General features: G+C 36.7%; 2 protein-coding genes across 2 annotated transcripts; one reads left to right on the forward strand and one right to left on the reverse strand.

Moving 5' to 3' along the window:
* Positions 1–232: 232 nt before the first annotated feature.
* LOC131150648 (prefoldin subunit 2) lies at positions 233–10,266 on the forward strand. The gene is made up of 2 exons (XM_058101498.1): positions 233–560; positions 9,685–10,266. The coding sequence occupies exon 2, from the start codon at positions 9,689–9,691 to the stop codon at positions 10,118–10,120; it is 432 nt and encodes a 143-aa protein (XP_057957481.1). The 5' UTR covers positions 233–560; positions 9,685–9,688; the 3' UTR covers positions 10,121–10,266.
* A 195-nt stretch (positions 10,267–10,461) lies between these two features.
* On the reverse strand, positions 10,462–11,592 carry LOC131150646 (preprotein translocase subunit SECE1). The gene has a single exon (XM_058101497.1). The coding sequence runs from the start codon at positions 11,387–11,389 to the stop codon at positions 10,856–10,858; it is 534 nt and encodes a 177-aa protein (XP_057957480.1). The 5' UTR covers positions 11,390–11,592; the 3' UTR covers positions 10,462–10,855.
* Positions 11,593–72,089: the final 60,497 nt, after the last annotated feature.

Genomic DNA, 72,089 nt, shown 5'->3' on the forward strand with positions numbered 1-72,089 from the left:
CCATGGAAACTCAAATCCATAGAGTCATTTAAGATTGGTCTTTCGCATTTTTAGGGTTCGTAGTGTTTCCACTATATACTTTTTATTTGTAAATTTAAAATATAAATTCATAATTAATAAAAATTGAAATCCATGTTCTGTTCCCATGCAAATCTTGCGAGATTTTCTGCCATGTGTCACTACGAGAACGCTTGGCTATTTAAATCTCTCAGCTTCGTCCTCCGAAAGCCTTAAAATGAGAATATTTTCTCAAATAAAGTATAATTTAATATTTTATTAAATAATAAAATTAAAATGGAAAAAAACTCCTGTTTCATAACATTAATAACTTTTCCCCCAGCCTCCGTCGCCTGACATCACAGCCCAGAAGGAGAAGACGACGATTGGCGACCTACGAACCCTAGCCTCGCGAGTTTCGACCTTCCAACGTCCATCCCAGCCTCCATCGCCTGATATTGCAGCCTTCAAACACTATCCATCGCCGGACATTGCAGCGGTGCAGCCTCCATCGTCGGACATCGCTTCGTGGAAGGCTTGAAGCCTCGAATCCTCTTCAAGCCGTGAGTCCCCCTCTTTCTTTGCTCTTCTGGGTTTTGTTGCAGATTAATTTTTATTTTTTTATTTTTTTTTGGCTTTCTGGGTTAGTTGAGTTCTTTTCTACCTCTTTTTTAACGTGTTGAAATCGAATTCTTGGGGGGCTTCAAACTGATATGAACATAAGTGTCTGACTCTTCCAGTTTCAGTATTTCACTTGGTCATTTGCTTGTGTGGTATTGGTGCCCTGGTGTTTGAAATTTCAGTATTTGATGGTTGAATACTTGAATACAAAATTGATGTTAAAAAATTGGTGGTGAATGAACAAATTGGAGCATGTTAAAAAATTAGTTACGAACTCACGCAATAGTTTGTTTTCATTTATTTAATTCTTTATTTGAGTGTGATAAGAGTATCCAATTCATAGTTGAGCTTGAATGATGCTTATTACCTCAATATTTTTTATTTAAAAGGAAAATATTTTTTTATTTAAAAGGAAAAACATGCTAAATATATGTTCTTTTTATATTAATTAACTATTGTATCTTGGTCGTATCATATCTTTGTTTTTGCAATTGCCACATCACTGTATTCACATTGTTTTGTATCCGTATTCCATATTGGTATTAGTGCTTCCTAGCTAGAAAGTTATTGCCACTGAAAGGTACCTCAAGATTCCTCATAGGTCATCATCTCAAGCGAGTAGCTGAGTAGTCTTGTTAATCGAAGCCCTTTCTTCAATCTATGTATATCGATTAATATTCCTCAAAGACTACCCTAAAGAGAGTACTGCAAGGCAGGTAGATTCCATCACGTCATTTTTTCTTGTGGGTTTAGTGTTTCTCGAGCTAGTAGCTCATTTTTGCAGTGGCAACATTAAGTAGGGGAAGAAGCAAGGCCGTGAGAAGATCCTTGTTGGAGAATACATAAGAAGAATTGGGTCGATTGTTGGGTTTAGTTAATAGTTTATTTTGTGTTCACTGTTCCATATTAATTAGTATATGGTTATGTGTATTTGGGGGTTTGAATATTTGTGTAATTTAGGGGTTTGTTTGTAGTTTCATGTAATGTTATGGGTATATGTGTAATTTTGTATCTTAGAGGCTTTCTTATAAATAGTGTGTGAAAGTCATGTTGCAGACAATTTTTTTTTGAATTTGAATTTGAGAAGTGAACGTGAGTTCCCCTTGTATCTCCTCTTTCCCCCCTTCCTCTTCAATATCTTCTTATTTATCCCAAGGCTGCAGACCATTGATGCTGCTCCTGCATCACAAGATTGCCACTAGAGGTTGCATTGCTGCTTGTGGGGGACAAATCTATCTGTCATTGAGAGGTGTGCTGTACCTATACAAGACTATAAAGATAAGATTTATGTAATGTATTCCCAATGGATATGGCCTATGTCCTATTAGCATGCTCATTGTTGTAAAGACTTGATGTGACCAATCATGGTTTGGAATACACTTGCGTGCTTAGATACAAAGACAGTAAGATCATTTAGATACAAGCTTAATGGTAGGGAATACCCCTACTAAGCCACACCATCCTAAGTTTAGGGACAAGATAGCCCTACAGTCCCTGTTAACAGAAGTATCCAATTGCTAGATTATAAGGCTTTTGAATGAGATGACTTAGACAACAAGTGTTTCTTGGTGGTCGTAGCTCGGGAGGTTCCTTCTAAGGTGAGTAAGTTGCCATGCGAGTTTCCACTAGAGGTAGGGAAATGTTTATTAAGTTCTTTGATCTAGTACCGAGTGAATGCCCTAGTGAGCTACCATTCATGTGGGGAAACATGCCATGGATTTGGTCCTAGGTTCACAGTTGCCTAATTTGTCTCCTTATGATATGAGCACAAAGGAGTGTCCTAAACTGAATAGGCAAGTAGAAGAACTCCTTGAGAAGGCTTTGTGAGATATGACCTTGGTCTTTTTGTAGTGCCAATCCTTCTTACCTTGAAGAAGGACGGATCGTGGAGTATGTGTTTAGATGTTAGAGCTGCCAATAAGATAACCATCAAGTATGGGTTTCCTATACTTGGATTGGAGGATATGCTTGACATGCTAGCTGGCTTAAGTTGGTGCTCCAAGATTGGCTTGTGTAGTGGATATCACCAAATTTGTTTAAGGAAAACTGCCTCTACCAAGATGATTTATTTGATTGGTTGGTCATGCATTTTAAACTTTCTAGCATGGTTTTAAATAACGACCGCGACCGTTGCTTAACTGTAACGCTGTTATGTAATGGTTTTTTGGGTTCTCGATATTGTTACACTCTACGAAATTGGTGGGAAGAAAAATCACAGTCGTAGTTGCCATTACGAAACACGACTGTTACGTATAGGCCACTACGACATTCGCAAATCCAGATTGGCTAATTGTTCTTAGATAGCACTTGCTCCAATAGAGATTTCTCGATTTCAAAATGTATCCAAGCTTTGGGCAGTAAAACAAAGTGGGATGTTGTATTTCTAGGATTGGATTTCATATTTGAATGAACCTCGTAATCGTAAGAAAGTTGGTTTTTCGCTATAGGCCTAGCAACAGAAAAATACATAACCGCTACAAGATTGTTATGCCAAAAAAATATTTTTTATTTTTTCTTCGCACTTTTGTTTTTCCCCAATTTCATAAATCATTCTCAATATACTATGTGAAGAGAGGGGGGAAAGGATTATAATGAGGATGATAATGATACAAATATACTTACAAGAGATGCATTAATTAACACAAAATACTAATGTTGCATTTGGGAACACGGATTTTGGACCTTGGATTTGGATTTGGGTGAATTTGGAAAAATTTAAATACAATTTTGTATTACATCTTATCCAAATCCAAAGGCTATCCAAACACAGGATAACTTGTTAGGAAAATATTTTATTTTGAAAATATTAGTAATTTGAAATTTATGTTTTATATTTTTCAACTTCAACCTTCTTTTCTTTTCTAATTATTGTAAATTTGTATTATTCGTATGTCTTATGTGTCTAATAGATTAATGAAGTGTATAATTTATTTTGTTTTATTAATTAATTTATTACACATTCTTTATCACGAATAAGAACAATGAGAAAGTATACTTACGCGCACACACGTTATTTTTCTATCAATGGTGGTTTAAAACAAATGTAAATTTATTGCTCCTTACCAAACAACTTTGTTAGTTGAACTAAAGGATCCAGGATACACTAAAACTATTTCTAAGAAGGCTCAAAAACTTAAAATATGCAAATACACTAATATGCACATGGTCATGCATGCTTGAAAAAAATTCACGGTCTGTTACACCTGCTTCCCGTTATGTAACATCTGCTACTCCCACTTCCTGTTACACTCATTACCGCTATGTTATGCTACCCGCTATTGTGATTTAAAAACATGCTTTCTAATGCTCCAAGCACCTTTATGAGAGTTATTACACGTGCCTTGTAGCCTTTTGAAAAATTCATAGTGGTCTATTTCAATGATACATTGGTCTATAGCAACGCAAGGGAGGATTATTTGATACATATTTATTAGGTTTTGTCACTTTGAGGGAATCTAAGTTGTATGCTAAGCTTAAGAAGTGCAACTTTCTATTGTCCAATGTGCTCTTTCTTGGTTTTGTGGTTTTTTGCTTGGAAATAGAAACTGATCCTCATAAGGTTTAGGGTGATTAGGGACTGGAAGAAGCCTAGGACTATTTATGAGGTTCATAGCTTTCACGATCTAGTTACCCCTTTAGTTGCTAGAGCTTTGGAGAGATAAGCAAATGTGTACTTCGACATCCAAACTTTAGTAGGAGACTCTTTGAGGTTGCTTGTAATGCCTTTGGGGTATAGGAATTTTAAGTTGGGAGGATGCTTTTAGTATTTTCCTATGAAAAACTCTCAGAGGCTAAAGAGAGATCTAGCACATTACAAAAGAGCTTTATGCTGTGTTTAGATCCCTCCAACATTGGAAATATTATTTGTTACCATAGGCCAACCAGCTTGCTTTGCGATATCTGAGTTGACAAAATAAGTTGAATGCTAAGCATGCAGGTTGGGTGGAGTTCTTAATGGATATACCCTTGTTCTTAAACATCTCTCTGATGTTAAGAATAAGGTTGTTGATGGCCTCAATGGAGTAGCAGTTCTACCCTATTTCATGAATACAAAGGTCATGGATTTGGTCCTTTGAGGGATGAGTATTCTACTTCTCCTGATTCTGTTCTCATTTTTCACAAGCTGAGTGAGGGCTAGGTGGTTGGAGCGGCCTTTTGAGGAAAGTGAGGTTAAGGAGATTATGTTTAAGATGGAGAGGGGTAAGGCTTTGGGTCTTGATAGGTTGAGCATGGTTGTTTTAGTATTGTTTTGATATCTTTAGAGCGTGGGGTGAAGGGGCAGGGATAATTTGTTTAGGGGTACTAGGCTATGCATTCCCTACACTTTTTGAGATTAATTTGAGAGTTGAATATCTGTGGGTTATCTTATATTTGGGAAGGGATAAATGCATTGCCTTAGTAGAGGACAAGTTTTATTGGCCTGCCATGAAGAGGGAAGTTGCTAGCATAGCGTCTCGGTGTTGTACCTGTCAGTTAGCCAAATTTAGAAAGGATGAGTCTTTATATCCTTCTTCAATTGTCGCACATATCTTGGAGAGTCTTGAGTATTGATTTTGTTCTTGGTCTCCCTCAAATAGCTCAAGGACGTGATTCCATATTTGCAGTTGTTGATAGGTTTCTAAGAAGGCATATTTCATCTTATATAATAAGACTTCCAATGCCTCTTTATGTGACTAAATTGTTCTCCAGGGAGGTAGTCAAATTGTGTGGTTTGCCAACTATCATTGTTTTTGATTTGGATATCAAGTTTGTTAGTTACTTTCAGGAGACGATTTAGAAAATGCACAGGACTCATTTATGTTTTCCTTTGTTTGCCACTCTAAACTGATGGTCAAACTTGTGAATCTTAGTCTAGGTGATCTACTTAGATGTGTAGTGGGAGAAAAATAGGTCAATCAGGACTTGGTGCTACCCAGTAATGAGTTTTCTTATAGGATTATGTATATTTGCAGGCTTATTTGTAATATTTATGTATTTTAGGGGTATGTTTGTAATTTCATGTAGTTTTAGGGGGGTGAATGTGTAATTTCTTGTGTCAGAGGCTTTCCTATAAACAGTGTGTGAAAGCCATGTGTGAGTAGGTTTTGGTTGAATTTGAATTGAAAGTGAACATGTTTTCCTTTCTCCTCTATTTCCTTTTCCTTCTTCTTCCCTTCTCTCCTACACTCTCTCATGGCCACAGATCCTTGACGTTGCCCTGCATCATTCTCTCTTGTTCTTTCTTCTCTTCTTCACTCTCTCTCTCTCTCTCTCTCTCTCTCTCTCTCTCTCTCTCTCTTTCTTATTGCCCTACATTGTGTTCTCTCTATGAAGTGAAATGACTGCAGGAATGGTTACTAATCTTAACTGAACATGTGGTTTCTCTGGGTCTTCCAGCAAGGTTGAGAACATGGCATGTGCTTTTACCTTTAATATGTCCAAACAGCCAAACTCACCAAGTTTGCATAGTTTCCTACAATTAGAGTTATATATTAGTTGTAAATTTTTACAAGTTGTAGAATTAGCTAATTATTTTGCAATTCAATTCCTCTTAGAAAAAGAAGAACAAATTTATAGCATTTATGCATTTGGATCCTTGAAGAATGGGATGAATAATTTTCCGGCATTGATCTATCCAATGATACTGATTGGTTATTGCTGCCATTCAGGCCCTCAATCCATCCAAGTGTTGTGATCAGGTGATTTAGGTTGTGTTGGTGGAGAGAACCACTTGCTGAGAAATATAGATGCTTCCTTTCCTATCAATCCTTCTCTCTCTCTCTCTTCCCTGCTCGAGGGTTGGGGTATTTATGGTGATCCAAATTGTGAGGAAACAGTTAATGAGCAAGCAGTAGCCAACATATACAGTGGCATATGGGCTGAACTCAATTAAATTGACTCAAGCTTCTGTTCTAGGTGAGATGTGGAATAAATGTTTGGTCAGTTCTTATTGGGAGCTATTCAGCTCCTTGATTCACTCAGGATGATTGTAATTATTGTATGTGTGCTGATGAATGTTCCTGCCCAAATTGCAGCCCCATATTCCCCCCCTAGAACAACACTGAGGAAGCAGGATGTTCATTTTTTGTCATAGGCTTGTGGGGATGGATTTTATACTTCAAGCTTGGTCTGCTTACTTTGATTTGGTTTGGGAGCCTTGTCATAGGTTATTTCATTCTTGTGATAGGTCCACTATTATTAACACTAAGGGTCTGGTTGGTTAAGACAACTCTTGAATGTAGATTCTTGCCTGGATGGCTTTTGTATAAACCTGGTTTGGACTGTTGACATGTTTAGAGAGAGAGAGAGAGAGAGAGAGAGAGGTGTGGTTGTGTGTGCATGTGTTCTTTTTTTGTGTGGGGTGGTGGTGGTTTCAGCTTCTGAAGTTTCTGCTAGTTTGATCACCAAAAAGTAGAAGCTGGAAAACACTACTTTTGTAATTATTCTGAAATCTGAAATAAGCCTCATGTTACACACACTCCTTGCTCTTGAAATCATCCCCAATGTGGATGGCACGACAAATCCAAGATCACCTGATAAGAACAAAATTTATATTTATTAGCAGCTGTAATGAATAGAGATGGCGAACAGGAGCTTAGCTCTTATAGCTCCTTTTCTGGCTCCCCAAAGGGGAGATCATGGTTCAATTCCTCTTTAGGAGAGAGCGGGGAACATATTTTATATTTATTAGCCCGCTGTAATGAATAGTGAGGGTGAACCGTAGCTTAGCGCTCGTATGCTTGACTCTCCAAAGGGGAGAGCATGGTTCAATTCCTCCTATGGGAGGGTTTCCTTGATTTTCTGTGGAGGTCTTGGGAGGTTTTTTGGGGTGGGGGGTGAGGGGCGCTTGGATGGGGAGAGGTTTCTGGGAAGGTTAGTTTGGTGTGTCACTCCTATGGTAACTTTGGTATCACTACACACCTTTCAAGATAAAAAAAGGGTGGGTAATATGTAATAATTTTGTTTGCCCTAAATTGGAACTAGTTGGAACTTATTTGTCTGTTGCAGATTGACATTTTTTCTGGTTAAGAACTGATGTCAAAAGATACAATGCAGATATGTTTTTTCACATAAGGACATAGGTATCCTCCTTACAATATTATAGGGAAAAAAAATTCAAAAACTGCGCTGCCCTCCAATCATGCTGGAACTTTTAAGAAGAAGATCTTCTGAAACAACCAGCTGCAAAAGTCCAATAGGCAAAATGCTGGATTTTATCCCAAATTTTTTAGAGTAGCACAGATGAAACCATCTTTTTCCCCATTAGTATGTGAACTCCGCTCCAACCACATCCCCATAACACAGCAGAAAGAACAAACCTCCGCAAAGCTAAGCCATCTCCATTCTTCCCAAAACCTGAAAGTGAGATAGCCTATAGATCCTCCACCAGCTCCAACACATCCAATTCTCTCCAATAGTCCAAATAAATTATTCCACACCCTTGAGAAGAAACAATGAAGTATCAAATGAGAGAGGTTCTGAAAACACAAAGAACAAACATCCTGAGATAAAGCCTTAAAAGGCCACAAATTCTGCAACATATTATTAGTATTAACTCTCTTAAGAACAACTAACCATATGAAATCCTTAACCTTAGAAGGGAATCTGGCCTTCCAACTAGTACAATGAAGCGGAAAAAACATAATTTTGTGGGTCAAATACTCGAGGGGGAAAAAAAGATGTGCAAAAATATTTGGCTCAATCAAGAACCCATGAATGATAGACATCTCAGAAGGACAACTACCCTCCAACAAACATAATAAAGAGGTGTGCTCCAGCACCTTCCCATCATTCAGAGACCTACAAAAATGAGAATCCAAGATAATTCATAAGAAATTTTGGTTGACTTGACTATGTATTTTGGTTGACTTGACTATGTAACATGTCAGTCAACACAATTGTTGTTTAGTTTTTAAAATTGAATGTGCTGATATCTTCTAAGCTACTTGAGATTTATGTAAAAATGTAGGGAGTGAATCATAGATAATTCAATTTTTCTCTCTGTTTTGTTCTTTTGGTTTAGAATCATGGCGATCAAAGCTGAAGGTGGTCGAAAGGAACCCTTGAATTAGCATTTGATTTTTTTTTTCTTTTAAATATGAAGGAATTTATCTTCTCTGTCTAATTATAAAGAAAAATAAAAATATATATTAATGAAAATTTAATTCACACCTCGTTAGCATTTGATTTGATTTTTCTTATATTTTGGTCATTGGAATAAAATTTTATCTTTAATAGTATTTGTTACAAAGAGAAAATGCTATGGAAAACTAATTTTTCTTCCTCTTCTTATTATTTTTTTCTCAAACCAAATGCTTAATACAAATGAGAAGATTGGTAACTGCCAGAGAATACACTTGAGTGGTCCAGGGGAACTGAAGGTGCCAATGCTCCCCCTTTAGTAAACAGAAATACCCAGAACTCCAAAAGGTGGCTGATCTGTTGTCTTCACCTCATGGCTTTTTTGAAAAATAAAAGAACTGGCAGAATAGATGAGGATAGATTCAGGGGGTTAAATGAAAAGAATGCAGGATTGCCATCAAATTTCAAGTCAATTGGGCAAAAACACAAAGGCTGTGTGGGAGCATGGATTCAGGACGATTTATATTTGAGTGGATGTAAAAATTTTTTAATATAATTTTATTTGAAATCTTTTTTAAATTCAATACAAATTTAAATTCAAGGTCTCTCCAAATATCAGGAAAGGAAAATTCCTTGACTATAGAGCACTTTTAGCCTAGCACCAGACCAAAGGCCATCGGAAACCTAAAAAATGCATAAATCACTACTCAGGTCATCACTTGCAAAAAGGGAAAAAATGCATGAAATTAAAGATGTCAAAACTGGACCTCATGCTGTAAGTATAGTCTTTCATAATTTATTTGTAAGCCAACCATTGTATTGTGTATTATGGTTGACTTGACCGAGTAACATGTCAGCCCACACACTATTGTTGTTTAGTTTTTAAAATTGAATGTCTTTATATCCTCTAAGCTACTTGAGAAGATTTATGTAAGACTGTTGAGAGTGAATTGTAGGTAATTCATTTTCTGTTTGTCTCTCCCTCCCTTTCTCTCTTGGGTTCAGAATCATGGCCAGCAAAGCTGAAGGCGATAAGGAGCCCATGAACGAGCAAGCGGTGGCCAACTTGTATGGTGCTATGAGGGCTGAACTCAACCAAATATATTCAAAAATCACGGAGCTAGAGATGGAAGTGAGTGAGCACTCGTTGGTTATGGGAGCTATCCAGCCGCTCGATCCATCCCGGCGATGCTATCGGATGATTGGAGGTGTGCTGGTGGAGAGAAACATTAAGGAAGTCCTTCCAGCCGTCCAGCGCAATAAAGAGGGACTTGAGGAAGTGATTGCAAGGCTCAATGAGGCGTTAGAGAAGAAGAAAAAAGACATAGCCGAGTTTGAGGCTAAATACAAAATTCGGATGAGAAAAGCTGGTGATGAGGTGGAGGATAGCAGCCGGAAGGAAGGCTCTGCACAGGGAGTCCTTGTTGGCCCAGCAAGTTGAAGTCCATGTTAAATGTTTTTAGCTCCATCTCTATTTTATGGAACTTGTGAGACGGAATGTCTTTTGTGTCATTTTATTGCTGTGTTAAGTTGTTTAGAAAAGATCGTTTGGTATAATGAGGATTTCAGACTTGAAATTTTCTTGAATGCGAGGTGCTTCGTGATCTGTGATTCTGTAGCACAGTACTTTCACTTCTGTAGTTTGATCAGGTTACTGAAAAATAGAATGAAGCTAGAAACCTGTGGAGCATTTCTATTTTTATTAAATTCATCTGGGACCGTGCCTTTCACACATTTTAAGCAAGCGAAATGCCATTTGAAGTCGTCGAGTATCATCCGAAGTATAAAAATTTATCCTTTTTCCCACACTTTCTTAGATGCCAAACGAAACATTAAGTTAAAATCAAAAAACAAAACAAAACTCCAAGCGGTCGTGAGACTATGCCCTGGGAATAGCTCCATGGAAATTCAGAAACAGAAAAAGTTCTACGAAATCTAGCTCTCCTCTTGGACCGAAAAGAAAAAATCACAAAGAATGGGAATGCGTTTGGCCTGGGAATCTGTTCGTCGGCGGAGAAGAGATGGATCGATCTATAGAATGCCAAGTGCTCGGCGATCACAGTCAAGCCGTCGACGTTGCCGCCGGAGTTGGAATACGTCGAAGAATCGGAGCTTCGAAGGGGGCCGCAGAAGCGGTCGGTGAGGAGATAGGGTCGACAAGGGCTCATCAATTCCCCTACGGGCCGAAGAAGTCCTGAACACCACGGCCGGCGAAGACACGATCGGAGAGCTCGGCCAAGATGGCGTTAACGGTGAGAAGAACAACGCTGGATCCGGCGATGACGCCGATAACCAACCCTGTAGTTCCCAACACCTTCCCGAACACAGGCCACTCGATCTTCTCAATCTCTTCCGCCACCCCTCCCAACAAACCCCCATCTCTGTCCTTGCTCTCTTCTCTCTCCCTCATGGCTTTTCTGATCTGCGATCCCAGCTCCGAAGCCGATTCGGGTTCTTCTGGGGGATTTTGTTGCTGCGTGGTTGTGGTTTCGGAAGACGACTCCTCCTTTTTGTCGTCTTGGCGACCTCCTCCTTCGATGGCGTTGATGACGAACCGGTTAGCCCAGATCCTTCTGCTTCTGAGGAATGGGGAGGGGTTGAAATGGGGAGGGGGTGGAGATTGATGACTGAGATTGAGAGTGAGGGGTGTGGGTTTTTGGGTAGCTGCGGGAGATGCTATCGGGAAACGAAGGGATAGGGGAAGCGCCATGGCTGTGCACACAGATTTTTGACGCACAAAATCACATTACTGTATTTTATCATAACCACTCTCCTCCTTTACCAAAATATGGGCTTTGCTCTTATTTTTGGAAGAAATTTTATTTATTTGTTTGGTAGGTTTGGTTCCTTAGAGTTATGAAACTAAATTATCATTCAAGTTCTTTTTTTTTTTTGAAAATAAAAATTGTAATTTAATTTAATTTTTAATAATTTAAATTGTGATGCAATTTTCACGCTCAAATTTTTAGAACGGCTCAATTTGAGAAGATCATGGTGACCCGAACAACAGACTTATTAAACAAAATATGTTTGGTTCATATAAATAGAATGAAATATTAGGGATGGTGAATAGAATTGAATTTTTTAATCTAATTTTATCCTTCTTTACATTCAAATTTTCATTCCATATCTTTCTACTCCCATTACATTCGACAAATCAAACATGAAGTTAGAGGACACTGTGACGCACTGATTTTTTTGCCATTATTTTTTCAATAATAAACAATAATAATCATCACTCATATATTCATATCAAATATCAACATCTCTATCCAATATCTTTGATACCATAAATCATCAAAACTCGACCCGAAGTGAGGTATCGGGTAATCAGTCCATCATATATATATATATATAGGTATACCTAACAACAGAAGTTCATATGTATACACCATCCCAAATACAAATACCAGAGCACTATACCATCACACACACACACACACACACACACACACACATATATATATATATATATATATATATATATATATATATATATCCCCAAAATCCACCATAATACTCTAGGAGTTAACACAAAACACATCCCCAACTAACAATACTTACCCTGACTACTAGGGTACTAGCTCCCCTCTATCTGGAGTTCTTTATACTCGTCTATCCTGATTACCTGAAATGTTTAGATTCTGGGTAAGACATCTCTCAGTAAGACGAAATAAATTATTGACAGTGTATGGCGCATGAGTTTTGATATATTATACACATCCATTTTAATAAGTATACCAGCTGAGAAAAATATACAGATATGTACTCATAATCATACATGTATGCAAAACATATTTTCAAAAGCTTTCATATCACTTTCATAATCATATACATATATTTTCATTTTCACAAATCTTATTCATTTGCTTTCAAATCTCATATCATATACATACTTTTTCCTTTCTCATATCATATACGTACTCACTCATTTCTCATATCATACGCATACTTTTCTTTTCTCATATTCATAAACATACTTTCTCATTTCCCATAATCATATTCACATACTTTCATTCCTCATAATCATATTCACATTCTCTAGCCTATGGGTGTCCACCAGCATATAGCACGTCGCGTCTGTAACCCACAATTGTTCATTTCTCATATCAATTTCACATTCTTTCATTTCTCATATTCATATTCACATTTCCTAGCCTATGTGTGTCCACTAGCATATAACACGTCGCATCTGTAACCCACGACTATTCATTTTACTTTTCACTTTTCATAATATTTTCTAGCTCATGAGCATCCACCAGTATATAATACATGTCGCGTCTATAGCTCATGGCTTTTCTGAGGATATTCACATCATCATGTATTCACCCCTCATGACCGGGTTGTGCGGTCCGAAAGCTGGACCTAACCGCGGTTGGCCTTCCTGATTAGATCAAAGTAGGGAACGCATTTATAGTACGATTGGCCTGCCCAATCCTGGTCCGGACTCCAGGGGGCAACACAACCCTTCACTGGCCTAATCGATTGTCTCGCCACACTCTAAACCAGACGTGTGGTTGCACTAATACATATCTAGCAACGGTACCGTACTCTGCATATAATGGTCCATCAAGGTTCTCATTGCCACATTTCTATATTCACATTTCATCGTTTCTATAATGCTGATCATTTCTGTATCATTCTCATCATTTCCGTATAATTCTCATTTCATCATTTTTGCATAACACATATCTGTGTATATATCTAATCTCATATCTGTATATATATCAATTCAACATTTCTATATAAAATACCTCTGTGTATAACACATCATTATTTCAGAATAAAACATATCTGTATTTCACATTTCATAATTTCCCAGCAAAATATATCTGCTTTATTATCTTATATCATCATATCTATACAAAACAATATTGGGTTTCCCATATCTTCAAATCTGAATAAAACATTTCAATATGTATCATAATATCATTATTTCAGTGCAAATCACATATTTCAGTTTCAATTATATTTCCAGTATAAATATATTATTTCACATTTCTCATGCCACACAATTTTTATCTGATAATGATGATATAGTAATCACAGAGAAGATATCCATTACATAGTTTTCAAAACTATATACTACATTCACATTTCACATACTTTAATCAATCATTTAATTCCCCCAAAAACTATTGTTATAATTTATTCCCTTTACTTGACTTACTGAGAGGTCTGCTAAAATCCCTAATTTTACGCCTGTGGCGTTCATAGTTCAAAACCCTAAAATCATATTTTTCTTAGTTTAATCAGTTCAACCCCAGAATAATAATCACATTCACATTTTCCAAGGCCCATATAATCCAAATAACAAATTAAACTGTAAAACAACTGATAATTTATCTCCCTTACCTTAGCTTTGGAGTGGTGCCTATAAATCCCAAACCAACAACCTGCTCCGATGAACTTACTAAGGGTCGTTCCTAGAACCCCATAATGGTGTCTGATCGTTGAATCGAGCTGTAATTAGAGCGAAATCGAAGAGAGAAGGGAGAGGGTTTCATAGGTTTATTTTTTTTGTTTAATCAAATGTGCTGCAGGATCTCCTGTATTGAATACTGCCAAACGAAACTATCGATGGTTTTCTGGCCTCCACCAAACTGTCGACGATTTGGTTTTTAACCAAACCATTTTAACTGTTTTACCCATTTACTTGGCTGCGGTAACACATAATCGTCGACGATTTTTCTGAGCTCCATGAAACCGTCAATAGTTTAATCCTTACCAAACCAAATTTCTTTTTTTCCTTTATTTTTATTATTAATTTAATTTTTCGGGTTTCTACATTCTCCACTCCTTACAAAATTTTGTCCTCGAAATTTGCTATTTATCTTATGTATCAATCATTTGAGAAAAAACCCACTGTAATTTTATTAATTACCCTCACTTATGGCGTAGGAATACCGTGGTTACAAGGGAGGATTTTGGGAGATTACAATCATTCACATAAAAAGAAAACTCTCCCCAAACCATTCATAACCAAAACTAAAACACCAACTACGCTACTCTATACAAATAATAAACAGACATTGTCATTTACTTTTACTTTTACTAGCTCAACTTTGAGCTCCACTAAACAGGTGTGGATATTATTGGCGCATTTTATCTTCTAATTCCCATGAAACTTCTTTAATTGCGTGGTTGGGCCACAACACTTTTACCAATGAAATCCTTTTTGTGCGTAACTCTTGTTTCTTCCGATCTAGAATTTGCACTGGCACCTTTTCATGTGTCAGAGTATGCTTAAGCTCCAATGCCTCATAGCTGATTATGTGTGAGGGATTGGGGATGTACTTCCTCAACATTGATACATGGAATACATCATGGACTTTGGACATCACCAGTGGTAACGCTAACCTATAGAAAACTGGACTCACTCTTTCCAATATCTCAAATGGTCCAATAAACCTAAGGCTCAGCTTATCATTTTTCCCAAATCTCATAATTCCTTTCATCGGTGCAACTTTCAAAAATACATGATCTCTCACATTAAACTCTAACTCTCGCCGGCGAGTATTTGTATAATTTTTTTGTCGACTTTGAGGTGTTTTGATTTTGTCTCTAATGAGTTTGACTTTATCATGAGTCTGCTGTACTAGTTCTGGTCCCAAAATCCGTCTTTTCTCCAATCTCATCTCAGTATAATAGGGATAAACATCTCCTGTCATATAACGCCTCATATGATGCCATCCCAATGCTGGTTTGATAGCTGTTATTAAGCAAACTCGACTAGTGACACAAACTAAATCCAATTGTGCCCGAAGTCCAGCACATATGCTTGTAGCATATCCTCCAGAACCTGAATCGTCCTTTTCGTCTGGCCATCTGTTTGAGGATGAAATACTGTACCGAACGTCAATTGAGAACCCATAGCCCTCTGCAAACTCTTCCAAAACTGATATGTAAACCGTGAGTCTCGGTTTGAAACTATGGACACTGGTACGCCATAGTGTAACGACCTGCTATTTATTTTCCAATTCTTTTTTTTTATACTATAAAATTTATAATGTTCTGATACTTACTAGATTAAACCAAACCATCAACCTAAGCAGCGAGAAGTTGAACTTATATAATCATAATAAAAAATATACAATACCAGAGTGCTAAAAATGTTCCCAAAATATACATATACGACTGTTTCCCAAAATACCCTCAACTGAGACTAGGGTTATACAGAAATAACCTCCCTAAAATACTCACTTTACTAATAGGACTGAACTGTAACCTCGTCTATCTATGAGTTTGATCTGCTCACCTAGCTGGATTCCCTGAAAATATTAATTTAATGGGATGAGATGACGCTCAGTAAGACGAAATATGCTATTACTAGTGTGTGGCAAATGAGTTACAATATTATGAAAATCTGATTCTATATAATCATGTATAACTGAATCTGTAAATACAATACAAGTAATATAAACCACCACCTCTAACCATATTGCTTAACATATCCATATTTTAGGTTTCTATTCATAATACTTTTAATGTAGGTGGGATTTACCACTGGCTGGCCTACCAGGATAAATCATTATACTCCGTTAGTTAGATCGGCCCTCATCAACCCATATCTGATGAGGAGCCTGTCCACAACATAGGCATGATCGACTTATCTACCAGGTATTATCTAAATAGGTGGTTGCACTCTATTCTGTATATAGCTACGGTACCGTACTCTATAATTTATAATAGTTCATCAGGGTCTGATACTATATAATACATTACTATATACAATCTATCTCTTTTACCATGATTCCATAAATTTGTATTAACTATGACGTTGTAATAAACTGTATCTGTATCAACTGTAGTTCTGAAATGAACTGTAAATCTGTATGTCATGGTACTAAAAACTGTATAATCATTGTTTCTGAAAATACTATAAAATATATTCCTTGTCTGTATATTCTGTAAAACACAATCTTGAAAATACTGTAAAACATATTTGTGTACTGTATCTATATTCTCAAGCCACACAGTAATTTAAAACATATTAAACATAATTGATAATCCTTAATAAATTTATACTGTGAATAATAATCTGGGAAAAACGTATAATTTATACTGATAACATATTAGAATTGCCTAGCATAACATATTTCTCTTACCTGATTCCTGTTAGAATCCCCTACTGTGACGGGTCTTACACCCGCAGGGTTCTCCACTCAACACTCTGAAAATCATAAATCTCAAAACGAAATATTATTATTTCTACATTTACTATATTTCTTACAACTGCTGAAAAGTCAAATTTTGATAAAAAGACCTTACTCTGAATCTGGGATGAAATCCAACTTCATCCCACCAACGATCTGCTCCGGCAGACTTAGGGAGAACTTCCCCAGGAGCGTCGTGGTGGTCTCAGATCTTCGATCCGGCGGCTAACGGGGCCGAAATGTAAGAGAGAGGAGGGAGAAACCGTAGAGAGAGGAGAGAGAGAGTTTCTGTGAATTTTTCTACGTAAAAATATGAGTTTAACACTATTTATATTGCGGCCTTCGTCGACGAGCAACGTCATCTCGTCGAAGAGGCTAAAAAGCAATTCGTCGACGAAATTCAGAATTGCCCAAAACATCCTATTGGTATATTTTCGTCGACGAAACATATCCTTATCGACGAGACCCTCTTGTACCCTCGTCGAAAAATCTCTTGTGTTCGTCGACGAGGCCATGAGAAAATTTCTTGGGTTATTATATTCTTCTCTCATTATAAAATTTCGTCCTTAAAATTTACTATTCATATAACTCATCATCCCTTAAAGACAAAATGATCTACTTATTTTATTACCTGCTCTCACTTATGGCAGAGGAATACCGTGGTTACATGGTAGTTTTGGGAGATTACATATACAAAAGAAAATTTCCCCAAAACCAAAATACTATCTATCCTATATTCTACATTACAATTATACTGTACTGGAGCTTCTTCATATGATAGGGCATCATTGAGTTCCAATTCTATGTAGCTAATAATGTGGGAAAGATCTGAGACATATTTCCTTAACATAGAAACATGAAACACGTCGTGAACCCTGAATAAAGATGGTGGTAAAGTTACCCAATAGGCAACCGACCCAATCTTCTCGAGTATCTCAAATGGGCCAATGAACTTAGGGCTCAACTTACATTTCTTCCCAAATCTCATGATCCCCTTCAATGGTGCTATTTTCAGAAATACATGATCACCCACTTCAAATTCTAGATCCCAGCGGTGAGTATCCGCGTAGCTTTTCTGCCAACTCTGTGCTACACTGATTCTATCTTGAACGAGTCGAACTTTATCGTACGCCTGTTGTACTATTTCTGACCCCAAAACTCGCCTTTCACCCAGGTCATCCCAGTATAAAGGGGAACGACACCTCCTACCATAGAATGTTTCATAAGGAGCCATGCCAATGCTAGCCTGATAGTTGTTGTAGGCAAATTCCACTAATGACATATACTGAGTACAGCTACCCCCAAAATCCAATACACACGCTCGCAATATATCCTCAAGTACCTGAATCGTTCTCTTTGTCTGACCGTTTGTCTAAGGATGGAAAGCAGTGCTGAATGCTAGCTGAGTCACCAATGCCTCTTGCAAGCTCCTCCAAAATTGTGATGTAAAACATGAATCACGATCCGAGATTATGGATATCGGCACTCCATGGGGTCGAACAACCTTCTGTATGTAAATCTTTGCTAACCTGTTCATAGGGTAGCTAACCTTAATGGGCAGAAAGTGCGCTGTCTTCGTCAACCTATCAACCACCACTCAAATAACATTCTGACCATGCGGCGCTGGCGGTAACCTAGTAACAAAATCCATGGATACGTGGTCCCACTTCCACTCTAGAATGAAAAGTGGTTGCAACTGACCAACCAGTCTCTGGTGCTTAGCCTTAACCTGCTAGCATGTCAAGCACTGCTGCACAAATTCTGCTATTTCCTTTTTCATGCCACTCCACCAAAAATACTCCCGCAGATCCCTATACATTTTCGTACTGTCAGGATGAATAGTGTACAAGGATCTGTGCGCTTCTTCTAGAATCGTCCTCCTGACGCTATCATCCGCAAGCACACACAGTCTGGTGTGAAATCTCAAAGTCTCATCATCAGAAATGTTGAATTCCTCTCCCTGACCATCCTGTATTCTAGTTGTTACTTTTGCTAATTCTGGATCATTCTTCTGAGCTGCTTTAATCCTTTCATACAATGTAGGCTGTACAACCAGACTGCCAATAAGCGCTTGATGATCATCCTCCACTAATTCCACATCGAGCCTCTCTAAGTCCATCTGAATTGGGTGCTGAACTATTGCTGCTAGCTGTGCTGTATCTTCTGATTTACGGCTCAAAGCATCTACCATCACATTTGCTTTACCTGGGTGGTAACTGATGGTGCAGTCGTAATTTTTGATGAGTTCTAACCACCTCCTTTGCTGTGTATTCAATTCTTTCTGTCTCAACAAATACTTTAAGCTCTTGTGATCCGAAAATATTTCACATCTTTCACCATATAAGTAATGTCTCCAGATCTTTAGCGCGTGTACAACTGCAACCACTTCCAGATCGTGAGTAGGGTAGTTCTTTTCATATTCTTTCAACTGTCTGGAAGCATACGCCACCACTCTACCATGCTGCATTAGTACACAACCGAGCCCTCTCAAAGACGTATCACTGTAAATCACATATCCATCACCTCCTGATGGAATCGTTAGTACTGGTGCAGTGACAAGCTGCTGCTTTAATTCCTGAAAATTCTGTTCGCATGCTTCATCCTACACAAACCTGACATTTTTCCTGGTCAAACGTGTGAGAGACCCTGACAAGGCTGAAAACCCCTCAACAAATCGACGGTAATAACTTGCCAGTCCTAGGAAGCTTCTGACTTCTTGTACGTTCTTCGGCCTGACCCAATTCACCATCGCATTAATCTTACTGAGATTCACTGATATACCGTCTGTTGAGATCACATGGCCTAAAAATGCAACCTTCTCAAGTCAGAACTCACATTTGCTAAACTTGGCATAGAGTTTCTCTTCCCTGAGTGTCTACAGAACCTGTCTCAAATACACCTCATGATCCTCAAAACTCCTCGAGTACACCAGTATATCATCAATGAAAACTACTATAAACTGATCTAGATACTGGTGAAAAATTCTATTCATCAAATCCATGAACACAGTTGGGGCATTCGTCCGACTAAATGGCATAACGAGGAATTCATAGTACTCGTACCTGGTCTTGAAAGCTGTCTTCACAACGTCCTTTGCTTTTACTCTCACTTGATGATACCTTGATCTGAGGTCAATCTTGGAATATACCCGTATACCCTAGAGCTGATCAAACAGATCGTCTATACGGGGTAGAGGATACTTATTCTTAATAGTAACCTTGTTGATTTCTCTGTAATCAATACACATCCTCAAAGACCCGTCTTTCTTCTTTACAAATAACACTAGAGCTCCTCATGGCGATACACTGGGTCATATAAATCCTTTATTTAGCAAATCTTGCAACTGATTTTTCAATTCTCCTAATTCAGCTAGAGCCATACGATAAGGAACCTAAGAAATCGGTGCTGTCCCTAAAGGTAAATCTATGGGAAAATCCATCTCGTGTTTGGGAGGCAACCCAGGTAGCTCATCTAGAAATTCTTGTACGACTGGGGTACTGTCAAGCTTCGATTCATTCTCTGATGCTTCCTTTACAAAAGCCACAAACCCTGGCATGGTTGATACTAGTTGCGATGGAGCACGTACACGTGAACCAACAAACCGAAATTCTCGCTCACCAGGGGGTCTGAAAATTACTTCTTTCTGATGACAATCAATACTGGCGTGATTAATTGCCAACAAATCCATACCCAGTCAGGTCAGCTAGTAGCACTCTCCCCTGAATTTTTATAGGATAGCCTCTGAGTATCCTTTTACACCTCATCATTGATCTAGACGGTGTAGTTACTGACAGTTCTCTATTTAATAACTGAGTCTTATTTCCAGATAATTTAACATAGGATACAAAGACAAAGGAATGAGTAGCATCAGAATCAAATAAAATAATAACGAGATGTGATAAAACAATAAATGTATCTATCACCACATCCGTAGCAGCCTCAGCATCACCCGACGTCAATACGTAAACCCTCGCCGGGGGCTACATTCCTCTGTTGGCCTCCACGAGGCGCCTGATATTCTCCTCGATAGGGCTTGGGAGCTGAGACCTGATCTGGCGGTCCTGGGTATGCACGTGCCATGTGGCTGGGTCTCTCACAACGATAACAAACATCTCTCCTTACCTGGCACTCTCCCAAATGCCGTCTCCCACAAGTCTGACATACTAGAAAAGTCGGCGTACCTTGACTCTCACGAGGTCCTGTCATCTGCCTCTGATCTCCCCTATCACGACCTCCTTTCCATGGACCCCTACTAGAGCCAGCTTGAAAATCCTGAGGCGTAAGCCTCTTCCTCTGACTCTGGGCTGCTATACCCATCTGTATACCACTCTCAATAATAGCAGCTCTGTCTACAGTCTCTGCAAATGTCTGAGCCCTAAAGCCAATCACCTGTCCAAACAAGTTTTGTCGCAAATCCTCTTCAAACTCTTCATTTGTTGCTAAATGCGGGGCAAAACGTGACAACTCGATAAATCGAGCTGCGTACTGAGATATTGTCATCTGCCCCTGAACTAGATGCATAAACTCTGATGCCTTCGCGCTCCAAACGATAAAGGGGAAGTATCGCTCAAAGAATAGCTCCTTGAATCTGTCCCACGTCACTGGCACTATAATTGGCCTCTGCTTCTCAATCAGATGCGCTGATCTCCACCAGCATTTCGCCTCCCCTGTCAATTTAAATGCCGCAAATACCACATTCTGTTCATCCGTACACGGAAGCACAACCAGCGTCTCTTCAATATCCTGGACCCAATTTTCAGCTACAACCGGATCATCTCCTCCAGCAAAGGATGGGGGCTTCATTTGTGTAAACTACTCGATCGTGCAGCTACGCTCCCTAGAGCTCCTGGCCATCTTAGCCATCACCTGCTGAGTGACGCTACGCAGTACTGCGTTGGTATCACCACCCATGCTGGAAGGTCCTGACCTATCTTCCCCAGCATTTGTGCCACTGTTTTCTAGGTCCATTCTAAAAAACAAGAACACACTTAAGAACCTTATCTTTTGCTCAAACCTAATCTATTTTATTCCACTCAAATCCCATATTCATAACTAACTACCTTCCTTGATCTTAATTCAGAATCCAGTTCTGCAACCTAGACACACGACCCGACGATAGTTTACTACGATTTTCCTGAAATCGTCATCTTAGGAAAAATACAAAAATCACCATGGAAAATCTTGTACCCAGACTACAGAACAAATCTCAAATCATTTCTTATACTTTGGTATTACTTCCGCTGCGCTCTAAAGTCTACAGAATCTACCAATTTAGGCTCTGATACCAAATTGTAACGACCTGCTATTTATTTTCCATTTTTTTTATACTATGAAATTTATAATGCTCTGATACCTACTAGATTAAACTAAACCATCAACCTAAGCATCGAGAAACTAAACTTATATAATCATAATAAAAAATATACAATACTAGAGTGCTAAAATGTCCCAAAATATACAAATGCAATTGTTTCCCAAAATACTCTCAACTGAGATTAGGGCTATACATAAATAACCTCCCTAAAACACTCACTCTACTGACAGGCCTGAACTCTAACCTCCTCTATTTGCGAGCCTGATCTATTCGCCTAACTGGATCCCCTGAAAATATTAATTTAATGAGATAAGACGACGCTTAGTAAGACGAAATATGCTATTGTTAGTGTGTGGCAAATGAGTTACAATACTATGAAAATCTAATTCTATATAATCATGTATAACCGAATCTGTAAATACAATACAAGTAATATAAACCACCACCTCTAACCATATTGCTTAACATATCTATATTTTAGGTTTCTATTCATAATACTTTTGATGTACATAAGTATATTTCCTGTTTCTGTGAAACTATACATACATAGTAATAACTGAAAACTTCCCTGGATGGATAACTGTATGTCATGATTTAACCCCTCATAACAAGGTTGTGCGGCCCGTAGGCGGGATTTACCACTCGCTGGCCTACCAGCATAAACCACTATACTCCGTCAGTCATATCGGCCCTCCTCAACCCATATCAGATGGGGAGCCTGTCCACAACATAGGCACGATCGACTTATCTACCACGTATTATCTAAATAGGTGGTTGCACTTTTCTGTATATAGCTACGGTACTGTGCTCTGTAATCTATAATGGTCCATCAGGGTCTGATACTATATAATACATTACTATATACAATCTATTTGTTTTACCATGATTCTGTAATATTTGTAGTAACCATGACGTTGTAATAAACTGTATCTGTATCAACTGTATTTCTGAAATGAACTATAAATCTGTATGTCATGGTACTGAAAACTGTATAATCATGGTTTCTGAAAATACTATAAAATATATTCCCCATCTGTATATTCTGTAAAACCATCCCCCAAATAATCTCAAAACCATACATATCTAAAATTACCAAGTTAGCTGGCAACGACCTCCCCTGAATATTGATTGGACAGTTTTTGAGTATCTTTTTACACAACCCTACAACCCCAGTCGGCGTAGAAACTGACAAACTGATGTCTAGCAGCTGAGTTTCTATCCTACAAAATTTAATAAACTCCTAGGCGATAAAAGAGTGAGTCGCCCCTAAATCAAACAAGGCAATGGCTTTATATGACAAAATTGAAACAGTACCTATCACTGCATCCCTAGCCGCTTCAACGTCTCCTAGTGTCAAAGCGTAGACCCGTTTTGGGGCGGTATTCCTCTGCAGATTGCCTCGGGGTGCCCGATGATCTCCTCGATACGCTCGGGGAGCAGGCGCAATAGCTAGCGATATATGACAGTCTCTCGCTATATGACCAGGTCAACTGCATTGGTAATTTATCACCTCTCTAACCTGATAGTCTCCTGGGTGTCTTTTGTGGCATCTGGGATAGGGAGGGGCCATCTGTCTGCCCTGTACTGCTCGGTCTCCCATCCCCTGTCCCTGGCCTCCTCTACTACCATGCCTCCTCCAAGACCTCCGACTGGAACCTGCCTGAAAATCTGAAGGCGCAGGCCTCTTCCTCTGACTCTGTGCTGTAGCACCCCTTTGTAGGCTACTTTTAATCATTGTAGCCTTATCTACCAACTCTGAAAAGGCCTGATAGCCCACCACCTGCTAATACAAGCCCTGCCTCAAGTGGCTCTCAAACTTCCTTGCCTTCTTCTCCTTGTCTTGCACTAAGTAGGGAGTAAAGCGGGACAACTCAATAAATCTGGTGGCATACTGCTGTTCCGTCATGTGTCCCCGAGTTAAATGCAAAAATTCAGCTGCCTTCGCATTTCTACTAGTAGCGGGGAAGTACCACTCGAAAAAAATCTCCCTGAAGCGGCTCCACATCATCGCTACAGGGCCACGTCTCTGCTCCTCTAATAGTCTCACTGACCTTTACCAGCGTTTAGCTTCCCCAGTCAACTTGAATGTCGCAAATAGCGCCTTCTGCTCGTCTGTACATAGGAGAACTGCCAGCATCTCCTTGATCTCCTAGATCCAATCCTCAGCAATGAATGGATCTACCCCTCCAAAAAAAAATGGGGGATTCATTCGCATGAACAACTCAATCATGCATCTCCGTTCCCCTGAACCTCTGGCCATCTCTGCCATCACCTGCTGGGTAACACTACGTAATACCACATCTGGATCTCTACCACCCAAGCTAAAAGACCTTGCCTCATCACCTCCTTGATACATGTTACTGTTCAAAGGCTCCATCCCGCAAAGGGAACAAAACAATCTCAGAACTCGATTGCTATCACGCAACCAATACACTCATCAGACTATAACTCATAAAATACTTTTTTATACTAATTGATTTTTAATATCCTCGTATTTCCCAATTTAAAATTTAGTCTTACCATTCAAAAACAAGAACCGGCGATAGTATCCATGATTTTCCTGAAATCGTCACCCCAAGAAAAACACAGAAACAATCACAGAATTTCCTACCTCTAGGCTACAAGATAGAACCCTAAATTCTAATCTTATCCACAAAAAATGACTGACTCATATCCTAGTCTACCCATCTCTATTCTCACCAAGATCCATTCTTATACTCTGATATTGTATTCCGCTGAAGTCTGTAGAACCTAGCAACCTAGGCTCTGATAACAAACTGTGACGCCCTGATTTTTTTGCCATTTTTTTTTCAACAATAAATAATAATAATCATCACTCATATATCCATATCAAATATCAACATTTCTATCCAATATCTTTGATACCATCTATCATCAAAACCCGACTCGAAGTGGGGTATCAGGTAATCAGTCCATCATATATATATATAGGTATACCTAACAACGGAAGTCCATATGTATACACCATCCCAAATACAAATACCAGAATACTATAACATCACACACACAAATACTAAAGCACTATAACATCACACACAGACACACACACGCGCACACACACCTAACAACGGAAGTTTATATGTATACACCATCCCAAATACAAATACCAGAGCACTATAACATCACACACACACACACACACACACACACACACACACACACATACCTAACAGCGGAAGTTCATATGTATACACCATCTCAAATACAAATACCAGAGCACTACAGTCTTTCCACTCGTCTATCCTGATTACCTGAAATGTTTAGATTCTAATGGAGACACCTCTCAGTAAGACGGAATAAATTATTGACAATGTGTGGCGCATGAGTTTTGATATATTACACACACACACACACACACACACACACACACACACACACACACCAAGAGTTACACAAAACACATCCCCAACTCAAAATACTTACCCTGACTACTAGGGTACTGGCTCCTCTCTATCTCACTCGTCTATCCTGATTACCTGAAATGTTTAGATTTTGAGTGAGACACCTCTCAGTAAGACGAAATAAATTACTAACAATGTGTGGCGCATGAGTTTTGATATATTATACACACCCATTTAAATAAGTATACCAGTTTGGAAAAATATACATATATGTACTCATAATCACATATGTATGTAAAACATATTTTCAAAAGCTTTCATATCACTTTCATAATCATATATATTGTGAAAATGAAAATATATATATATATATATATATATATATATTCATTTTCACAAATCTTATTTATGTGTTTTCAAATCTCATATCATATACATACTCTTTCCATTCTCATAGCATATACGTACCCACTCATTTCTCATATCATACACATGCTTTTCTTTTCTCATATTCATATACATACTTTCTCGTTCCCCATAATCATATTCACATACTTCATTTCTCATACTCACATTCACATTTTCTTTCATTCCTCATATTCATATTCACATTCTCTAGCCTATAGGTGTCCACCAACATATAACACGTCGCGTCTGTAACCTACAACTGTTCATTTCTCATATCAATTTCACATTCTTTCATTTCTCATATTCATATTCACATTCCCTAGCCTATGGGTGTCCACCAACATATAGCATGTCGCGTTTGTAACCCATGGTTGTTCATTTTACTTTCCACTTTTCATAACATTTTCTAGCTCATGAGCATCCATCAGTATATAATACACGTTGCGTTTATAGCCCATGGCTGCCCTGAGGATATTCACATCGTCATCTATTCATCCCTCATGACCGGGTTGTGCGGCCTGAAGGTGGATCTAACCGCGGTTGGCCTGCCCGGTTAGATAAAAAAAGGGAATGCATCTATAGTACGATTAGCCTGCCAAATCTTGGTCCGGACTCTAGGGGGCAACACAACCTTTCACTAATCCAATCGACTGTCTTGCCACACTTCGAACCAGACGTGTGGTTGCACTAATACATATCTAGCAACGATACCTTGCTCTATATATAATGGTCCATCAGGATTCTCATTGCCACATTTCTATATTCGCATTTCATGATTTCTGTAATACTCATCATTTCTGTATAATTCTTATTTCATCATTTTTGCATGACACATATGTGTGTATATATCTCATCTCATATCTGTATATATATCAATTCAACATTTTTGTATAAAATACCTCTATGTATAACACATATCATTATTTCAGGATAAAACATATTTGTATTTCTCATATCACCGTTTCAGTATAAAACATATCTGTATTTCATTTCATAATTTCCTAGCAAAACATATATGCTTTATTATCTTATATCATCATATCTATACAAAACAATACCGGGTTTCCCATATCTTCAAATCCGAATAAAACATTTCAATATGTATCATAATATCATTATTTCATTGCAAATCACATATTTCAGTTTCAATCACATTCCCAGTATAAATCTATTATTTCAAATTTCTCATGCCACACAATTTTTATCTGATAATCATAATATAGTAATCACAGTGAAGATATCCATTACATAGTTTTCAAAACTATATACTACATTCACATTTCACATACTTTAATCAATCATTTAATTTCCCCAAAAACTATTGTTATAATTTATTGTCCTTACCTGGCTTACTGAGAGGCCTGCTAAAATCCCTAATTCCACCCCCGCGGTGTTTAGAGTTCAAAACCCTGAAATCACATTTTTCTTAGTTTAATCAGTTCAACCCTAGAATAATAATCACATTCACAATTTCCAAGGCTCATATACTCCAAATAACCAATTAAATTATAAAACAATTGATAATTTATCTTCCTTACCTCAACTTTGGAGTGGTGCCTAGAAACCCCAAACCAACAATCTGCTACGATGAACTTGCTAAGGGTCGTTCCTTGAATCTTGTAATGGTGTCTGATAAGCTAATCGGGCTGTAATCGGAGCGAAATCGAAGAGAGAGAGTTTCGTACAGAGCGGAACACATAAACTGGACATCCACATTTACAAATTCAGTAATTCTTTCCAAACCATACATACATATATACACATCACCCCAGTATCATCTACTCAAAAATACAATCTCCTATATACACTTACACTACAAATAGGGTAGTGTAATCACCCTCTCTATCCGCAAGCCTGATTCACTCGCTTAACTAGATTACCTGAAAATATTAAATCACTAGGGGTGAGACAATACTCAGTAAGAGGAAATATGCTATTACTAGTGTGTGACAACAAAGCTATATAAATACTCTACTGATAAGTAACTAAAATAGTGAAAGCTGATAAGACATATACAATATATTTCATATCTATTATGATTTAAAATACATTTGTAATATATGAGTTTCTACTTATTCATACTTCTAGTATTGTAATATGTTTGCTGATATTCTATAAATCTGTATACATATACGTAACTGTGAGATATACCTTGAAAAACTGTACGTCATGATTTAACCCCTCATGACAGAGTTGTGTGGTCCGTAGGCGGGACTTAACTCTGGTTGGCCTACCAGATAAGTCAACTATAACTCCACCCATCCTCAGCTCGGCCAATTTGTAACCTTTCCATGGCACGGTAGTAGTATCTACCTCACCAAACTGGCCACCTCAACCCAAACTTCTGGGGAGCTTGCAATCCCTCTAGACATGATTGACGGAAACCTTCCACACACTATTTAAGATGTGTGGTTGCACTCTGATCTGTAATAGCAATGGTACCGTACTCTGCTGATTGAATTTGTCTGAAATAATTCATTAGGGATCTGATACTGTATAATATATATAATTATCTTGCTATTTCATCATGATTCCAAAATAACCATAACACTATAAGCTGATCTGAATACACTATATTATCTGAACTGAAATATCTGTATTATCTGATATGAAATATTTGAACTGTATATACTGTAATATCTGAGTGTTATGGTTTTACTGAAATTCTGGGAATCATGGTATTTTGTAAATACTGTAAAATATCTATCTGTATATAATTTGTAAAATATCTGTCTGATAAATATCTGTCTGTATAATATCTGTCTGCAAAATAAATCTGTCGGTATAATATCTGTCTGTAAAATTTATCTATCTATATATACACTGTAATTCATAATTTTGTAAAATCTAGTAAAACATGTTTCTATGCAAAAACACTGTAAATTATGATATTTTGAAAAACTGTATAAATCTTGAACTGATCTAATATTAACTCATGCCACACAATTAAATAAACAAACTCCTGTAATAAAATCTATATTCTTTGATAATAAAATAATTTATACCTTGTAGAATTCACCCCGAAACACATATATACTATTGATGAAATTTCTGAAATTCTTAGCATAGCATATTTCCCTTACCTATCTGACTAGGGAGCTTGCCTCCAATTCAACTTTCAAGCACACACGCATGCACGCACGTTGCACGCCGCCCGCACGCCCGCACGCACTTCCTGAACTTGCCTATTCACAATTTATTAAACTTTAATATACTTGGGCTCCTAGAAAAATATCTGCTGGGGACCTTAACCTATGCTTGCAGGGTCCCAAAAATACCCTCACCCTAAAAATATAACACCCTAATTTTGCTTCACAAAATACCAATATATTCTCATACAACACCAAATCTAAGTTTAAATAAACTTGGTAATACTAAAAATATCCAAATAATCTTCTTACCTTGATTTTGAAATGGTGCCCAAGTTGCCCTAATCAACAATTTATTCCAACAAACTTGTAGAGAATCTCCCCAAGATCAATGTGGCAACTTCTGATCGTTGAGACGGGGAGAAACAGGGTGAGAAATCTAGAGAGAAGGAGGGAGAGCTGAGCAGGAGAGAGAGAGAGAGAGAGAGAGAGAGAGAGAGAGAGAGAGAGAGAGAGAGAGAGAGAGAAAGAGAGAGAGAGAGAACTGAGAGATTTTTGATTTCCTCACTAAAATGTCATTTTCAGCTTTTTATAGACCTCTAGCCACGTGGCCTCGTCGACGAGCCACGACACCTTGTCGACGAGTCCAAGAAGGGAGTTCTTCGACGAACACCTAAACCTCGTTGACGAGTTTCAGGCCTTGAAATCAGCACTCTCGGTAAGTTCTCGTTGACGAGACACGTGTCCACGTTGACAAGGCCAAGAAGACTGTTCGTCGATGAACGCTCTGCGTTCGTTGACGAGACCCTGTTGAGTCCCCTTTGAGATTTCCTTTTCTTTCTCATTTTTTTATTATTTAATTTTTATAATTATCTAGATTACTACATTCTTCCCTCATTATAAAATTTCGTCCTTGAAATTTTCTATCTATATTGAACACCATCATTTAGAAAAAAAAATTGACTACTTATTTTATTACTTACCCTTACTTATGGCAGATGAATACTGTGGTTACAATTAGGGTTATAAGATATGACAAATATATAAAAGAAAATTCTTCCAAAACCAAAATACTATCTATCCTATAGTCTAAAATATAACTATACATTTATCACATTGTACTAAATAAATAAAATTGCCTCTATTTGAACATTATTGACTAATACTGTACCCCATTAAATAGGTGTGGATATTTCTGTCTGATTTCCTCTTCAAGTTCCCACGGAACTTCTTCTATGACATGATTTCTCCACAAAACTTTCAAAAAAAAAAAAAAAAAGAATTATGGGAATAGATTTTGGCAAATCTGATGCCACCAATATGTTCAGAAGGTCGAAAAACTTTAGTAACTGGTTTTGGGTTGCAAAGAACCCATTTAAAAATCACTGAACCGGCCAAAAAACAATTCTGAACCGGTTTAACTAGACCGGTTTAACTTAATGGATGTTAACAGAGATAAAGGGCGTGAGTGATTACTGTTAGGGCCATGTGGCGGCTTCTGGGCGTGCCGCGTGTCGACAATTGGACGTGGGTCCGTCAGCCGGGTTGGGTCATCCATGCAGGTCTGGTGTTGGGTTGCTGGGCTGGGTTGTGGATTGGGTTTGCGTGTATCCGGGTTAGATCTCACCAGCCGGGTGAAGAAGACGCATGCGGGTGCGTGATGGGCGTGATGTTGGCAGTTAGTATCCTCGTCGGCGCGTGCAGCGTGTGTGGAGGACGCTGTTTCGTCTATCGGTGCATGTGAGCCTGTGTAGAGGCTCCTGGACTTCGCTTGAGTTGTGGTTTTCACCTTTGGACTCATCTTGATGCGAATTTCACAATGGTATGCTAAAAAATAAATTTTGAGTAACTTCAAAACTGGGAGAAAATTTGAGTTTCTCTCTATTTGCCTCTGTTTGACAAATTTCAGCGAACCTAGACACTTTGATACCACTGATGGGTGGAGGTGACTCATTCAATCACTGGTTGTGATTGAAACTCAGTGAGGATTGCACACAAATACACTTAATTAATTTCAATGATAATCTGAAACAAAATACAAAGAACTCTCAAATACAATTTCTCTCTTCTCACTGGTTATTCACCCTCTCTAAACCACATATTATATTACACACACACACACACACACACATCTATTTATAGCAAGGCTAGAACAATATAATCAACAATGGTGGCTGAAGTTGGTGAGATTTTGGTGAGGTTGCTCCTGACTCCAGCCCAAATTCATTAGAGGTGGGCTGTCGGCCATCTCCAGTCAAGTTTAATTTTCAATAGAGATGAGATATTCAAAGTTGAAACCCTACCAGAAGCTTATCCTAAAGATGGTCGAGGAATTTGAGCAAATATATTTTGAATATTGGAAAAAGGAAAATAATCAGTTGTTGGACACTTTAGCTACTTTAGCAGTAATGTTCAAAGTGGAACCAAAGGGATATTGAGCCAATCTTAATCCGAGTCCATGATCAGCCAACCCATTGCAAGAATACTGAAGAGAATGCAAATGGTTAGCCTTGGTTTCATGTTATATGACAATACCTCAAAAATCGGGAATACCCATCGAGGGCATCTGAGAATGACAAGAGGACGATTAGACGTTTGTCTACAAGGTTTCTCCTAAATGGAGAGGTGCTATACAAAAAAAGTTCATAACATGACTCTTTTGAGGTGCTTAAAAGCCAAGGAAGCAGAGACGGTGGTAAAGGAAGAACATTAGGGTATCTATGTTACACATGCAAATGACCACTTTATGGCTGGAGAAATACTTAGGTTTGGGTATTATTGGTCTAACATGAAAAAATATTACATTGATTTTGCAATAAAATGCCACAAATTTAGATAATATCCACGCAGCACCTTGTCCATTACATGTCTTGTAGCCTCCATGGCCTTTTCCAGCTTGGGGTATGGATGAAATAGGACCCATCAACCCAAAAGCTTTGAATGGTCACATTTTATGCTAGTGGAAATTGATTACTTTAGAAAGTGGGTAGAAGCCGCTTCATATGCTAGCTTACCCAAAATGTAGCTTGCAGGTTCATGAAAAGAGAGATTATAAGTCCATGTGGCTTGCCTGAGAGACTGATCACAAACAATGTGAAGAACCTCAATAATACAATAATAGAGAAGCTACGTGCTCAGTTCAAGATCAAGCATCATAACTCTGCCGCTTATAGATCAAAGATGAATAGGGTTGTAGAGGAAGCTAATAAAAATGTGAAAAAGATTCTGCAAAAGATGACCAAAACATACGGAGATTGGCACAAGAAACTCCTATTTGCCTTGCATACTTATCGGATTAAAACTCAAACGTCTACTGGGGCAACCCTTTTCTCCTTAGTTTATGGGATAGAGGCGGAATTACCATTAGAAGTGGAAATACCTTCTTTAAAGTGCTTAAGGAAATGGAATTATATGATAAAGAATAAGTGAGAGCTTGGTATGATCAGTTGAACCTTATAGAAGAAAAGAGGTTAGTAGCTTTATCTCATGGACAATTTTACTAAAGGAGAATAATGAAAGCATACAACAAGAAAGTACAACCAAGGCAATTTCATGAAGGGGAACTTGTTTTGAGAAAGATTATTCCCATTCATACTGATCATAGGGGGAAAATGAAGTCCAAACCATGAGGGACCTTATGTGGTCAAAGAGACTTTTAGTGGGGGGTTCCTTGTTGTTAGCAAACATGGATGGTGATTATTTGCCAAATCCCGTGAGTTCTGATTTTGTAAAGAAACATGATGCTTGATGTATCATTTAATGGAATTTGAAATAAATGAAAATTTCTTCTTATTATCTATGTAGGCAACTCATGTGTGTCTAATCTATGAGTGCGGTCAATATAGAATTAAAAAAAAAAAATGGAGGATGCCTTAGACAAGGAGCAGGTTGGGGGTTTTGAGCCTAGTTGCCCATCTTTTCTTAACCTTAAAACCTAGCCAACGATTCATTCATCCTTTGGCTAATCAGTGGTTCTATAAAATAAAAAAAATCCATGTCAATTTTATTTCCCCTTGTTAGCCCCTTGAGCCAAAGCAAGCCATGTTTTTCAAAAGTCAATTAACTAAAAATCACATAGGTTAGGGGTCATATTAAATATAAATTCAACTAAGTTAATAATAAATATTGAATGAAAGCATGGCATAGTTTAGCTATCTTGAGAAAATACATGTATCCATTATCAACCTATTTGAGCCTATTTATTTCTTCACTACCTGTTATGAGGTACCCCTCATACTAGGGGAATTTCAAGGATGATGGAAAATGAAATCTAGAGCAGAAAGCCAAAAAAATGAAAGCGGATGAAGAATGGAAGAATAGAACAAAATAAAAATAATGAAAAATGAATGAATTGAACGAAAAATAAAATAAAATGAAGATTGGCAAAATAACTCCTTCAGCCAAGAAGAGGAGAAAGAGAAATATCAGTCGTGGAATTGAAAGAAGTCATGGCAATCTCTGAAAGGTGTGATCTTGTGACTTGATTAAAGTCCCAAATCAAGAAACTTTGAGCCTTATGATCTTTTCTTATATAACCCACAACCTTAGCCTATATTGTGGTTTTAATAGCCCTGACTAGATTGAGTAATTCACCTTTGCGTCAATTGAATTGTCAAAATAGTACGAGAGTCTTGAACAATGTAATGAAATGATCCTGCAATGGGTACATAGGCAGCTCATGGGTGCCTAATCTATGAGTGCAATCAATAAAAAATTTTAAAAAAAATTGGAGGATGCCCTAAGACAAGGAGCAGGTTGGGGTGCTTGGAGCGTAGTTGCCCATCTTTTCTTAACCTTGAAACCCAAGCTATGTTTCGTTCGTGTCTTTAAAGACCACTTTGAGGTCCCAACATTTTGGCACGAATGCTTATGAGATAGTTTATTATTCACAGAGATCAAAGGAGGGAGATTGTGATTCAATGAGACCCTACATTGCAAGCATTTATACAGTAGTGGTGTCCATCTCCTTGGTGATTTTGAGATTGTAACCTTCATCTAGTGCTAACCTTTGGTGAAAACAAGAAATGGCATAAAAAAGAATCTGGGCATTGAAAAAAAGAAGGGAGAGAGCTTTGCATATTGATTGTGTCAAAGTTGCATAATTATGTGTTTAAATATACTAATTAAGTATTACAATTTTACTTAAATGCCTAAATATGTGCAGTATTTTAACACTGAACTCAATTGATGATATTGAGATAATTATCCTATCTTTGTCCGTAAATTTACGACATTTGTGCTTAATTATTGCAAGGCAATGCTTGGGAATAAAAGGTGAAGGCCCAAACATTTTAAAGCAATGAAAGTGGCATGCACAAGGAGGACACACTTGATGGGCTATGAAGATTAAAGAGTATGGGCCATGCAGAGAAGGCTCAAGTGGCTATTTTTGTGTAGATTTGGGTTTTAAAGAGTGCAAGAGCTGTGCATATGTGTGTGGGATGCAAGGGGCAGCCGTGCTTGAGAGAAAAGAAGGCATGGGCCAAAGCAAAGTAGGCCTATGCGCCTACAAAGAGAGTCCCACATGGCTAGCGCAGCTTGGAGATAAAGAAAATTAGGTTTTTATGTGTGTGGCCGTATGTTGATAGAAGTTGGGTGGTTGCGAGCAAAAGGGTAGTGCATAGCTGGGATTTGGGAGCGGCCTTGTGTTTCCACACGACTTAGACTCTCCTTCTCTACTCTTCTCTCCTCCTCTCCTCGCTTCTCTTCTAGTTTTTGTCTTTTGTTTCTTTAGTTTGATGTGTATTTTAAGGTATTTGAAGAAGGTTGGAGTGCTGCAATAGTGGAGTTTTGGAGCAATTGTGAGTAGGGAAAAGAACACGCATCAAGCTTAATAGTAGCTGCGTGCATAGGCTTGAAGAAGGGACACACATCAAGCTTAATAGTAGCCGTCTGCATAGAGCATAAAAGAGAAATCCAAAATTGCACAGCTCCTCTCTCCCTTTCTTCCTTTCCTTCCTTTCCTTCATCCTTTTGTTCTTTGTTTCTTTAATTTAATGTTTATTTCAATACTATATTTTGATTTATTGTTGGATTGAGTTTGTTTCATTTAAGTTTTTTGGATTGAGTTGTTCCATTGTTGAATGGTTTATTAGAGTAATGAAGTTCTTATTTTTAGTTCATTGTTTGAATATTTAAACGTTAGGTTAGTTTGTTCATTTAATTTCATTATAGTTTATGTTATTGTTTGAATGAGTCATTGAATGAGTTATTTTTGTTGCGTTGGATTTGCATAGTTAGTTAAGTTTGATTTGTGTTTATGGGATGTTTAATAACACAAGGGGATTAAGACTTAGTTAAATAACAAGACGCATACAAGGTGTTTGATAGAATGTCGTATAGAGCATGAATATGTTATTTGACCATTTATTGTCAGAAATAGGGGATTAAATGATATTTTTGAATGTGGTTGAGCTTCTCGAAGCAAGGATAATCATTATTCATTCAATACACGTCCTTAATTTCTTATAATTTAGGGGCAAGAATAATATTGGTGACAGGGATATCGACACGTGAATTTTAAACTTGTTACGTAACTATGTTTTGTGTCTTACTTGAGTTTATAAACATGCTGCATTTTAATTTCATTTAGTCCATTGAGTAGATAATTTACCATCTTATACAAAAGTAAGAAAAAAAAAAAAACCATCTTCGGATTCCATTGTAAATGACATGTTAGTTGGTTATAAAGTTTAATTTCCTTCATTTTTGGATAATAGTTAAAATTGGAATTCAACCATACCGTTCCCTGTGGAGATGACTAAGGGTGTAGAGACTCGAACCGTAAAATAATAAGAAAAGGGTAAAAAGGTAATTACAGTAGGGTTCGTCAACGAAGGCAATATGTTCGTCGACGAATCGTCGACGAAGTCCCTTCAGTTCTTCGTCGCTGAAATTCAGAGCGTCGTTGACGAAGAAATACCGAACGAGCCAAAGAAAATATTCGGATGGGGTTCGTCGACGAAGGTAGAGCTTCATCCACGAATTGAGTGGCTGGTTTGTCGACGAAGGCGCTGCCTCGTCGACGAATTTAACTCAGTTAAAGGCTCTATAAATATCATTTTTGGTTGTTTAAGGATTAAGAAAACCCAAAAGCTCTCTCTCTCTCTCTCTCTAGAACCAGTGAGTTCTCTCTCTCTCTCTCTCTTTCTCTCTCTCTACGATCCTTTGCCATTCGTCGTCCGTTTCTACGATCAAAGGTTTTTGCATGGATCAGGGGAGGAAACTCCACAGTTTTAGTGGATCAGATTGTTGTTTTGAAGATTTTCGAGATTGTCCCTAAAGTCGAGGTAAGGATCATATTTCATTTCTGATTCAATGGTTATATAGTAGTCAAGATTATAGTAAAGTATCGTTCTTCGATTTTAGGTTTCGGGGATCCCGAGTCGTTGTTTTGGACCCATCCATTCGTGTTTCTGTTTTCAAGATTTAGATAAGGGGATTTGTTTACATCAGTCTTTTTATAAAACTAAACCACTAAAAAGTTAGCTTATGTTTATGTGCATGATATGACTGCTTATTTGTGAAGTTTCACGGGGTAAAAATGTTGGTTTTACGATTTTACGGTTTTGGTAAAGTTAGGAGTTTTGGCGTATGATCTCCAAATTTTTCAAGACTTCTTTATTTGCATTAATCTTAATGTAGGAGATGCTTGAAATCTTTATTTTTCATTTAAATGCTATTTATCGAGTTATATACTAAATAGTGGATTTTTGATCAAATGGGTGTGACATATGATATGAAATGAAATACGTAAATATGTTTAAATACGTATATGAACTATGGGAACTGGAGTTCCATTTTGTTATGTGAAAAATGTGGAAAACAGGTGCCGATTATATACTGAGCTATATACGTAAAAATGATTAAACTGAGAGGTTGTGTGCCGGTTTATGCCACAGTACGATTGTATGAGTTTGTGAAAATACTGGAATTGTACAGGTGATTTGTGAATGTGGAAGAAGTTAATTCATTTTACAGTAAATTGTATATATGATATTTGGAAACAGCAGCTTGTTACTATTAGAGCCCTAAAAAGGTCACTGTTATATCAGAACCTTAAAAAGCTCACCATTATAAGAGAGCCTTAAAAAGCTCAACGTTAAGCGCAGTTTCTTTGCTTTATATATATATTGGATACAATGCAACCACACACATGATTTTTAGTGTGGGTATCGAGATAGTTGGTTGGATATTGGAGTGGCCACTGGTAGATTAATGGACTAGGTGGTACCAATCAGAATATAGTAAATTGCATAGCCCGTAGGTCAAGGGGTAATGTGTTGGCAGTTGTTTTTATTGTATCTAAGCTGAACAATGTTCTAAATATGCATATTTATGATTTGAAAATTAAAATGGGCAAAGTCATAGGTTTGGGTACTGGGCGGAGAGATCGTATAGTGTATGGGCTTGTACCCTACTCTAACCTCGGGAACCCTCACTTGTTATGATGCTAAATCATCTATCATAGGGTTTATGTCTATTTATCTCCTATATTACAATATTGAGAATATGCCTTATATGTATATGTTTTTAATTGAAATAAACGCATGTGGTCACACACTGATGTAATATCTTCCACCTTACTGAGAAGTGTCTCACCCCAACAAATAACCTTTGTTTCAGGTCCTACAGGATGTCGGTCCTAGTTGCTAGAGGAACTTGAAAGGGTTGTTTTGTCTTTAACTTACGTCAGTTATTTTGTATATGCTACAGACTAGTTCAGAACATTTTTGGGGTTGTAAGAATTGATTATGTTTTAAGTATGGATGTATTTATTTGAGGATACAATTAGAAAACTCTAGTATGCCTTTTAGATTCCCATATGGATGTTTATTTTTTCCGTTGTGCATGAAATTGCATATCAGTATGAAATACCCGTATGTCTCTATTCAGGGCGGGTTGTATATGTATGTTATCAGGGACAAGTGTATTAAACAGTTGTAGTAGCACGCTGAGGCCGTATAACAGGCCGGGGCGTTACAGTATGGTATCAGAGCGTTAATGCGACACCCCAAACCCACCAAGTGGGGCCCGGGTGCCACGCGTTCCAATCACCTATATTTGATACCATAATTAACATACACGCAACGGAATATAAATAAATAACCTCAAATAAATACCAAAGTTCTATATAACAACCCAAAAACGAATGCTACAACATTCAGATATCCGTATTCACAACCAGCATTTATAACATAGTCCAGTACAAATAAATCTGTATCTCACAATACCCCAAAAAGAAACCAAAAAAAAAAAACAATCCCAGCTTAGGCCTTCAAACTCGATCTCCAGAAGAACCTGAAAAATTGTTAATCCACTTGGGTGAGACACTTCTCAGTAAGGGTGGAATAAATTATAATAGTGTGTGACAAATGAGTTTTAATATTTATATATCAAAATAAATTGCTTCTCATATAATATCAATAACAACTGAGAAAACGTATCATTAATAATATCACTGACATCTAATATCTTACACACATCCAATATGCACAAGTACATAATTTTTATGCAGGCGAAAGTTCCCGAGGATAGGGAAGATTACCTGCCCATACAAGTAGTTTCCCTTTGCTCTAAAAACTACCTACCAGAGCACTCACCTTACTCAGTAAGCCCTCAGGTGGAGAATTATCTCGCCGTCAGTATACACATCTTTATTATTTTAAAGGCGAAGGTTTTCGAGGATCAGGATGTCTACCCGCCCATACAAGTAGCATCCCTTTGCACTGATACCAAGAAACTACCTAGCAGAGCACTCGCCTTTCTCAACAAACCTTCGGTGGTATGTTTACCTTGCCTCATGCACACACATACATTCAAAATATGTTATATTATTATTATTATTATGCTATAATTAAATTCACAAGCGCACAACACATCCACACAGGAATCATGCATCTCATACTTCGTCTTCCAATGTCCTCAGTATGTGGCCCACATAGAGCAACTACGTACATATCAGTATGTGGCCCACATAGACACCTATGTACTTCTTATCTACACGTGGCCCATACAGGCACCACTACCCACACATGATACATAACATGACCCACATAGGCGCCACTAACCACACAGGATACATAACATGGCCCATATATGCGCCATTATCCACACATGATATAACGTGGCCCACACAGACACCACTCCAGCTTCCGCGACACGTGGCCCACATAGACACTACTATTCACCAGTAACCAAACCCCTTGACTTACCCGTTGTACATCAGTAGAACAAACTCCTCGACCTGCCAATGTCCTATCCCATATAAATGACAATAAGACGAGCTCCTCGACCTGCGAACGTCATATCATGATTTATATCTAGGCAATAAAACAACCTCCTCATGCCAACGTTATATTGAGATGCACACGAATAACCACACCAGTTAGTTCACATAGACGTATCAATGCATTACCATACAGGTATCCAATAGATTAATACATTCCTACACAGTAGTCCAACAGATGGTTCACACAGACGCATCAATGCATTACCATACATGTATCCAACAGATCAATACATTCCCACATAGTAGTCCAACAGATGAATACATTTCCACATGCAAATCCAAATACTACAGTAATTCATATTCAATTTATTAGGAAAAAGTGTTCCCATATCACACGAATTTAGTATCATATGTAATTATCCCAAATATAAACCTTAAACAAAATCATCATTTTCTAGTACTCAAACTATTCTAAAAAAATCATATAGATAAATAATAAATTTCATATACTCGTAAATAACCGGTTCACCTTAATAAAATACTGATATAATTTTATCCCCCCTTACCTGATTTCCTGAACCACACTTGTAGGGTTCCCAAAATTATACTCACAGCGCTCACCCGAACCCTGATTCAATCAAATCATCCCCACTAAAATATTATTTTAACCTTTCCTAATTTACAATAATTAAATAAAAATTAATTTCTAAATAACCCATTTATCCTAATTTTGGGGCTATTTCTACAACGATCCCATGAGAAATCTACCCGCTAGACTTGTAAAGAATCATCCTTAGGTTCTCGTGGTGATGTCTGATCGTCAATTTGACTTAAAATTTAAGCCTTACCGCAGGAGATATGTAACAATCTCCTTATAAAAATAAATTCTCTACTATTTTAAATTAAAAAAATTTTCTACACAGCGGAAAACAAATAACATGAAACACAACCTTATATATATATATATATATATATATATATATATATATATATATATACAATACCAGAGTGTCTAAATATTCCACAAATATTACATACTTCACTATACTCTCAAGAACTACTCTTACTAATACCAGGGCTAACAAAATTGTCCCCCAAAAACACTCACCCAAAAAAAGACAGACTAACAGCTCCTCTATCTGCGAGTCTGCTTCACTCACTCAACTGGCTCACTTGAAAAAAAAAATTCAACACTGGAATGAGCCAAAACTCAGTAAGACGAAACATGCTATCACTAGTGTGTGGCTACTGAGATGTAGATCTGTAAAAATTAATCCGAGTTAAGAGTAGTACAAATAACTAAAACTAAAAATGCTGATACTACATAACATATTATACAACCTTTAACTACATAATTTAATATGTTAGACTGTATGAAATTACTTCTCATAATAATACTACTATTTAGGAAAATCTGATAATACCATAATATCTGAAAATATTTGCCTGGATGACTGTATGTCATCATTTAACCCCTCATGATAGGGTTGTGCGGCCCGAAGGCTGAATCTATGTCGGCTGGCCTACTAGGGTAAACCACTCAACTCCTCGGTTAAATCGGCCCTCCTAAACCCATATCTGATGGGGAGCCTGTCCACAATTAGGCACGATCGACCTCATACCACTTACTATCCGAGTTAAGTGGTTGCACTATGAACTGAATATCTGTATATTTATAGCTACGGTACCGTGCTCTGCTGTCTGATCCATTAGGATCTGATACTATATAATACGTTTCTATATACAACTAGCCGTTTTATCATGATTCTGTAATAACTGTATAAACCATGTCGCTGTAATAATCTGTAACTATATCAACTATATTTTTTTTGAGATAAATAGTAAATTTACCTGTTATGACGCTATAAAACTGTAAAATCATGGTATTATAAAAGATACTGTAAACGCATTTCACTGTCTGTATATTTTGTAAAATATATTCATGAAAATACTATAAAAACATGTTTCTATACTGTATTCATACTCTCATGCCACACAATAATTTAAAATATTTTAACATCAATAATAAATTGCACAAATTTCTGCTCTGAATAATAATCTAGTAAAACATAAACTTCATACTGAAATCATACTAGGTTTTCCTAGCATAGCATGTTTCCCTTACCAAACTGTCGAAAAGCCCCTATCGTATATTAATCCTACACCCGCAGGGCTTCCTATTCCATACCCTGAAAATCACATTTGTCAGAACCAAATATCAATATTTCTTGACCTACATCATTTCCTACAATTGACAGTAGGTAAAAAACTGAATAAAAGACCTTACCTCGATTCAGGGAGAAATTCGACTCAATCCCACTGATGATCCGCCGCAGCAGACTTGAAGAGAACTTCGCCAGGAGCATCGTGGTGGCCTCAGATCATCGATCCGGTGACTGATGGAACCAAAATCGAAGAAAAAGGGAGGAAGAACCATCTAGGGGAGAGAGAGAGAGAGAGAGAGAGAGAGAGAGAGAGAGAGAGAGATTTACGCCGAAAATTATGTGTATAAACCAACTTTAGGCTATTTATATTGCGGGATTCGTCGACGAGCCACGTCACCTCGTCAACGAGGTCAAGAGACAATTCGTCGATGAACCCTGCTCTTCGTCGATGAAATTCAGAGTGGCCCAAACATCCTCTTGGTATTTTCTCGTCGATGAAGCTCGCCCTCGTCGACGAGGTCCTGCTATACTCTCGTCGACGAGGACCAAGGAAAAAATTTTCTTTGTGATCGTCGACGAAGTCTGCCATCTCCTTCTGTTTCTTTTTCCATTTCTATTCTTCTTTATTATTTAAATATCATTATTCTTCAGGTTACTACATTCTCCCCTCCTTATAAAATTTCGTCCTCGAAATTCATTTATTCTTATGATCCTTCCTTCTCAAAGGTAAATGGTCTACTTATTTTATTACTTGCCCTCACTTACGGTGGAGGAATACCGTGGTTACATGGGTAGTTCTGGGAGATTACAACCATAAAAGAAAATTTCCTCCAAAATCAAAATATTACCTAATCTATGCTCTACATTACAATTACACAGGACTCAACAAAATAAAATTACCATCCTAGCATATACATCAATACTATAATTCATCGAACAAGTGGGGATATTTTCGTTTGATTTCATCTTCAAGCTCCCATGAGGCTTCCTCAATCGCGTGGTTTCTCCATAGAACTTTTACTAATGGTATCTTCTTGCTGCGCAATTCTTGTTCTTTTTTATCTAAAATTTGTACTGGAGCTTCTTCATATGCTAAAGCCTCACTATCTTCCAGTTCTGCATGGCTGATGATATGGGAAGGATCTGGAATGTATTTTCTTAGCATAGAAACATGAAATATGTTATGAACTCGAAATAGAGATAGCAGTAAAGCTAACCGATAGGCTACTGACCCAATCTTCTCAAGTATCTCAAATGGGTCAATAAACCTAGGACTCAACTTACCCTTCTTTCCAAATCTCAAGATCCCCTTCAGTGGAGTTATTCTCAGAAATACATGATCACCCACTTCAAATTTCAGTTCTTGGTGGCGAGTATCTGTGTAGCTTTTCTGCCGACTTTGCACTGCACTGATCCTGTCTCGAATAAGTCAGACTTTATCACACGCTTGCTGAATTATCTCTGGACCCAAAACTCGCATTTCACCTACTTCATCCCATAAAAGAGGAGATCGGCATCTCCTACCATATAATGCTTCGTAGGGTGCCATGCCGATGCTAGTTTGATAACTATTATTATAAGCAAATTCAACTAGCAGAAAAAACTGAATCCAACTACTTCCAAAGTCTAGCACATTGGCACGAAACATATCTTCTAATACCTGAATTGTTCTCTCAGTTTGACCATCGATCAGAGGGTGTAAAGCAGTGCTGAATGCTAACTGAGTCTCTAAAGCCTACTGCAGACTCTTCCAAAACCATGATGTAAAACGAGGGTCGCGGTTTGAGACTATGGATACTAGCACTCTATGGGGTCGAACAATCTCTTGTATATAAATCTCTGTTAACTTGTTCATAGGGTAGCTGACTTTAATGGACTAAAAGTGCATTGTCTTCGTCAACCTATCAACCAACAGTCAAATGGCATTTTGACCATGTGGTGCTGGCGGCAGGCCGGTAACAAAATCCATGGATACGTGATCCCACTTCCATTCGGGAATAAAAAGTGGTTGCAACTGACTAGCCGGTCTCTGGTGCTCAGCATTAACCTGCTAGCATGTCAAACACTGCTGCACAAATTCTATTATTTCCCTCTTCATGCCACTCCACCAGAAATAATCCTGTAGATCCCTATACATTTTCGTACTGCCAGGATGAATAGTGTATAGAGATCTGTGTGCCTCTTCTAGAATCATTCTTCTGATGCTGACATCCGCGGACACACACAATTTGGTGTGAAATCTGAGGGCCCCATCATCGGCAATACTGAATTCCTCTCCCTGACCATCCTGTATTCTGGCAAACACCTCCACTAAGTCTGGATCATCTCTCTGAGCAACTTTAATTCTCTCATACAGTGCAGGCTGTATGACTAAACTGGAAATAAGCACCTGAAGATCATCCTTCACTAATTCCACACCGAGCCTTTCCAAATCCATTTGAATCGGGTGCTGAATTGCTACTGCTAACTGTGTTGTATCCTCTGACTTACGACTCAAAGCATCAGCCACCACATTTGCTTTACCTGGGTGGTAACTGATGGGGCAGTCGTAATCCTTAATGAGTTCCAACCATCTCCTCTGCCGCATGTTCAACTCTTTTTGTGTGAAGAAATACTTTAGGCTCTTATGATCAGATAATATCTCACACCTCTCACCATAAAGGTAATGCCTCCAAATCTTCAGTGCGTGTACAACCGCAGTCAATTCCAAATCGTGATTAGGGTAGTTCTTTTCATATTCTTTCAACTGCCTAGACGTATGCACTATCACCCTACCATGCTGCATCAGCACACAACCGAACTCTTTTAGAGACGCGTCACTATAGATAACATAACCATCACCTCTCGATGGAATCGTCAATACTGATGCAGTGACGAGCCGTTGCTTTAATTCCTGGAAGCTTTGCTCGCATTCTTCATCCCACACAAACTTGACATTCTTCCTAGTCAACATGTGAGGTCCTGATAAAGTTGAAAACCCCTCAATAAAATGATGGTAATAACCTGCCAGTCCTAAAAAACTCCTAACTTCCTGCACATTCCTCGGCTTGGCCCAACTTACCACCGCTTCAATCTTGCTGGGATCTACGGAAAGACCGTCTCCTGAGATCACATGGCTTAAAAATGCAACCTTCTCAAGCTAGAACTCACACTTGCTAAGCTTGGCATAGAGTTTCTCTTCCCTGAGCGTCTGCAGTACCTGCTTCAAATGCACCTCATGATCCTCAAAACTCCTCGAGTACACCAGTATATTATCAAAGAAAACTACTACAAACTCATATAGATACTGGTGAAAAACTCTATTCATCAAGTCCATGAACACGGCTGTGGCATTCGTTAGACCAAAACGCATAACGAGGAACTCATAGTGCCCATACCTGGTCCTAAAGGCTATCTTTGCTACGTCCTCTGCTTTTACTCTCACTTGATGATACCCGGATTTGAGGTCGATCTTGGAATATACTCGTGTACCCTAAAGCTGATCAAACAAATCGTCTATACGGGGTAGAGGATATTTATTCTTAATAGTAGTCTTGTTGATTTCTCTATAATCGATACACATCCTCATAGACCCGTCTTTCTTCTTTACGAACAATACTAGAGCTTCCCACGGCGATACATTGGGCCGTATAAACCCTTTATCCAGCAAGCCTTGCAACTGCTCCTTAAATTCTCCCAATTCAGCTGGAGCCATACGGTGAGGAACCTTAGAAATCAATGGTCCGTAGAGGTAAATCTATAGGAAAATCCACCTCGCGCATAGGAGGCAACCTAGGTAACTCCTCTGGAAAAACATCTGAAAATTCTCACACCACTGGGGTGCTGTCAAGCTTCAATTCATTTTTAGATACTTCTTTCACAAACGCTATAAACCCTTGACCTTCGTCCAGGAGTAATCTACTCGGCTGCACGGCTGACACCAGCTGTGTTGGAGCACGTACCCGTGAACCAACGAATTTGAATTCCTGTGTACCAGGGGGTTTGAAAATTACCTCTTTTTAACAACAATCAATGCTGGCGTGATTGGCAGCCAACTAGTCCATACCCAGTATTATATCAAACCCACATATATCAAATACAATCTAATCAGCTGGTAACACTTTCCCCTGAATTTCAATCGGATAGCCCCTAAGTACCCTCTGACATCTGATCACTGACCCTGATGGTGTAGCTACTAACAGCGCTATATCTAATGACTGAGTCTCACTCTCAAATAATTTAACATAAGATGCGGAGATGAAAGAATGAGTAGCACTCGAGTCAAAAAGAACAATAACTGGATATGATAAAACAGTAAATGTACCTGTCACCATATCCGTAACAGCCTCAGCATCACCTGGCGTCAGAGTGTATACTCGCGCTAGAGTCGCATTCCTCTGCTGGCCACCACGAGGTGCCTGATATCCTCCTTGAGCTGCCTGATATCCTTATGGCCTGGGAGCTAAAACCTAGTCCTGCGGTCCTAGGCATGCACGTGCCATATGGCCGGGTAACATACATCTCTCCCAGCCAAGCACTTCCCCAAATGGCATCTCCTGCACATCTGACATACCGGGAAAAACGGCGTGCCCTGATTCTCATGGGGTCTTGTCGTTTGCCTCTGCTTTCCTCTATCACAGCCTCCTCCCCATGGACCCCTACTGGAGCCAGCCTGGAAACCCTGAGGTGCAAGCCTCTTCCTCTGACTTTGAGCTGCTAAACCCCTCTGAATACCACTCTCAATGATCGCAGTTCTGTCTACAACCTTGGCAAAAGTCCGAGCCCTAAAGCCAATCACCTGCTTAAACAGATTCTGCCTTAGTCCCTTTTCAAACTTCCTTACCTTTTTCTCTTCATTAGGTGCTAGAAGTGGAGCAAAACGTGACAACTCGATAAATCGAGCCGCGTACTAAGATACGGTCATCTGCCCATGTACCAGATACATAAACTCTACTGCCATCGAACTCCGAACGATAGCAGGAAAATATCTCCCGAAGAACAGCTCCTTGAATCAGTCCCATGTCATTAGCATTGGAACCGGCCTCTGCTCCTCTATCAGTCACGCTGATCTCCACCAGCGCTTTGCTTCTCCCGTTAGTTTAAATACTATAAATACAACCTTCTGTTCATCTATACAAGGAAGCACTGCCAACGTCTCTTCAATGTCCAGGACCCAATTCTCAGCTACAATCGGGTCATCTCCTCCAGCAAAGGATGGGGGTTTTATCCGTGTAAATTACTCAATTGAACAGCTACGCTCTCTTGAGCTCCTAGCCATCTCAGCCATCACTTGTTGGGTGACGCTGCGCAGAACGACATCCATATCGGCACCTCCCATACTGGAAGGTCCCGGCCTGTCTCCCCCAGCATTCGTGCTGCTGCTTCCTGGATCCATCCTGAAAACAAGAAACACACTTAAGAACTTTATCTCCTACACAGACCTACCCTAGACCCATTCAGAATTAGCTATCTTCCCTGATCTTAATTCGACATCCAATTCTATCACTTAGACACATGATCCGACAATAGTTTGCTATGGTTTTCCTGAAATTGTCACAAAAAAAAAAAAAAAAAAACACGAAAACTACCACGGTAACCTATACCCAGACACATAACAACCTCAAATCCTTTTCCTATACTCTGGTATTGCTTCTGCTGCACACTAGAGTCTACAGAACCTAACAACCTAAGCTCTGATACTACATTGTAACAATCTCCTTATAAAAATAAATTCTCTACTATTTTAAATTAAAACAATTTCCTACACAGTGGAAAGCAAATAACATGAAACACAACCTTATATATATACAATACCAGAGTGTCTAAATATTACACAAATATTACATACTTCACTGTACTCTCAAGAACTACTCTTACTAATACCAGGGCTAACAAAATTATACCCCAAAAACACTCACCCTAAAAAAAGACAGACTAACAGCTCCTTTATCTGCGAGCCTGCTTTGCTCGCCCAATTGGCTCACTTGAAAAAAAAAAATTCAACACTGGAATGAGCTAAAATTCAGTAAGACGAAACATGCTATCACTAGTGTGTGTCTACTCAGATGTAGATCTGTAAAAAATAATCCGAGTTAAGAGTAGTACAAATAACTAAAATTGAAAATGCTGATACTACATAACATATTATACAACCTTTAACTACATAATTTAACATGTCAGACTGTATGAAATTACTTTTCATAATAATACTACTATTTCGAAAAATCTGATAATACCATGATATTTGAGAATATTTCCCTAGATGACTAAATGTTATGATTTAACCTCTCATGACAGGATTGTGCGGTCTGAAGGTTGGATCTATCCTGACTGGCTTACCAGGGTAAACCACTCTACTCCTCGGTCAGATCGGCCCTCCTCAACCCATATCTGATGGGGAGCCTGTCCACAGCTATGCACGATCGACCTCATACCACTTACTATCCGAGTTAAGTGGTTGCACTCTGAACTGAATATCTGTATATCTGTAGTTACGGTACTGTGCTCTGCTATTTGATCCATTAGGGTCTGATACTATATAATACGTTTCTATATACAACTAACTGTTTTACCATGATTCTGTAATAATTGTATAAATCATGATGCTGTAATAATCTGTAACTATACCAATTGTATTTTTTTGAGATAAACTGTAAATCTACCTGTTATGATGCTGTAAAACTATAAATCATGGTATTTTGAAAGATACTGTAAACGCATTTCACTATTTGTATATTCTGGAAAACATATTCCTGAAAATACTGTAAAAACATGTTTTTATACTGTATTCACACTCTCATGCCACACAATAATTTAAAATATTTTAACATCAATAATAAATTGCACAAATTTATGCTCTGAATAATAATCTGGTAAAAGCATAAACTTCATACTGAAATCATATTAGGTTTTCCTAGCATAGCATGTTTCCCTTACTAAATTGTCGAGAAGCCCTTATCGTATACTAATCCTACACCCGCAGGGCTTCCTATTCCACACCCTGAAAAAAACATTTTCTAGAACCGAATATCAATATTTCTTAGCCTACATCATTTCCTACAACTACCAGAAGGTTAAAATCTGAATAAAAGACCTTACCCTGATTATGGGGAGAAATTTGACTCAATCCCACCGACGATCTGCCGCAGCAGACTTGAAGAGAACTCTGCCAGGAGTGTCGTGGTGGTCTCAGACCGTCGATCCGACGATTGACGGAACCGAAGTCGAAGAAAAAGGGAGGAAGAACAGTCAAGGAGAAAGAGAGGAGAGATTTACGGCGAAAATTATGCGTACAAACCAAGTTTAGGCTATTTATACTGCGAGCTTCGTCGACGAGCCACTTCACCTCGTCGACGAGGTCAAGAGACAATTCGTCGATGAACCCTGCCCTTTGTCGATGAAATTCAGAGTCGCCCAATTATCCTCTTGGTATTTTCCCGTCGACGAAGCTCGCCCTCGTTGATGAGGTCCTGCTATACCCTCGTCGACGAATCTCCTATATTCGTCGATGAGGACTAAGGAAAAAATTTTCTTCACGTTCGTCGACGAAGTCTGCCATCTCCTTCTGTTTCTTTTTCCATTTCTATCCCTCTTTATTATTTAAATACCATTATTCTTTGGGTCACTACAAGATATGCCTACGTTGCTCCTATAACAAATCCACTTTGATGGAAATGTTGGTGGCGGAGAATGGAGTCCAATGGTATTTTCAGATTTTCAATTGGGTAAGAATCCGCCGCGAAATTGTAGAGAGAGAGAGAAGTGGAGAGCGTGAGAGTTTTCTTTTTTTCTTTTCCCTTCTTTTTCCCTTTTGTTCCGCTATGAACTTTTTTTTTTTTTTTTTGTTCCTTCCCTTTTTTGCTTTCTCCTAGGAAGCTCAGGCACTAAGCTTTCTTTTTTTTTTTTTACTTTATACCTTATTATATAATAACTTTACATATATATATATATATATATATATAAAACTTAATATATATATCCTTATTTCAATTTTTTCCCACACTATTCCTTTTATTTGTTTATTCCTTTAAATTAATTTTCTTAATAATTAATTAATTAATTAATAATTATTTAATTACTATGTATCTGTTTTTAATTGAAATAAACGCATGTTTTCACACACTAATGTAATATCTTCCACCTTATTGAGAAGTGTCTCACCCCAACATATAACCTTTGTTTCAGGTCCTATAGGACGTCGGTCCTAGTTGTTAGAGGAACCTAAAAGGGTCGTTTTGTCTTTAGCTTACGTAAGTTATTTTGTATATGCTACAAGTTAGTTCGGAACGTTTTTGGGATTGTAAGAATTGATTATGTTTTAAGTATGGATGTATGTATTTGAGGATAAAGTTAGAAAACTCTAGTATGTCTTTTAGATTCCCATATGGATGTTTATGTTTTCCGTTGTGCATGAAATTGCAGATCAGTATGAAATACTCGTATATCTCTATTCAGGGTGGGTTGTATATGTATATTATCAGGGACAGGTGTATTAAACAGATGTAGTAGCACTCTAAGGCCGTATAACAGGTCGGGGCATTACATAGGGACTTTCTTAATCTCTGGTTGTTGACACTCTTATACTTGGGAGTTATTCTCTATGGTGTTTTTAGAGTCAAGTCACAAATTCAATGGAGGACCAAATTTCAAATCAAGACTATAGGTTTATGATACTACTCAAGGTAAAAAGTCATTGCTCGATAGATGAGTGGACAAGGAAACATGGAGGATATAGGTTTGATAATATTTGATTAAGTTGTTTGAAATATTTTTCTTATCATTTTTGTTTACATTTAACATATATTTTGTACTAAAATCATGAATTCGTTCCAAGAGAAGATGAGGGTTTTTAGTGTTTCCGGATAAGGAAGTTGGTAGAAGGCACCATTGATCAGACATGTAATTGATGGGTAAACCTTCCTCTCTATAATTTGGAATTCGAGGACCGTTAATGTTAAGTTGAGATAGATTCAAAGGTCGAATTTCATATTCTCAATAGAAAGCTAATTTGATAGAAATTTGTTCACGAGCATTCCTAGAGGGCAAGTTTGTGCATCATTTTCAAACATCTTTATGTATTGCATGCATGCCATTAATGGTGAGAAGAGACATTCTGTATACATTTTATGTGAAGTTTTAATTAACATTGCATGAGCAGAGTTAGGATGTGTTCTCACTTCATCCATTATATGTTGATAGCCTGCAAAACTTTTCATTCGATATTAGATATTGTGAGTAGTGTACCATTCACTTCTTGCACATTTACTTCATTTCCTTGTCGTAGGGCGGCATAGTCTACATCCTGTTTTGGAGGCATGTAATAATATGCCAAATTTGAGTTGTTTTCCTTAAAAATCGTGTTGGTTTGTCTACCATTAGGAGGCATGTGGTTAGGCTCCAAAATCCTCGAAAGTTTTCCCTATTGAAGACTGATATGAACTGCATTCTGTTTTGAAGGCATGTGACAATGTCCCAAATCTGAGTAGTTTTCTAAAAAAATTATGTTAGTTTGTCTATCTTAGGTTTAAAGGTCAATTCTCTCTAATCCTAGGTAGTTTTCCTTGCATGGACTGCCATAGTTTGCATCCTATTTTGAAGGCATGTGGATATGTTCCAAATCCCAAGTAATTTTCCATAAAAATCATCTTGGTTAATCTATTCTAGGTATAGGGTCAATAATCCCTAATCCAAGGTAGTTTTCCTTTAGGTATATGGGTTTAACCCTAGGTAGTTCAAACCTCGATAACATATCGTGTGTGTCTCTCTCTTTGCTATTTATCTTTCCTACACATGTATGTTCATATTTGATATATCGTGCATGCTGTGTATGATTTAAATTGCTTACTATTTTAATTGCTTCACATACACACGTTAGATAGTTGGAAAATACTGAGTGTGCTATATCTGTTTTATTCATCTGCTCAGTCAAATATTGTTGGGTAATTGGTATTTATTTAGACAGACCCTAGATTGCGAAATACTGATTGTGAGTTTGATTAAACATAGGAAGAATTTTTAAAATACCCAATTCACCCCCCTCTTGGGAATACACCAATTCCAATAATTGGTATCAGAGTAGATGAATAAAACAGATATAGCACACTCAGCATTTCCCAACTGTCTAACACGTGTATGTGAAGAAATTAAAACAGTAAGCAATTTAAATCATACACAACATGCACGATGTATCAAATATGAACATACATATGTAGGAAAGATAAAAAGCAAAGAGAGAGAGAGAGAGAGACACACGATATGTTACCGGGGTTCGACCAATATTGCTTACGTCCCCGTCTCAAGCTCACAAGTAAGAGGATTCCACTAAAGGTCACTTCATGGGTGGAGTGACACCATTTACAACACCCTTTCCTTATTGGAAAAGGGAAACAAGTCTGAATAACAAGGCCGACCCCAGCCTTTACAACCTCTCCTTAAAGGGGTGGAGAATACCCACCTCAGGCCACACCTGGAATACAACCGATTCTTATGGGCTAGATCAACTCCCCCTAGGGCTACACTTGGAATACAATCAATCAATATAAATTTCGTGTACAACATAGATGCTTCTAAGCTAAGCAGATACGTACACCAATAAGCACAATACAACCAATGCACTCATGTATGATAAGGATTTATGATCAAGTGAAATCTTGCAACTCTAAATGTCAACTCTCAAGCACGTGTATGTGTGTGTGTGTGTGTATATATATATATATATATGAGAGTGAAACCTTTGATTCAGGATATTATATCCAATAAATGAATAATCAAAGGAACTTTAGAAAACCCAAATAAATATCTCAATGATGTTTTTCAAATATAAATCACAACAAATATTTAGGGTTTAAGCTTGAAAAAAGTGTTTATCAAAGAATAGTATGCAAGCTTTCAAGTCTAGCAATGAGAATGCCAAACCCAGAAGCAAAGGAAAGGATTTTCCCAATCAATATTTATCTATATGAAATAATATGAGAAAAATCACAATAGCAAACTCTCAAGGAGGTTTTTCGAATGTGTATAATAAAATGAGAGTATATGAATATGAATATGGCAAACACCAATGAAAAGAAAACTTACTTCAATTTGCAATTTTTTTTGCAAAAAAGGAGTATAAAGTTTAAGCTCTCTTCTTGAAAAGATTTTAGCAAGCAAGAACAAATGAGAGTATGTAAAATTTGCTTGAAAATTGAAAGAATATAAGCAATGAAAGTGTAAACTTTTCAGAGAGTATTTTGCTAATCAATATTGCTAATTCCTTGCTAATCAGGGCAAATGAAAGGGTATTTATAAGTTTCCCAAAAATTGTTACCATTGGGGACATAGCCGGTATTTTGAAAAAAATTAATTAAAAATTAACTCTTGTTTTGTGCGGTAAAAACTCGCGAACCTGAGAGGTTCGGTTGCCCGTCTTAAAGGGTTAGTCACCCGAACAGACTCAGAGATTTTGAAATAACTTTTGGGTTTGGTTTGCCGTGTGGTGTGTCAGTCGGCCGAGCCAAGGCGATTTTCCAAACCTTCGTAGGTTCGGTTGCTTGGCCAACTGTTCGATTTGCCGGACTTTGAAGGCCGGTCAGCCGAGGTGATTTTGAACTATAATATCAGTCGGCCGGGGTGGTAGGAAAGGTCATTTTTAAAGGTCGGGCGACCTTGGACAATATGCTCAATAATAGGTCAGTTGGCCGATCCAAGTCAAACTTTTGATTTTGAGCCAGATCGGTCGACTGAGGCGTTTATAACGCCAAGAGGTCGGTCGACCGATGCCCTTCAAAACTTAAGGTATGCCCTAATTTGACCTTATAAGATTATCCATGTTTGTATAAGTATTGACTTTTTAGCCTAAGGTCAGTCTATTAACCTTTGAGCATTAACTCTTAATCATGCATGAGATGCAAATATTACAGACCATATTATAATTGTCAGACCCATAAGATAAAATGCAATTACAATTGATAAATGGTCTTCATTCCCTTTTGCTCTTCAAATGCCATTTGTATATATGGTTTCATGTCTATCATGGCTTCCATCACATTCTTACCATCCATGCATGCCAAATGTAATCCTGTTCAAGAGCTAAGATGTGATGACCTAATTTTTCTAAAATGTGAGGAATAGATTTTTCTACCATTTTTTTTTTTAACAATAATAATCAATCATCATCTGTCAACTAACGTTGATACCATATATTACACATAACCCGACCCTAAGGGGGGGGTATCGGGTATTCAGTCCATCCAAATATACTATCTATGCAGCGGATTACATACAATGTCTGAGCCTAATATACAATACCATCCAAAATGCTATACAATACCAGAGTGCCAAGACCTCTACACACACACACACACACACACACACACACACACACACATATATACATCCCCAAAAATCCATAAAATAGTCTAGGGGTTACACAAAACACATCTGCTAGCTCAAACACTTACCCTGAATACTAGGGTACTACGGTCTCCTCTACCTCAGAGCTTTCTCTACTGGTCTGTCTTGGTTTTCCGAAATGTTTAAATTTTGGGTAAGACACCTCTCAGTAAGATGGAATAAATTGTTGATAGTGTGTGGCACATGAGTTTAGTTATATTATAATATATTCATTTAAATGATTATATCATCTAAGAAAAATATACAGATATGTACTCATAATCATATAGAGATAAAACATAGTTTCATAAGCTTTGATATTATTTCTCATAATCATATACATGTACTTTCATATTTCATCTTTATATTCATACTTTTTCATTTCTCTTATCATATACATAATCTTTCATTTCTCATATTCATATTCTTTCTCTAGCCCATGAGTATCCATCCACTAGCATATAGCACAACGCGTTTGTAACTCATGACTATTCATTTCTCATATCACTTTTCATAAACATTTTCTAGCTCATGGTTGCATATTATCGCGTCTGAAATGAGAAACCAACTTGAAAATATTCACATCGTCATGTATTCACCCCACATGATCGGGTTGTGCGGTTTAAAGGCCGGACCTAACCGTAGTTGGCCTACCCGATTATATCAAAACGGGGAATGCGTTTGTAGTACGATTGACCTACCCAATCCTGGTTCGGACCCCAGGGCATAGCACAACCCTTCACAGGCCCAATCAATTGTCTCGCCACAATTTGTACTAGATGTGTGGTTGCACTAATCATAAATATTGGCAACGGTACTGTGTTCTGTATACTATGGTCCATCAGGATTCTCATTTCCACATTTCTGTGTTCACATTTCATCATTTTTGTAATTCTCATCATTTCTGTATAATTTTATGTTCAACATTTTTGTATAAAACAACTCTATGTATTTCACATATCATCATTTCAGTATAAAATATATCTGCATTTCTCATTTCATTGTTTTTGTAAAACATTACTGTATATCTCATATATCATCATTTTCCAGTAGAAACATATTTGTACATCATATTTCATCATTTGTAAAAGTACATCTGTATGTAAATCTCATATCATCGCATATATATAACATAACTGGGTTTCCCATATCTTCATATTTGAATAAAAACATTTTAGGCCATATGACATTATCATATTTTTATATCATATATTTCAATATCAACCACATTCCCAATAATAAAACTGTTATTTCATATTCCTTATGCCACAGAATTTTTAACTGATAATCATAATATAACGATCATAGGGAAAATATCAATATCATAGTTTTTCCATAACATAAACAGTATTCACAATTTCACATACTTAATTCCAACCAGTTAATTTTTCGAAAAATATTTGTTACAATTTATTCCCCTTACCTGCTTACTGAGAGAATTCCTATGAAGATCTTAAAACCCAAGCTCGCGGCGATTTAGAGTTCAAAACCCTGAAATCACATTTCCCAGTTCAATCAACTCAACCTTAGAATTACAATTATTTTAACATTTCCTAGGCCCACACACTCCCAATAACTAATTAAACTTGAAAAATAATTAACAGATATAATTTCATTATCCTTACCCTAACCTTGGAGTGGTGTCTAGCAAACCCAAATTAAAAATCGGCTCCAATTAATATGACGAGAATCGTAGTTCGGACCCCGTGGTGGTGTCTGATCATCGATTTGGCTAAAGATTTAACAAAAAAATTGAGAAGAGAAAGAGAGAGTTTACTTTACCCTAGGAGTGGTGCCTACGACTCCTTAAACACGAATCCACTCTAGTTAAAATGTTGGCAGCCGAGAATGGTATTTTCAGTTCTTTAATCGAATAAGAATCGGGGAAGAAATTGAGGAGAGAGTGAGAGTGGTTGACGGCCACTGGGGGGGGGGGGGGCTTCTGTTTATTGATTTCAAGATTCAATTCCTGAAGCTTTAGGTTGTACTATATATAACCTTAATCCATATTTATATATATGTATATATGTATACCTATCATTTTATTTATTTAATAAATTTAATTTAATAATATTTAATTAATTAATTCAGTGTAATAATATTTAATTAATTAATTAATAATTAATATATTTTATTATTTATTTATTTATTTTATTATTATTAATTTTACACTTCCATGCTTATAATTTTTTGGGCGTTACATAAGAGCACAGGTAAGATTACTTTGGATTTATCATAATCAAAACGGGATAGGACTCATAGAGTCAACATAAATGTAAGGCAAGATATTCTTCCAAAATAAAGAAAACACACTATGTAAATAATCCTCGAAAGGGATCATTGGGAGTTATATCCTTGGCACGCTTTTGAGGATCCTAAGATGAGGATAGTTTATGTCTATTGTAGGACTATCTAATATTTAATGGTTAGGTAATTGAATAAAATAGAATAGTTGGAGTCATGATTAGTACATTTTGAAGGTAATCTTAGGCTAGTTAAGTATTGTTTGTTGGATGGGTGTGCAGGGGTGCTAATACCTTCCCTTTGTATAACCGTACTCTTGAATCCACTATAAAAAATAAGGTTATTAGTGACGGTTTTGAATTAGACACTATATCTGCCGTTACTAATACTTATTAGTGAAGATTTTTTCAAACCGTCACTAATAATACAGTATTAGCGACAGATTAAAATCGTTACTAAAAAATCTAAGCCCGTCACTACAAATTCTACATCGGCTCGATCAAAAATCGTCACTAAAGTCATAGTATTAGTGATGATTTTAAATTCGTCACTAATGCTCTATTATTAGTGACAGTTTGAAAATCATCACTATTGCTCACAGGTAACTATTAGTGACGATTTTCAAACCATCACTAATACTATATTATTAGTGACGGTTTGAAAACCTTCACTAAACTCTTTAAAAAAAAAAAAAGCAATTATTAGTGACGGTTTTGAAACCTTCACTAATACTTAAATTGGACAATTAGTAGTGACGGTTTTAAAATTGTGACTAATAATTTTAAATTAATATTTTTCTAAATATTAATTCCTGTAAAAATCTGTAATTACATTTTCGTATACGTAACATTAAACCATAATTGCTAAAAAATTCATAAATTATTCAAAATTCTAATTCTAATTCAAATTCAAATTTAAATAAAAATACAAATATATTATACAAATTCAAATTCAAATTCAAATATATTATACAAATTCAAATTTAAATACAAATACATTATCCTTCCTTTGCTCCCTCGATCTCTACCACAAAAACATCACAAAACCGATAATCACAGCCACTGAGGTCGTCACGATCACCATCGCCCAGTCAGACTCCATTGACACCCACAACGCCGCCTCGATCGACTTAAATATATTTTAATTTATTTTAAATAAATAAAATATATTTTAATTTAAATTTTTTTTTGAACAAAAATCTAATTTCATTGAAGAAGACAATGGAACTTTAGCGTCGAGAATGGATCCACCATGATGGTGATGCGAGCTTCGACAGTGAGAGACCATGGCAGCATGGGCGGCTATGGCTTGCTGCGGTGTCATCCTCGAGGGCGAAGTTCTCGAACAATAAGGCTCAATCTACAATCTATAGCCAATGACACAAAAGATGCATTAAAAGAATCAGAAGGTAAAACAATCAATTCCAAGCTTTGTTAATTTATCACAGCCATTAACTACTTCCCCTGACAACCCCCCCCCCCCCCCAACCTCCAAATATATAAATGTACGTAATAAAATAAATTCATTTCAGATTACCCAGGATCACAGGGCAATGCTTCAATTAACTACTAGATGCACATGCCAAGATCTTCAACTATACAATAGCAACCATGAAAAAATAAATGTCCAGTGCTTCTTCAAATACAAGCCATCTGGATCTGCATGACATTCCTACCCTGTAGAGAACGAATGCCAACACTGGCGGGTGGGGAGAGAGAGAGAGGATGAATTGTGCATGGGTGTTAAGGCCCAAAAAATGAATATATTACAGAGGTTAACTTGAAAATAATGGTGCTTCCAGGAGGTTGAAAACTTCTAAAGAAGTCATACTAATAGCAAGTCACTAAGCAAACAAGCTTAATAAGCAGTAGCAGAAAAAATGGCTACACGTTCTAAAAATCAACAAAAAGGAACAAAAAAAAAATATGCTCAAGACTTGCAATAGATCAACAGTACGACAACAGGAATTACTAATGTAAAGTGGCAGGTAAATTACACGCTGCATTAAGCCACTAGTTGGGGTCAGTTACATGAAATCCTCTCATGCCATTTCACACAAGTCACAGAAATTTCCTTTTGTCAAATCTGTAATATCTCAGCCCAAGATATTCTAGGCCTATCCCTCCCTTTCTACAGCCTTAACTAACCGACTACCCCTTACTAATGTGTCATAATCTCAATCCAAGTGACTAAATAAAAATAATGACGTTAAATCTAACTATGGTACTTCCGTGGTGCTGAATGTAGCTGAATTTTGAAAGAATGGATTACAGCCTGTGGCATCTCACATAGAATGGAAGAATATTGCCCACAACTCTCCTTGTGTGTTGTATCATATAAATGAGTACAACACTACAAGAGAATTTCATCCTATAGGAGCCATTAAAAGAAAAATGGGTACTACTTTCTGCAAAGAAAAGAAGATTTGCGTAAATTTTTGAAAGTGGAGGATCAAGTGACCTTATAGAATCAAGCTCAAAATGTATGGATAGAGACAAGTCAATGAAGAAATAACCAAAAAATTTGAAGTAGGTATGATGAGAATTGTCAATATGAAACTAAGTACATGCTATGTTTGAGACTTGACCTAAAAACAAATAATGATTTCTTTTAGATACCGCCTTTAATCTAAGTGGAAGGTTAGAGAATGAGATGTAAAATTGTGCTATGATAAGTTTCTAAATTTGGGACCTTTGTTTGTAGATTGTTCAAATGGTGCACAATCTCATATCAAATTAAAAGATTTGGTTATCAATAATGCGTGGGATGTGAAAAATTTGCAGAGGATTCTGGGGTTTAGTAAAGCGGATGAAGTGATGGAAAAGGTGGGAAATCTTAGAAATTCTTCGGACATTCTGTTATGGCTCCTGGAAAAGGATGGTTGCTTTAATAAAAAATCCGCATGGGATATTATCAGAGTTAGAACTCCAAAATTTGATTGGACTAAGTGGGTTTGGAACAAATGGTTACCGAAGAAAATTTCTATTTGTATGTGGAAGGCTACTTTTGAGTGTCTAAGTGTTGATGAAAAGGTGAGAAGGGTGGGGGTTTCACTTGTTTTGTCGTGCAATTGTTGTAAGATGAGGCAATCAAAAGATTTGGATCATGTGTTAAATAAGGGAGACCTTGCTTCTGAGGTTTGGAGAAAGGTTTCGGTGGAGGTAGGTGTTCCTTTTCTTAGGCATCAAAGTTGGAAAGAAAGAGTCCAAATGTGGTTTAATAGGGCTTCCAGGTTCTCTCAACTAGGTTCATTGATGAGTTTGATTCCTTGTTTAGTAGTTTGGAGGATGTGGAGAAGGAGACGTGTGGCTAGAATGAGAGGAAAATTAGAGAGTAGTACTGATGTGTGACTCTCCATTAAGTATTGGGTGGGGGTTTTAAGTAGGAACATGACAGAAATGGTTCAGTTAAAGGATGCTGATTTTCGGATATTATAAAATTTGGAAGTGCAAATTGTGAATCAAAGAATTAAAACTAGGCAAAGTGTGAGATGGCTAAAACCGAGGCAAGGGAGGTTGAAACTAAATTTGGATAGGAGCAGTTTGAGGAACCTAGGGCCAGCGGGTGGTGGTGGCATCCTTAGAGACCATACAAGTTCTTTTGTGATTGGTTTTTTAAAATATTTTGGTTCTTGTTCAAATAATGAAGCTGAATTGAGAGCTGTGTTGGAGGGAATAAAGATTTGCAAACATTTGGGACATACCTGTATTGATATTGAATGTGATTTGAATATTATAGTTAATTGGATAAGAGTTAGGAAGTGCTCCTTAAGGTATTTGTAGGATTTTTGGGAGCAGCTTATTGGTTTATTGGATGGAGTAGATTTTTTGATAAATCATTGGTATAGAGAAGGGAACAAAATGACAGATGCCTTGACTCGACAAGGTGCTATGGGGAGGAATTGTTTGTTTACAAATAATAGTCAACTCCTTAGAGTTAGCAATGGTTTGTATAAATTGGAGAAGATAGGTACGACTTATAGGAGGTATGTTTAGCTGATTTCCTTTTAGTTTTAGCTTATGCTTTATGTTGTTTTTCTTTTGTTTTGTTTTGTTGCGTGAGGTTTGTTTTGTAGGTCCTGTTTTGTTTTGTTTTGTTTGGACTTGTAACCCGATTTTTGGTTGGATGTTGGTGTTGTTCTTTGGGAGATTTTTAACGTGTTGTCTTTTGTTATCTCCCATTGATTGTCTTGTAACCACAGTATTTTTCCGCCAAAAGTGAGGGGTTATCAATAAATAAATGGAGGTGCCGTCCTTCTTAAAAAAAAAAAAAAGTGCGTTACAGAGAGGAGACATAAATCCGAATTGAGAGTGTGTTGTTAAAATAAGATGTCCAAATTACATCAGCTGAAACACCACAGGACAAACTTATCACTTGGGTTCCATTTGAACAAATAGAATTGTGATCATGGAGATGGAAGAGATTGAAATAAAGGCTTAAACTCCAACTGCACTATATAAATTGATTTGGAATTGAATCTACAAGCATGGGTCCTATGTGGAAACAAAATCTTCAAACTCAGTTGAAATGAAATGTACAGAAAAACAACTTAAAATTCAAGAATAGGTATAAAGCCATTTTCTTTCATTGGGAGCTATCTGCACCAAGTGAAATACAACACATTCAAAATCAAAGGCATAATAAGTGAAGAATTAGACCTCAAATAGGGAGCCAAGTACACGATTGAATACACAACATAGCGCCGTTTACCAGTGTCCAGCCACGCAAATACCCAGCTCTACTAGGAAGAGAGCAGAAGAAAAAAAAAAAGTTAATGCTAAGTTGATCATTAAATTTTTTAAAATGTTCTACGCCAGTCACTACTCAAATTTTTTTTTTTTATTTAGAATGATTAAATCGTTGCAATTCATGTGTGAGTCTGATTATTAGACTGAAATTGCAGCCTTCAGAACTCACAGACTAAAATTGCAACGACTTAGAATTTAGAGTGATCACATTCGAAAAAGAAACAAATTTGCAGTGAGCAACATAAAACATTTTTAAAAATTGAGCAGTGAACTTCCAAAAGTAACTGTTCTGAACAAGCTGAAAACAAGAACTGAGCTCACCAGTCAATTGAGCAGTGAATCCATCACGGAATCACCATCACCGTCTGGACTAGAAGGAATGGAAAAACTAGCAAATTGAGCATGCAAGCCTCGATGGCAATGGCCAAAGGCGCGTCCTGCGAGAACTCTGCCCGGCATGTCCCCCTTCCGATCGTTCGTTGCAGTAAAAACAACCCAACTAAGGTTTCACTCGAGATCGTTTGGAGACGAATTGAAGCAGGCTGTTGAGGTTTAGATCACGTACTTGTTTGGGCCTTCTCTAGGGTTTAGCCATGGATGTAGAGAGGAGACGTTGTGGCTGGCAGCTTGAGATTCAGTGGCGGGAGGACTGCACTGCGTGCATGGAAGAGCGAGGAAGGAGGGGCAGGAGGGAGGAGCAGAACGAAATTTGGGGAAAGAAGAGAGGGAAGGAGGGAGAAGGAGGCAGGAGGAAAAAGAAGAATTTTGGGGAAAGTGTGGGAAATTATGGGAGTAAAAGCGGGGATTTAAGATTTTGAGCATCAGTGACGGTGTCAAAACCGTCACTAATACCCTATTATTAGTGATGGTTTTCCCAAACTGTCACTAATACCCTTAACTAATTTTTTTAATATATTTTCTAAATAAAATACTAGTAGTGATGATTTCAAAACCGTCACTAATACCCTATTATTAGTGAAGGTTCTCCCAAACCGTCACTAATACCCTTAACTAATTTTTTTTTTATATTTTTTAAATAAAAATACTAGTAGTGACGGTTTCAAAACCGTCACTAATACCCTTAACTATTTTTTTTTTAAAATAAAAACACTAGTAGTGACAGTTCCAAAATCGTCACTAATATCCTATTATTAGTGACGGTTCTCCCAAACCGTCACTAATACTCTTAACTAATTTTTTTAAATATTTTTTAAATAAAAATACTAGTAGTGACGGTTTTGAAACCGTCACTAATACCCTATTATTAGTGACGGTTCTCCCAAACCGTCACTAATACCCTTAACTAATTTTTTTAATATTTTTTAAATAAAAATACTAGTAGTGACGGTTTCAAAACCGTCACTAATACCCTTAACTAATTTTTTTAATATTTTTTAAATAAAAATACTAGTAGTGACGGTTTCAAAACCGTCACTAATACCCTTTTTATATTTTTAAAATAAAAATACTAGTAGTGACGATTTCAAAACCGTCACTAATACCCTATTATTAGTGACGGTTCTCCCAAACCGTCACTAATACCCTTAACTAATTTTTTTTATTTATTCATAAATATTAGTAGTGACGGTTAGTTAATTGTCACTAATAAGTCACTTTTAGTGACGAATTTAATCCGTCACTAATACCCTAGAATCGTTGCTAATATTTTCCCAGAAAATTTTTTACGCAAAAATTGTTTATTGCGCTGGTTTTAGTGACCAAAGTATTAATGACGGTTGCTAAAACCGTCACTAATGCTTACACTATTAGTGACGACTCTTAAAAACCATCACTAATACCAACTTTTAGTGACGAAATTGAATTCGTCACTAATACTTTCGTCACTAAAAACCAGTTTTTTTGTAGTGATCTAACCTGGTGACACAGACCATTAACCACTAATTTTCTTGGACCTAGAAGTAATTTAGTGACTAATGAACTGGTAATATTAAATATGTGTTTTAACCGTACCTAGGATAAAATAGGTTAGTGGCAACTCCGTTGAATTATAAGTAGCACATTTCTCAGTCCTATAATTTATATCAGGTTTCACATGATATCGAGTTTGCCACTTTATCGAGTTGATCTGGAGATTCGACCCCTCCCTTTTTTAGGATTGACCCTCCCGGGCATTGTGACAATTTTCATATTTGTAGCCTCATCTTCTCCTTTATGGCTTAATCGCTACTGCATTGTCTTTGATTTTCAGGACCTAGGGGTCACCTATGTAGCTACCCATTTGATCTATTATATACTAGCTCTCCTTTCATTTCTTTGATTAGTATTCATGCATTTTTTTTTTTGGGCTTATAAATAATGATGAATGTTGATTAATGTTCCTTAAATTTGGTTTTTTTTTTTCTTTAAATTGGCTGTTTACTGTTCTTGGTAGGTGATAATCCTATGTGAGGCACTCTAACCTCATACTATATCGGACTAGTAGTTAGATTGCTCTCACAAGTTTTGAAAAAAGCAAATGATATTGTAAATTCATTGACTTCCCCCAAAATACCATGGTCATACTAAGCACAAGTTAGCTTGCCCCAAGATCCTCTTAAAAATTCAGGTAATATTGTAAATTCAATAACTTGCGCCAAAATAGAAGCTTGTAAATAAGATTCAAGTTATTTTCCTTTGCCTCCATTCTATTAATTTGCATAAATTTTCTCAATAAAAGAAATTTTATTTATATATTGATGCAACTACTAAGGAGAGATTTTTTTTGGTTACAATGGAGAGTAAAATGTTTGGGGAAATAAGTCAAGCTAACTCGAGTGACATAAAAAAAGCTAAGGTGCTCGTCTTTGGGATAGTCCCAAATATATTATGTTTTCAATCTCAAACTTTTCTTACAAATCTAATACATACATTTCTTATATATATTTTTACTTGTGTTTCTATATTTACTTAACCCCTAAAATTTATAGGTTTGCTACTCTACCTATCTAAGCATGCTGAGTAGTTGATGTGAAAAATTGACATGTTAATTTATGTGTCCATGCCTTACAAGCCACCTAAAACCATTAGAAAAATTGCACTTGGACAATGTCTAATTAATGGCCTTCCCACATGCCAAAAGATTGTAAATGAGTCAAATTTTACTATTTTCTTGTTTATTAAATTTTTAACCGAACTCGATCTCAAATAAAGGTCAAATCGAAAATTAATATAATTATTCAAACTAATTCATTATACAAAGAACGAGCTAACAAGTCCTCATCGAACTAAGCTATTACGATGTTCACGAATGATTTGATTCTTTTGAAACCTCTCACCCAAAGGTGAGACGTAAGAAGTGAGAGAATCTCAAGGTTTTGTTTGGCAAAAAGATGAGAAGTGGTTCTTACTAATACTATTTTAGAATATTTTTTACCCCTACCAAGTCATCTTGTTAGCCTTAGGCATTAGCTCCATCATTAAATTCAAGTTATGAAATTTAAAGTAAACAAGCACATTCTTAAATGGTTCCTATTTTTAAACCTACTAGATTATCAACCCTAATTTAACTAAATGATCCTGTAAATGAGTCTAATCCAATCTATTAATGAGTCTAAGTTGAGGTTGTCATTGAATTTTTCACAAGTCAAAACGAGTTGAGCCCACTCAAGTTTGACTTGTGTATTAAACGAGTTTTGAAATTAAGCTTTGGAATAAGTAATTTAAATAATGAATGAACTTGAGTGAACTCTTATATATTGAACTAATTTGCCGAGTCACTTGTGAGCGATTTGGTTCATTCACAACCTTAGGTCAAAGTAAAAGGAAATGTATGATATTGAGGGAGTGGGCATATAATATCTTAAAGGGGCTGGTGAGTCTAGGAAGCAAGGTACCCTCAATTAATGTCACTTATCTTAATACAATTAGACAACTTTTTAGGTATTTTAATCAAGTGAGTGAATGGATGATTTCCATTTTAATTATTTGTTGGGAGAGCTTAGGCAATTCTTCCTACTCACAAAAAAGACTCGTGATTTGATAACCATATTTCCTTCACTAAAATAGTATCATGTAGATAGTATATTAAACACAAATATACGCATCACCATTCTGATATAAAAAACTCGATGCCTTCATATTATTATTATCCTATATTTGAAAAATACTTCAATTTTTTAAAAAAATAAAAAATAATTTTAAATTTTTCTAAATTTAAATTCAAAACTCAAAATTCACACATCCCATTGATCTTTTCCATTACTTACATCCTCCAGGAGGGTTGAGGATCTCTTTGCTTGTGTAGAAAGGTGACCAACCGAAAGAAGGCACCATGGAGCTAGAGAGAAAGCGACCATCATATCATATCTCCTCTGGTGAAATGTGAATATATATGTAGAAACTACAATGCTTAATTACTTGTACTGTCTCCTAACAGGTAGAATCGTATTGCACAATATACTTGCAGCACTTAACAGCTATATAGCAAGCTACCTTAGCTAGCTAATTAAGCTACTCCCATTTGCAGAGAAATAGACAGAGATCCAGGAGAGTTGAAATTTTTTGCACGACCCCAATTAATGAAACTCAGCCCATGTCAAATGTTCCGATCATCAAATCGAAATCACACAAAATTTACAATTATAATTAAGGCTCACATGCATTATTATTAGTTATCTAAATAGATATATGCCATATGGGAATCGATGGCTTTGTCCAATGCTTGCTAGCTCGCTGGGGATGGGGATGACTTGCATATTATATGCATGCAATAATGGAGAACGTTAGTCAAATAGACAAGAAAACTCATTCCCGAGGAAGAAATTAATCCTTTTACAAACTACTACTGGTGCCACCATCCATGCAGCTATCTCAGCTGGCGAAGTTTCAAGATTCATGGGATTCGCCATAAGACCTGCGGCTATGCATTTTTTTTTTTTTTTCGTTTTCCATTTCCGCAAGCTAAGCTAAGCTAAGCTAAGCTAGAAAACAAGTTCTCAAGATTTTCGAGAAAACACATCACCCCTAAAACGTGCTCTCTTGCCACCCCTCCCATGTGTTTATTTATTTCATTTTCGCAAATCATTACTTTATTTTCTTTTTCTTATTCCTTAGCCCTCTAGGATTATGCAAGCCCCATGGAGGAAAAACAAAAGAAAATAAAACAGAAAGGAAATATAATTGTTTTTTTTTATTTTTTATTTTTTGATAATCCAAGGACTCCAGCTCTCATTACGCTACTTTGGATACTATGATGCAGTACCAAACTTGAGGGATGAAAACCTTCCGCTCATTGACGAACCATTGGTAATTCACAGACATAATGCCTTAAGAGGGAATTAAACCTGTGACTTTGAAATCACCAAAATCATAAGTCGCCTTTACCACTTGAACTGATCCGACTGGACAAAAAGAAATATAATTGTTATACCATATGGTAGTTTGTTTACGTATTTAAACTTCCTATGAGCTAGTTTAATTTTTTTTAATTATGCTTTAACGTACAAAAGTATTGTTACTCTCATTATATATATATATATATATATATATATATATATATATATATATATATATATATTCCGAATAGAAGAGGTGTCCAACTATAACTTTCACACTTAACATTGTGTCAATCATTGTCCTTTCACATGAATGTAGGATTTATATCTCAAAGGATATGTCCCACATGAATGATATGAGTCTCACATGTAGGGTATGTGTCCCATATGATAAGGATATGAATTAATGATTGTATGAGTTAATTAAAGGGTTAGCTTATTTAATATGAGAAATTAATGGTGAAAGTTTGAAGAGATTTCTATACATAAATATATATAAATCCTACATAAAGTGCATATTTTGGCTATTGATCAAGTGCAACATACAAGTAGGCATTTCAAACAGGTTTCAGCGCTCTCTAGAGTGTTAACAATTTGCATAGACTGAGGGGAAGAAGAGAGGCCTTCCTCCAAGGGAAGAGAGAGAGCCAAATCCTTGACCTTGAAAACGTGAGCAGTGTCGTGAGATGCATCGTTCCCTTTCATGGCTGATTCAACCAAATTTTTTGCATTCTTCACCGTCTCAATCCACCCCATCTCTCTCCCACGTCCTGCAAGAGGGACAACAGAGCTCAAACCAGTGGCCCTAACAATGGCAAATGACTCGTGACGAGGTTCTTTTTTAAATTAATGGTGGAAGTTTGCCATTAATTTCTCATAATAAATAAGCTAACCCTTTAGTTAACTCATACAACCATTAATTCATATCCTTATCATATGGGACACATACCATACATATGGGAGCCATATCATTCATGTGGGACATATCTTTTGGAATATAAATCCTACAATGAAGTCTTTTCTTTTAGTAGATTCTTACTATTTTCACGTGGACCAATCCCCTTTCAATATCAAACGAGTTGGGAAAGGAAATTATATGGGTGAATGGCAATGGCCAAAATACAATAGGCCAATATAAACCTTCTCCCTTAGTAATAGTACGTAGAATAATTAATTATCCAAAAATGAAAGTAATCAATAATCAAAAACACAAATGAGTCACAGAATCAAAATACCAAAACTTGCATAGATAATTCCTTCAGTGTGAAGGGAAAAATTACAAGATTAACGTTTGCTTCTAACTTTCCATTAAATCAAAATAGTAGGTTACAATAGGTTTTCTCTAATTGAAAATAGAGAAATACATTAACTACAATCATCAAGAATTACAAATTTTTGCATACAAAGTAATATGAATCATCACTAATAAGGTGGAATTACACTTAAATGAGAAATGAAGAGGTCTCATCCAAAAAAAAACAGAGGCTATTGTCCAAGACACTAAACCAAAACTACTAATCTTCAAATGACAATTTATACCAAAATGAAGAAAGGATGAATCACCAACAATTTACTAAAATTTCAGTTCAATCATATCGCAATTACCATAAGATCGTCAAGATCAAGATGTTTGCACATATACCTTTAACCTTGAATTTTTGTAAAAATATTTTCTTCTCTCCTTCACTTTCTTCTTGGCTATTGCAAGGCTAAGGATGCACGAAGCTTACTTACCAACAATAATGGCTTCCCAAATTAAGTGTTTTTTTTTTTTTTGTTTTTTTTTTACTTTTCAATCCAAATATGACTCATCTTCCAAAGCGAGGCCCAGTGAACTAATAAATAAACCATTCCTTAAACTACCACTAAACACAAGTTTTCACTTTTAATTACTTGGACATGAATTCCAATTGAACATTAACCACGACTTTCAAGTGGACCATTCCATAAAGTCATCCTTATATACAAGGAGCCCAACAAAACACAGCTCATCAACACCACTAATATTAAGCACAAGGCACAATTCCTCTCTTTGAATGCTCAATGAAATTCAACACCAGCAATAGGAAGCAAAAGACAAAAATACTCTCTCTCTCTCTCTCTCTCTCTCTCTCTCTCTCTCTCATAAAGTTATGCTGTACTATGTGGTTTGCTTGCTGTCTACATGGATTTTGCATCTCATATTCATAGGGCTAGCTCTAGCTAGGCAGCATAAGTAGCTGGTGATAAGCGAAAAAGATGAATATATTCTGCTATACGTGATTTATAAATCAATGAACGTTGATAAGATGATTGACTGCAGTTTTCAATCTTAATTAATTAATACCAATTGGGGCATGCATATGGATCATTGCCTTTAATTTTTCTCCGCTGTCATATTCTTTTTTCCAGTTGGAACCAAGTACTAGTGTACTGCGAACTGGTAATCCAATGTTGCTCTGTTCCATGTGAGCTTTGATTTAGGATGTTTTTGTTTATGTATGTTTTAAATTCAAAAGGAGGGGGGAACCAATGACCCTTTCTCATGATTAGCTGAACCCTAAGAAGAGCCCATGCAGACCCAGATGCAGTCCTGTGTCCCCTACATGTCCCATGCATGCACTTGCAATCATTTGTTAATTAATTTTGTTTAGCTCAAGTATATACTAGTACGTACAGCAGGGAGGAGCACAAATTAAGGATCCTATATATGATTAGGAATTCAAGAAAGGGTAATTGGTTTTTTTATAAGTTCAATGGGTAGCTTAAAGTGTGACAAAAGATTCTTATCGATCTATCAGTGGAATGAGAAAGATTTTAACTACATATTTTAAGAAATAATTTATTATATATATATATATTGTGACAAAATACTAAGATTTCATTAGAGGCATTTGTGATACAGCGAACATACAATATGACAAAGGATTCCTAATTACTTGTTACTAGAATCCATAGGCATTATCATACATGCATATATATATATATATATATATATATATATATATATATATAATTAAATTTGTATCACTTGATTTATCATGTTTTTCATTTAGTTCTTTATTATATTTTATTATTGTCTTGCAAATCAAACATGACACTTAAGTGTTGAATAATTATTTCTTACTACTATACATATAAAAGTAAGCATGTATCATTATCATTCATGGCCGGGAATCACATGATAGGGCTATCATGATCAACCAAAAAAATCTACCAAAATCTCATGTCCTTGTCTGGAAGATATGAGCGCTGATGTACATACATGTCAGCTTCACTTTGATAATTAAGCAACGCATTAAACCTAATTCCAGACCTAATTTGTTTCCTGCAAAAATTGCACAGTAACTGTTTGTCTGAGGCCACCAGGGAATCTTAATTCCTACAAGTTAATTCTATACACATATACACTCTGTCAATCATCCAAGATACATGTTCATATATATATATATAATCTCCATATGCGACGTAGCTAGGTATGCATTTGGACCCACCATATATAAATTCAGCAATTCTATATATATATATATATATATATATATATATAATATAATATGATTTACCTGTTTGTACGTAGACATGCAGGGGGCCCTTTTGAGTTTTGGCTCCTTCGAATTTCTTATTTATGGGGGCTGCACGAGTTGTGAAACAGCAAACATGCATGCGGCTGCAGCTACCTGCCTGCTCCTTTCTCTTTTTCCTTTTTCTTTTTCTTTTTTTTCAATGGGCTAAACGTGTGTAACAAATTAAAACTTTGATGCTTCTAATTAGCTAGGAGTCTGAAGAATGAGTTATGTATTTTTTGTTTACTCACTTTCACGCATGCTAATGACTCTTTTTGAAACTTAGAAGATGTGGGGGAAATGAATAAAAATATGAAAGAATTTACTTTTTCACATTTGGTTATCAAGAAAAATAAGAAAGAAAATAAAAATATATACCAAATTAATGAATAAAATTTTAATTTTAGTTATTAATAACATATAATTTTTCTTAATTTTTAGTTATATTCAAAAAAAATTTACTTTTAGTATTGTTTGGTATAAAGAAAAAAGATAATAAAAAATAAATTTCCTACCTATTTCCTTTCCTTTTCTTTCGTTTTCCCTATAAAAATCCTTGATCAAAACAGATACTTAAATATATTGAATTTGTAAAGTAGATTATATTAATTCAAGCTTGATCATCATATTTTGTATTAATACTCTGTGATATAATTTTAATTAGAAGAGTGGGAAAAAAAATAGTACAAAAAATTATTCAATTTCTTTGCTTACATTGTGAGATTTTTTTTATCTATTCAACAAAACACATCTTTTGTACGTACATAACGCCCTCCATTAAAGTATTTTATGTGTGTTCCATAAAATATATCATTATGATGAGACATATGAGAGAGAATTCATTCATTCATGATAATGATCAATAAATAATTAGTTAATAATTGGCGCATGCGCAAGTTACAAAATGACTTATAACTATTAAATTTTGCAAGCTGCATAAATAAATTCATAACCTAACAAATTTGAATTATTATAATGGGGATTGGTCATCTGCCACGGGAGAAATTTTTTTTTTCCTAAATATTTTTTTTATTTTTAATCTTTTTTTATTAATTACTAAATGCTGACCTAAACCCACTAACTCTACAAGTAGTAATACAAATTAAAAATTCATATACAACATATCCCATTAATCCTCTAATGTGCTTGTTGATGTATATCCCTCTTTGGATTCCTTTTCGTCTGTCTCCACTCCCTATGCCCTATTTCATATAATATATATATATATAGATTATATGTGGGGAGAGAGAGAGAGAGAGAGAGAGCAAACCAAAGCTTCATTTAGCTTCATTTATTAGTTAATTGATCGCTAAGGAGCAAATTTTGGGACTTCCAATGCTTCTGATGGGTCTTCCAGAGCAAGCAATGGCTGCCTTACCTAGAATTGATAAATTAAGTTGTGGTGTGAGAACCATATAATATAAAATTTGAGTTACCTTCTACGTACATTTTTGTTATATAATAACCCATTTCTACAAAATGGACCCACACTAATAATTTGCATATGAAATTTCAACGAACACTTTTGTTTGTAGTTATAGTTTAATCAAAATATTATTTTGATCCGCAAGAAAAACTTGGTTCCAAAAATTATTCCCAGTAAGTCTATAAGTTTCTTTTGAAAAGGTCAAAATGAACCAAAAAAAACATTAATTTCGAAAACATTCATTTACAAATGCCCCTAAAATAGTTTTTGTCGTCATGTGTACGTAACCACTAACCTGCTATTTTCTTAATTGGTTAGATCATCGAATTACAACCTATAAATTAGTTCCAAAACTAAATTTAGAGTTTTGGAATCAACAATCATTTTTTGTGATAATGGATTTGCAATTCTATCGATGCAGGAACACCGAGTACATCACACCTCAGAAAATGTTAAAAAGATGCAATTATGTACTTTTTGGGAAGACTTCTTATAAGGTTGATCTTATGGTTTGAATGAAGGTGCATCTTGTGTTTCATATTAGTTGTCTCAAGTCATTCGTCACGGTCATTGAAGATGAAGGTTGAAGTCAGTCAGGTAGAGTACTATTAAAGACACCGCAACTTGATAGAAGCGACATTTAACTCATGCTTACAAACAAAGAGTTCAAGAAGCAACACAAGTTCTTAGTGAAAGGATGAATAGTAACCATCATATAAATAGTAGTATACATTTATTCATTGAGTGTGACAATGTCTTAGTGTAAAATGGGATCGAATCGGACTCTTAAATCAATTTTATGTTTCCTAGTGAAGAGTTAGAATAATGTAAAAAACTCTTTAGGAGAGGGTACCTATTCATCAATTGTTGTAAAACTCACCCAAGCATTTTATAAATTTGTTTAGTCTTCTTGCTTCCTTTCCTAAATATACGTTATCTATGGACGTCTTAAGAATGAATTACGTTACTTGAAATTTACCACGTGACTCTTGTTGATTTGCTTATTTATTTATTGCTTTCTCTTAACTTTGTTCGATGATTAAGAATTTGTTTATGTGGTGAATGCATGGTATACTTTTGGCTAACTAGTTAAGAAAAAGT

Source organism: Malania oleifera, chromosome 3 (genome assembly GCF_029873635.1).
Source record: "Malania oleifera isolate guangnan ecotype guangnan chromosome 3, ASM2987363v1, whole genome shotgun sequence".
Taxonomy (NCBI): Eukaryota; Viridiplantae; Streptophyta; class Magnoliopsida; order Santalales; family Ximeniaceae; genus Malania; species Malania oleifera.

Excerpts from the sequence above, each read along its gene's own strand:
- LOC131150646 (XM_058101497.1), bottom strand. The coding sequence starts at position 11,389 with ATGGCGCTTCCCCTATCCCTTCGTTTCCCGATAGCATCTCCCGCAGCT.
- LOC131150648 (XM_058101498.1), top strand. The coding sequence starts at position 9,689 with ATGGCCAGCAAAGCTGAAGGCGATAAGGAGCCCATGAACGAGCAAGCG.